Here is a 72,089-nt window from a genome sequence, read left to right on the forward strand (position 1 = left end):
ACCATTCTAATCAAGTTTAGAGCTTTCAGAATCATCCCAAAAAAATAATTAAACCCATAAGAAATCATGACATTTACTCCATCATAACATACAATTCTACAGATTTTAGCCTTGATAACTTATCATCATCATCACCAACATCAAAAATACAAAATCCAAACTTTATCCAATAAATAGAGAAAAAAAAAAAAAAAAAAAAAGAGGGTACAAAAACAAACCTGGTAAATCAGATTATACAGTAGAAAAGAGCTAAAAAAAAACTTTAAAAAACAAAAAAAAATGCAATTTTTTTGGTATTTGTTGTGTGTTTCTCTCTCCTAAGCGTCTTTCAAGTTTCTGCAGCGGATTCCCTTCACAGGAGGAACGCTTATCTGGCGTAAGCGTGGCAAAGAGAAGGAAGATGAAGGGAAGAAGGAAATAAAAACCCCTGAATCTATTTCTGATCAAATGTGCACCGTTGATCTAAAATCAAGCGGTGGGTATGCTTGTAATCATGTGAGTCTGTCACACTGTATAATTTTCTCCCAGTGTTTTTTTTTTCATTTTATCATTTTAAGTGGTACTATGATTTATTTTCCCTTTGCTCCCACTTTGGCCCGCTTGAATTGGCGCCGTTCCAAAGACTAGAGAAGGTAGAAGGTTATATTTGAAGAACAATCCAATAATTTGGAACTTAGGCTATGTTCAGTTTATCTTATTTTTGCTTATTTCAGATCTAATCAGATCAGATCAGATCAGATCAGATCAGATCTATCAGTTTTAAAAACTCATTTTTACTATTAAATTTCTTTCATTACATATTAGTAAAAATTATAATAATTGAATATTAATAAAGTATTCATTGAGACGAATCAAACAAGACCCCACATGACTATATTTTTTCTTATATATTGAGAGAAATCTAAAAGATAAGATCTTGTAATCAGATCAGTTCAGAAAAAATAAGTTCAGATCAGATCAGATCAGAAAAAATAAGTTTAGATCAGATCAGATAAGTTCAGATCAGAAAATTTCAGGTGAACTAAACATAGCCTTAGAAGTATGATTAAAGTTCTTTTGAATTGAAATTAGATTCCAATGTATATAATGCGTGATTTAAATTTTATTAACATGTATGATAGTTATAGTATATTATTGTTAACTTTTCAAACAGTCTAGAGAATGAAGAGTATGTTCAAATCAAGTCCGTGGATTAGTGTATTTGTGATAGACCAGCAGAAGGATCAGGTCAGAGGTCACGCTCTTGTACGTGAATAGTAAAAGTTCAAATGTTGCGACATCTTTGTTGGTACGATACAGTTAATAGAGATTATGTTTCCTAAAATTACATGGTATTATTGCGATAAATATTCTAGAGTTGTTAGGATATTATTTCATGGTATGTATTTTTAGTTTGATTAGAAAAATATTATGATAAGATATATGAGATGTACTTTCCTAATTATCTAGTTGAGGTAGGTTTTTAAGAGCTTTATTAGAGGGGAAGCATTGAAGGAAGAATTGCTTAGAAGAAACCATAAAAAGAAGATGTTGTCTCTTTTGTAGTATTGTGATTAGTGTCATGTATTAAAAGTCTTCCTGATATAATGGTAGTCGTGCAGCATATGATGTTGGTTGTCAAGAGTGTTGCAAGATGCTTTGTTGGGTTATGTATAGGGATTCAGCTCAAGGGGGAGTGTCTACTCCAAAAGTATACGGTTCGTGACTTCTCCATAAAGTGTCAAGTAATTTGTGCAAGTTCATAAAGTAGTCGTGTCATGGTCTATTAAAGCAGTTTGTAGTTATATCCTTTACAGTGTTTACTCATATTAATGTAACTATTTTTTGTTATTGATAGTATGGTAATTGTAGTTTATTACCCTCATTGAGAATGCGATTTTTCATGTAAATCATATTGTGTTCATTTGTCTTTATGTTTGTAATGCTTCTGCTCGTAATGTTAGTAGTTTCGGGCCTATTAATCCCTGCTGACAAGTATTTAAGGTATTTTAGGTGAACATCAAACATCGTAAAATGGCTTATCTTAAAGTATAATATATATTATTTGCATGAATTGAAGGGAACTAAACTTATGAGACTGAATTGACTAAACTTTATTGAACTGAAAAATAAGTTAAAAAAAACAGGGCCTAATTTGTATTTGAGTCATACGACATAGTCAATTACACTCACAAAAAGCCCTTGCGTGTTGTTGCATTTTTTATGTTTAAACTCCAAAACTTGGAGGTGACAAAGTGTATTTTACTACTCCCTCTCTCTCTCTAAAAATCGCCCCCCAACACCAAACCCTAGAAAGATTTAACACTTACCCGTTGCGCCGCAGGCTCCCTGGTGGCTGCAGGGTCGACGACGAGTCTGCGTCGTGTCCTCTCATTCTACCTTAGTGTCGTTTCGTCCCCTGATCTCTGTTCTCCCACCGTTGTGTCACCTCTTCCCCTCCGCAGCCGTTGTGTCAACCCACCCCCCTTCCCCGTAATCGCGTCAACCTCTCTCCTTCCTCACAGTTGGTAGGCACTTTCCCCCTCCCATGTTGCATCGTCCCCCTCCTCCCTTCCCTGCAATCGCGTCCCCTATTCCCCTCCCTCGTCGTTGTGTCAATCCCTCCCCCTTCCCAGCAGTCGTGTCAATCCCTCCCTCTTCCCCATAATCGAGTAACTCTGATTCCTGAATTCACGTCGGCCCCTTCCCTATAGTCGATTCCTCGAGATTGGTGTTTATATTTTCCTTCATGCTTCTTTTCCACTATCTGTTGAGTTTTCTAGGTTTAGGTTTCCCTCTCCGTTTCCCTATTACTGGTTATTGCAGTTAGGTCATAGGTTTCCCTTCCTTGTTTCCTCGATTCTAATTAATGTGGTTAAGTTTTAGTGTTCCCTTCACCGTTCCCTTCACGTGACGACCTTTGGAAGCATCACACCCAAAAAATGCATCTTGTGGGAGGCCCTCCAATTTAATTTGGAGCAAGTTATGATCTTCATTCCTCCATGCATTTTAAGTTTCAGTCTAGCAAGCCTAAACTTTGGTTACCCTTGCAAAAGGGTCAGAAGTCACCATAGGGAGGTGACTTGTTGGTTAATTCCATCAGTATAATCCCAGTAAGGTGTTAAGTTTCAAGGACTTTAGAATTTTGTGGCTAATAGACATTGTGGTCTACTAGTTGAGTTGCAACAATCTAATTCTGAAGATCGCTTGGGCGTCGTCTTTCAACAAGTTCCCTCTCATATGAGGTCTGCTTCAACAGGATTTTATCCCAAACCCACTTCCCATCACACGAGCTAAGTCTAAGTTGGTCTGGTTATGTAATGGTTTAAGAGCAAATGAAGCTCCTCTAGTTTCATTTTGCTTTATTTTATGTTTGGTTGTATATAAGCATTAGGTTGTACTTATTTTAATTAATACAAATTCTTCCCGCTGTAAAAAAAATTTCAAAACTTGTGGTTAAGTTGGAATGGATCCTTTGCTATTTGATTCAATATAATCATGTATTGGCATTTACAGAATGTCTTTGAAAAGGATTTGCAAACTATTGTCAATTATCAGTTTGGAGTTTAGGCTCATCGATGAACAACACCCACTAGTACCTAACAACAAATCACTGTAAGTGTTTCTTACAAAAGTGGATAATTATTGCTCACAGAATTTGTCCTTCTTCGTCTATTACATCGGATCTCTATAAAGACTTGCATTAACCACATAAGTAGTATCTTTGACATTTTTTGTTCATTTAATGAGTTCTTTGAGTATTCTATATGCAATTGAAAGATTGAGGGAACGTCTGGTTCAAATGATTTAAAAGAAATGGTTTTAGAATGAGAATTCCATGAATATGGATTTAAAACCCATTTCTTTAGTTATTTGCTTCATTTAAAGTAGGAATTTAGAAACTATTACTATATGAGGGGGAGTGGGGGCCGGTATAGGGGTTTCAATCCATAAGAGGTGGTGGATATAAGATTGAAGAGGTTTAGGGAGGGGGGATGAAGGATCCAAGTTTTGAGGTCTCGTACCCAAGTGACCTCAATCAAACAATATTTCCATCATCAATGGTTTCACACCATCCATCCCACTCCATATTCCTTATACCAAACATACTCTAGGAGGATTATGGTCGGTCATAGGCTCATAGCCTCTTGATTCCTATATAGGTTTAGATATATGTTGATTGTTAAAATGATGAAAGAGAAACTTATCTAAAAAGCTCAATGAGATATTAGATATTAATCTTCTTTCAAATCATTCTAATCACCTTTAAGAAATCTTGCACATAAATCTTGAAAAACATAATTAAATGAGATAAATTAAATGAAATTATAATATTTTTTTTAAAAAAATAGTGTCATAATTGTTGAGTACAAGTAGGAGTTTCCCATCATTTAAGGATGATTTTGTAGTATAAGCATAATAAATTTCGCATTACTTGATTTAAGGCGAGTTCTCATTTGGATTTTATCTCATTGGCCCTTTCACTTTTCATAGAAAGGGAGAAGCCACCTGAAGGAATAGATCGACATACTTTCCTCCATCATTTATAAATAACACTATAATTGATCAATGAGCTTTTGACTATACAACCCATCAATAAACATTGTTCATGGTTGATTTGTGTTGTCACACCCGCTTGTTGATGATTAGGTTTGATTATTTAAACCATCAATAAAACAAAGTCATGATTCATCTCATATTTTAAACTTTTTCAAGAAGTAGTCTATGTGGTTTTGGTGTTTCTTATAGTTGTATTCACTGAAAACCAATTCAAGGATTCACATTTGAGGAGGACATTAAATGTATATGTGTGAATATTTATTATCCGATATGGAATAATAATATAAAAAAAATAACCCAAATGAACTTGATTATAGAGTAAATAGCTTTTAATGCACGCGATGCCTGCGACGACATTTCTCCCAAATCAAATCACTACTCCCCCAATTACCATACCCATATTTCTGAATTTCACGCAATATTTTTTTCTCTCTCCATTCAATTGAAAATCATCTTCATCAATTTCACCCAATTCAAAGCATAAACTCGATTTTTTTTTTCTCTCTATTCAATTGAGACCGTCGATTATTAGCTGAAGATTATCTAAAGCAAGTTGCAAAATTGGCTTTGGCGTTTATGAAATTGGCTTTCGCTCAACCCGTCATAGATCGCCGAACTTGCTTGCGGTCATGACCCAAGCTCTGCAGTTTATGTTGAAATTCGATCATGGGTACAATTTTTTTATTTTAATATATGGGTTTAAGCTTTTTTTTATTTTCCCCGAATTCGAGTTCTCATATTACTCCCTCCATTTCCTAAAGATCTTCCATCTTTCCGTTTAAGTGCGTTTCCAAAAGATCTTCCCTCGTTTACTTTGTTCCTTATTTGAATTTTTTTCCTCCTTTGTATCCTCTCATGTCCTATCACATGGTCCACCATTACATTATTAATTCAATTTTACTCCCCTTCTATTTCCTACTTTAACCCTTTTTATTTGTTTATTTATCTTAACCCCTTTCTCTCTCCTACTTTACCCACCCCACACCCCACACAAATGGATCCTCCTTGATATCTGTAGGAACAGTAACAAGAAAGATCTTTAGGAAACGGAGGGAGTATGTCTTAATTTTTTTTAATATTTGAGCATGAATATGAAAGTTATGTTAAAGAAATTTGATTTTTTGGATTTTAATATATGGGCTTAAGTATTTTTTTTCTCAAATTCTTTTTAATATATGGGCACAAAAACAATTCGAGTTCTCATATTTTGTCTCAAATTTTTTTAACATCCAGGGCACGAATATTGAAGTCATTTTTGACGAAATTTCATTTTTTCCGATCATTTATGATGTAATTTTAATTTGAATTTCAACTATATTCGAATTAAATTTTAAATAAATTGTAATTTAAGTTAATTTTTTTTTTGGAAAAAAATATAATACAACACATATTTGTAAGAGTTACTGTAATTTGAGTTTAATTTTACTCGAACATAGTACATATTTTTAAGATTTACTGAACATAGAACAACACACATAATTTTATTTTCAATAACAAAATGCGTACCCGAATAACGGTAAAGAAGCGGCAAATTTCAGAGTTCCATATTTGAGAATGTCGTGAAGCTATAATCTATGAATAGAACTGATTTTTTTTATTTTTTGGAGTTTGTGTTTGTAATTGAGTTTGTGTTATGGAAAAATAGATTTGAGAGGATGTTATGCCGTGTAATTTTTTTGTTATTGTATGTAGTATTAACGTTTGGTAAGTTCTTAATTATGAATCTTTTTTATTGACAAGTTTATATGATTGAATCTTATATGAGTTGATTGAGTTTAAATTTGATTTGATTGATATTTTTGTTTTGGCAAGTTTATGCATGGAATTCGGGTTGATTAGGTGGCCAGATGGGCATTTAAATAAATTTCAAGAGGGACATCGTTGCTCATAGGCTCATATTCCTTCTACCAAACATACACTAAGAAGACTGTGGTCAGTCATAGGCTCATATTCCTTCTACCAAACATACTCTAAGAGGATTGTGGTCGGTCATAGGCTCATATTCCTTCTACCAAACATACTCTAAGAGGATTGTGGTCGGTCATAGGTTCATAGTCTCTTGAATCCTATATATAGCCGGCAAAATTGACCCGTACCCGTTGACCCGAAACCCGAAATACCCGACCCGAAACCCGTTTTCACCCGAAAATAACGACCAGAATATGACGCGAAATAACCTGACCCGAATTAAAACAGACCCGAATATGACCAGAACCTACCCAATCCTGAATCTACCCGGCCCGAAATTGACCTGATAATCAACTCGAATCCGACCCGAAAAGTTGTCATATTAGTTACTTTTTAAACAAATTTAAGAAAAATATTGTATTGAAATATTATATATAATTTAGTCACTGTCTATGAATTATTTAATCTACTCCGATTAGTTTTATATGTGTTTTATTTATTTGGGAGATTGAAAATCTTATCTGACTCGACCTATGCAATCCCGAAATCTCACGGCCCCGATAATAACCCGCACCCGATCAAACCCGACCCGACCGCAGCCCGAACAAAAGTTTACCCCACCGTGCCCGACTTCTTTGACCCGTTTGCCACCTCTACTCCTATATATGTTTAAATATATGTTGATTGTTAAAATGATGAAAGAGAAACTTATCTAAAAAGCTCAATGAGATTTTAGATATTCATCTTCTTTCAAATCATAATCACCTTTGAGAAATCTTGCACATAAATCTTGAAAAACTTAATTAAATGAGTTAGATTAAATGAAATTATAATTTTTTTTTAAAAAAATAGTGTCATAATTGTTGAGTACAAGTAGGAGTTACCCATCATTTAAGGATGATGTCAAGATCTTCACCTTTTAATATAAGCACAATAAACTTCGCATTACTTGATTTAAGGCGAATTCTCATTTGGATTTTATTCCATTGACCCTTTCACTTTTGATAGATAGGGCGAAGCCACATGAAGGAAGAGATCGACATACTTTCCTCCATCATTTATAAATAACACTATAATTTATCACTGAGATTTTGACTATACAACCCATCAATAAACATTGTTCATGGTTGACTTGTGTTGTCACACCCGCTTGTTGATGATTAGGTTTGATTATTTAAACTATCAATAAAACAAAGTCATGATTCATATCATATTTTTAACTTTTTCAAGAAGTAGTCTATGTGGTTTTGGTGATTTCTTATAGTTCTATGCACTAAAAACCAATTCAAGGATTCACATTTGAGGAGGACATTAAATGTATATGTATGGATATTTATTATCCAATACGGAATAATAATATAAAAAAAATTAACCCAAATGAGCTTGATTATAGAGTCATAAGTTTTGGAACATAAAACATCTATACTAATATATTAAAAGGCGTGCGTAAACGAGGAACGGTGCCACGTGGCGCTCTCCCTAGGGAATTTTAGTTCATGTAATCCATGTACAATAAAAAAAATTAGAAACTGCATAGTATAGGTTTTGCTCCCATGACCTCATGGTTCATGTACTAAAGTTTTAACCACTAGACCAAGTTGTATTTACTGTTATCATATCAAAGTACAATATTAATAAATGGAAATTTTTCTTACTCGGGGAATAGCCCGGGCCTAATAACTAGTTAGGATTATTAAATGGGATTCAAGTACCTCTTATAAGAATAGTTCTAAAAGGATCCTTTTAATTCAAAAAGAAAACATAAATATGCTCACCAAAATCTTTATTTTTGTTTGTAAAAGCAAAGGATTCTATACCTAAAGAAGAATGAGGAACATGAAATTAATTTTAAGGATAGGAAGTACATGTATTGGCTATATACTAGGTTAATATGGGCTCAATTACCAAGTAGTACTGTTAAGAATCTATAATGATTTAGATTGTTCACTTCTACCTTTTTTTATATGACGGGAAGATTTGTTAACTAGCTTATACTAATTCTATTTTTTTATTTGATTCGTTTCCCTTATATACACATGTCAAATGTCAATGCAAAAAAAAAAAAAAAACTAGTTAGGATTATTAAATGAGATTTAAGTGCCTCTTATAAGAATAGTTCTAAGAGAATCCTTTTAATTCAAAAAGAAAACACAGATATACTCACCAAAATCTTTATTTTTGTTTCTAAAAGCAAAGGATGCTATACCTTAAGAAGAACGAGGAACATGAAATTATTTTTAAGGATAGGAAGTACATGTATTGGCTATATACTAGGTTGATATGGGCTCAATTACCAAGTAGTACTGTTTGTCCAAAAAGAATCTATAATGATTTAGATTGTTCACTTCTACATTTTTTTTTTGTGACGGGAAGATTAGTTAACTAACTTATATTATCTCTGTTTTTTTAGTTGATTCGTTTCCCTTATACACACATGTCAAATGTCAATGCACTATTTTAAACCTTTATATCTCTAATTATCAATAATCAAAAATTATAAAAGGTTGATATTATGAAAATATACATTGACGAATCTAACAATTAAGTACAAATTACAAAAGATAGTGAAAGTTTTATACGTGAATAGTGTCAAAAGTCAAAATGGATCATATAAAAAAACGAAGGAGGTAAGTTATAATCTCATTACATATGATATATCAGCCATTAATTCTAGCATGTACCTTCCCTTTTTTTTAGGTTGATCCATAAATTAAGGTCCACCATAACCTTAGGGGTAATTGGGCCACAATACCAGTAATTCAACATCAACATGTGAGCCCACATGCAAAAACTTAGAGCGACGACTCAAAAGCTGCAATCAATAGTCAAAACATGGTGGGCCCTACATGAAAAGCACCTGCTTACCAATTGTTCCCTTCTTAACCTCTTTTCATTTAAAGCCCAACTACGGCCCCTCTTCCCCTCTCAATTTCCAAATCTAAACTCTTAAAATATCCGTTTCTTTTTTGAGTAGTAGTTAGTAGCATTATTGACCCTACCTTTCATTTTTCTCAGGCCCAATATGTTTAATAAAGCACAAACACATCTTATTTATACTTTTTATGTCTCTTCATCAACTTTATAATATACATTTCATATCAAATAGTCCCATACTCGATCTTATAATATCCCATATGTCCAATGAGTTGGATTTTTTTTGTCTTCTATTTCTCTACTCTTATGGCTAGTATCTTATTATAAGTAATGAGTATATATATTTTTTATAGTGAATAGTAAATTCGCGCTCTACTTTCAACCATCATTTTGTATTTGAGTTAAGTGATATTATACGATCAAGTAAGGTTTGACCTAGTGATAAAAGTTTGGCCGTATGATTTTTTTTAAGGTCATGAGATCAAATCCCACTACAGGCTCTTTGAGGGTGAGATTTCACTTACCATCCCCCTAGTCCGTCCAAGGAGTCTAACCTGCAAACCTGGCTGGTTGTACGTACATGTGCAAGGTGTCAATTAAGTAGTGTCCCTTATCTTACCAACATTAAAAAAGTGATATTATACGAGGCACAAAGATTTAAAAGGACAAAAAAGCAAAAAAAGTGAGTGCGTGTGTAATACCACTTATCATTGCTTTAAAGAAAATTAACATGCTACTCATTCTGACAAAATTCATCTTTTTTTACCGAGTTTATTTCCTTAATTACCCCACTGTTACGCATATTGGCTGTTTGGGATAGGTGACCTTATGGGAAGTTTTTCAGGGGCACATGAGTGAGAACAAATTGCGCGGAAGAACTTGTGTTAGTTATCGAGGACAATTGTTGATCATGAATGCGTATTGGAAACGATAGACTCGACTTTGTATGGGTCGGCTGTCACAATGTGGATAAGTGTGTACACTCATCACTTTAGTAAGAAGAAGGAATAATTTCTTTTACTAAAAATATATCTCGATCGGGCATAAAAAAACCATGTTAACTTTTTTCGTTAAAATAAAAAGCATGTGCCCTAACTTCGCAAGCCTTAAATTGCAGTATATCATTTCATAAGTAGCGTGGTGATAAGATGTAGATCTATATGATCATGGCTGTATATTGTACACCTACGTGAACTATGGTGCAAATTTATTGGTATTGGTAGATTACCTATTCACAATTCGCATAGAGTGAAGAGTAATTGAAGTTGGTTCATTGGTAGGTAGCGCACTGCTAAATTACAGAGTAATATGAGGAGGTGTGGTGTTCCAAACACATCAAGCGCCTAGTGCTTTGTTTTACTAAGTTACTTAAGGTTGTGGAATCAAATTCCGTTAAAGGTTTTTTAAAGATGGGATTTCCTTACCTCTCCTCACTTTTTAAAGGCCTTGCTTATTTGTATATTTGGATCGAGCAGATTAATATGCCCGAAATTCTGATATAGTTGGCACTTCTCCTTTTCAATTATAAAAAAGATTTACATAGAGTGAAGAAGTGTCTAAATATATACAAGTTCGGTTGAATTTACATCCTAAACACAATTATCAAAGATGATTTACTAGCTAAGTAGCTAGACTTATATGTTAATAATCTAGCTTTTTAAATTTCATATAAGACAACTCATATATATGATCATATCGAGTAAGAACCAATATGCATACTTCATACGCGTATGTAACAAAATAGATGTTATACTTTGAAAATTGTACTATTCACCTACTATATTTATTGACTTGACTATGCATTTGTTACTTTTAGATAAAATCAACCGTTACTATATGATATGTTGTTGGATTCGTCTCAATGTAGACTTTTATAATATTAACTTCTAATAATTTTCACCAACACACAAATAAAGATATTAATGGTAAAGTATTGCATAGACAAGTGTGAAAGTCAAAATATAACATCTATTTTGCTACGGAGGAAATACCTATTTTTTTTAGATGATAGAGAGAGTTATACACATACAATTCCAACAATGTATATTTAATACTCCATAGATGAGAATGTAGCGTGATCTCACCAGGAAAACATTATTCTTGGGTGTAACTATTACATCATATTTTATGGTGTAACAATTCACAGACCACCACTTTTTTTTATAAAAGAAACTCAAATGACATGAAAAACATAACAGAATGACATAAATTGATATCATTATCTCTATATAATCCATGTCATTATACAGTACAATAAATTATGGTGTTACACCCAAAATTCACTCTTACTTTATAACACAAATGCGTTCATATTCTTTATTATTTACGCTTAGTTAGGGTATCTGATTAAATTTAAGATAAACAAGGGACCTAGAGGAATGATCGATTGGGCGATTAAACTAGGTTAACTTTTTGACCATATGATTAGTAACCTGATTTACATCTTTGATTTGACATGATAATCAGGTTATTCCTATACCTACTGTTAATTGAAACTAACATGCATGTTAATTGTTATCAATTGACGTACGTAGGCTGTGTGCGCGCGGATGATATGATAATGATATACTTAGTTAATTAATCTTTTCCATTTCCTCATGAAGCGACAGTAGTTTTGCTTTGAAATGACAATAGTTTAATCTAATGCCAAAATAAGTTAATATATTAAAATATAAAACAAGCTTTTTTTAGAGCTTACTTTTTCATGCATATGTACATACTTTACATCATAATTTATAGTTTATGAACAAGCTCAGTCTTTGGCCTGGGATTACTTAATTATGATTCAATCATACTCAAACCTAAAAAAAAAAGCAAAAAAATTCTACTTTATGCATAAATTATACTACTATACTAATAAGCTTATAATTATATACAATATCATCCCTAAACTTAAACCCTAAAAGACTGCAGCATTTCTGTAATGCTGTTCTCATCACTCCCACTTAACTTGCTGTTTTTATGCTCTACATACATACCCACTAATCACTATACTAATGCTAGCTAACTAGCTCTTTACTTTCTTTCTCCCATGCATATATTTCATATATATTTTCTCCATGAGATTTTGGAGAAAATAATAACATATACATATATATATATATGAAATATGGTGCTTAATTCATTAATCTAATCAATTATGGATGGGAGGTTTTCTCTTTGCTGGGGAGTAATCCATTACAGTCATGTCCATTGCATTCTCATATTCTGGTGGTGTAATCTCCTTGTGCTTATCAACACGAAAGCCGGTTGATGGATCATTATGATGATGAGATGATGATGATGATGATGATAGTTTTGGATGAGCTTTCATCTTTTTCTCTCCATTCTCCAAATTCTGTAGATTAATGGACCATAATTTAATTTACATCATATTTATAATAATGATATAGTTATTTTGTTACATTAAATCATAGCACTATATATGTTTGAACATGGTAATACTCTTATAATTTTTAGTGCATGCAAATTAAAATTTGATTTAGAATAATACAACCTCATACAAAAGTAGAGGATGTAAAAGACTAATTTGAAAGAAGATATATATTGATTTTATATATTGGTTAAATTTTAGTGGGGTGCAAATAATGTACCAACCTCTTGTATGGGTTTAGCAATGGAAGTTGGCATGGTGGTTGAAGTAATTAATTTTCTATTCTTTCCTGCAAAAAATAGATAAAATGAACCTATTTAAACATAAGAATTAATTAAGTAAAATTTAATTATGAGTAATCAATTATAAAAAATGCTATTAGCTACTAATGTCTCAAAAAGAATGCTACTACTTCAAGCCTTCCTTGAAGAGTTGGAGTTACATGTAATGTCATGAGCTAATTAACTCTAATATAATCTGATCTTAATCTAAAATTAGGCCTAAATTAATGATCTATCATAGGCTATAACTAACAAAAAGAAAACATTTTTTTAGAGGAATAATATTTGAGTGAATTTAAGCTAATAAATTATCTAATGATGTCTAGGGCGATGTCTGTAAGGTCCACGGTAATCTTCGAAAATCCATGGAACCCATTGATCATGATGATGATGATGATGATGATGATGCTGTTGATGATGATGATGATGATGGGGATGATGATGATAGTCACTAGAGGCAACTCTAGTACTCATGACTCTTCTCTTCAAAGTACCTTTCGTTGAACAATGACCTTCATTATCATCTTCACATTTCACTTCAATTATCTCTCTTTTATGAAGATTATCATTATTCTGATAATCTAATTTCTCCACAGTATATTCAATCTCCTGCAATCATTACCACAAACACATGTTTAGATTGTTTATATTAACACAATTTACAAGCAAAAACCTTATATAATCAACGACTCATCACTTTATTTATCTTCATAACTATTGTAATTTATAAAATATCATGTTATAAAATCTATAATCTTAGCACAAGAGGATCCTTAGATATAAATACGCACCACGTTGGTAAGTTGATCAGAAGCATCAGTCGATTTCGTGTCGAATTTACCAAGACGAGCACCTACAATAATGCAAGTTGCAATATAATCACTCAACCAAATAAAAGGAGAGAAAAACAAATTAAAGACAAGATAAGATCTAAATCATGATATAATGAATCATATAGTAACTTATATAAAAAAAATGAATCATATAGTATATTTGTATTAAAAATGATGCAATAGATACATACCATAAGCTCCACATAGCATAAGATGTAAGACAAGAAGAAAGACCAATAAGGAAGAAGGTCTCATGATTTTTAGGAGGTAGATGATGATGAGTTTTTTTTTTTTTTTTTTTTTTTTTGTATGTATGGGATTTGAGGATTTTGTTAGCGTAATAAACCAAGAAGAAAGTATTGCTATTGTATGTAGAAGAATTTGTTTTCTTCTCTTTGATCTTTCTCAATTTTTATGGGTTGAGAGTTGAGAGAAGTGGGGATTTGTAGACTGATGAGTGAAGAAGCTAAGGCTTTGAAGTGGCTTAATGGTATGATGAAAGAAAAAGCCTACTTACTTAAATACATGTCCTGGAAAGGTCAAGGGGTCCACCATTGTTTTGTCAACATAGACATGGCAAATGGGGGTGTTTCTTTGTTCACTTCGAGTTCCCTTTCATGTATTCTCTTAATTTTTGTTTTTTTCCCTTGTATTTATTTTCAACTGTTTTTTCACTAAATAAGTCTGACAAATTTTTGTATTCACCAGATATTCTAATTTTTTTCCTAATTCATCATAGACTTCTTGACTTTTTAAGAAAATACATCCAAATTCCCTTAATAACTAACGGCGCGGCGGTTAACGCCGTTAGTTATTAGCATTAGTTAACCCTAAAAAACCTTAATTAACTCTAAAAACTCTAATTGGTAAAAATTGGTAAAAGGAACTTTCACTTATTTACAAAAGTACCATCCAATTTTATTTTACTCACTTAATATTTTTTTAAGGTGAGATGAAATCCCTTTTAAGGAGGGGGAATATTGGGATCCCTCTTTACAAGGGGTGAAACTCGATCCCAAAATCTCTGGAATCGGAGGTGTTGCCAACACCACTAGGTTATCACCTGCTGCTGGTTTTTTTACTCACTAATATATCCTTAACTATATGGTCCCAACTATCTCCCTTTAGACTCCTTAGTACTCCATTACCTTACACTTTCTCTCTCAGTCACTTGATAAGAAAAGGAGGAAGTATATATAAAAAAAAAAAAATTATTGATTATATAAAGAGAAAGACATTGGACCCGCATGATATACAACTTTATAAACATTTGTTTTTCATGTGTGTTTAACATAAGTTATATTTGTAAGTTTTGTAATTTAAAATTTAAGTAGTATATGTTTTCATGAGTGATAATAGGCATCAGTGGTTGATTAAAATTGGTCAAAATAGTTATAAATGTACAAGTATTGAGAATGAATTGTATTAATCTAGATTGGTTAACCCTGACATTATATATACAGAAGAGTATATTACAGACCTAACATTAATAAAAGTTCATTCTATCTTATGTACATACAATACACTAATACACACCCTCAATCTTTACGTGGTGAAACGACGATTAGATTAGAACGATTTTTAGTAAACAAATAAGTAGATAGGTCTTTAATACAAATATCAGCAACCTGTGACTAAGTAGGAACATGATGAACCATAAAACCTACCTTGGCAACCATTTCACAAACAAAATGGTAATCAACATTAACGTGTTTACTTCGATTATGATGAACCGAATTAGCAGTGAGATAAGTAGCAGAAACATTATCACAATAATACAATATCACTAGTCATCGAAGAAAATAACCAAGATCAATATGAAGTTGTCGGAGCCAAATAGTATCTGCAGCACTATATGTAGCACCCTATATTTAGCTTCAGTGATGATTTGGAAACAGTGGGTTGCTTTTTCGAGCGTCATAAAATCAAATTTTTCCCAAGGAAGACAACATAAACCAGTATTAGAACAACGAGTAGTATCAAGACAAACCCCCAATCTGCATCAAAGTAGGCAATAATAATAGTAGGAAAACCTGTTGTTGTGTAAGAATTGACAAAAAGTCAAAGTTCCCTAAAATTCTTTTCACATCATGAAAGTGAGTAATACGAGGAGCATGCATAAACTAAGACACCATATTAATACCATAAGCAATATCTGTACCATTCGTAGTTAAGTATTGCAAAACACAAACATACTACGATAATATGTAAGATCAACAAGAAGTTCTCCGTCAAGAAGAGACAATATAACTTTAGAGACAACAGGTATGCAAACCGGTTTAACAGTATGAAGATGAAAATTTCGAAGTAAATCAGACACATATTTATTTTGAGATAAGAATAAACCAGGTGGAATACGCACAATCTAAACACCTACGAAATAATGAAGATCTCCTAAATCCTTCATAGCAAATTGAGAAGAAAGAACATAGACGAACTTTTTGGACAAGATTCAGAGCTACTACCAGTGAGAACAATTTCATCAATAATGTGACTGGTGATGAAATATGTGTGATGTCTTAAATCTAGCATTTTTATTCTATTTAAATATATGTTTTATAAACCTAATCTAATTTATCTGTCTCAAATTATTTCTCACAAAATATTTTGGCACAAATTTATAGAAAAGTAAAAAAGTAGAGAGAAGTTAGTGAGTGATTAGGTGTGTAGGGATCTAAATTAAAAAAAAAGTAAAAAAAAAGGGTAGATTGAAAAAAAAGTTATGTGATAAAGAAATTACTACTGCACAACACAAAAAATTGTGTTAATTAATATATGACAGAGAAAGTAATAAGATGCGATCTCTCTCTTTACCCGTTGTTGGTGGACCATGTAAATCTATATGTTGATTTATGGTTCTTCCATTGTGGTAGATGAAAGATTTAGGACTTAGGAGTACAATTTATATGAAACGAATTAAACTAGTACTTCAAAGCGGAAGGAGCATAATGGGACACTTATTAAAGAACTTTAAAAGAGATATATGAAAGACAGAAATGAACAAGAGCAGCAATAAATTTGTCATATTGAATTATCAAACATTTGGATACGCGGTACTCATAAATACACGTTGCTTAATACTCATCATGACAATAATAATGGCCACATTTTTGAGACTATGCTAAAACTAGAGCATGATTTATGAAGGCAACTTTAGGATTGGTACATTGAAGTCTGAAGACACAACAATAAAATTGATATCTAAATTTGAGTCATGACATTCGATATTGTTACCCTTTCATATATCTTTCAGGTTCATAACAAAACTAGTGTACCATATGCATTGGAAGAAGCAGCTGGGGAAGAAAGGAAGGGATTATAGGAGACACTTCAATTGACTCAGTTGCCTAATTTGTGTGCATGAACCAAATTGTCCAAAATGTAGACCATTTTGTGTCCCAACATATTTTCTTTTCTTCATTTATTTATATAAAAGAGACCACTTACTTTGTATTGGTCTTTGTAATTATGAGGACTTAGGTATTAGGAGATATATATATGTACATATATGTTGTAGCTCAACTTCAATGGTTCCATACGTGGTGGATCGGGCAGCGGGTGGTATCATCAATAGAGACCATCAAGGAAATCTTCTCACAGCTACAACAACAAATCTCGGTTTGTGTCAAGTTTTTATGGTTGAAACCATGGCTTTTCATATGGGAATCCGTACGGCTTTGACTCACAACATAAAAGAAATCAAAATAGAGGACGACAACCTACTAGTTATCAACTCCACTAAGGGCACGTGGACTGCACCATGGCCAATCCAACATATTGTGGCAAATATCAATACTCTTCTACAGAACTTCAGTTGTTGGTCTATCCGACATATCTACCGTGAAACAAATAAAGCAACGTATTGGGTTGCAAACGTCGGACATCTAGTTCAAGACCACTTTAAATTGTACTCTTTTAGCCCTTGAGACCATTATTGTAAACGATCGAGTTGGAGCTCCCCTCGTGTGCAAAGTCTCTTAACCTTTTTTCTTCTTACCTTTATTAAAAGAAATGTACACTAATTGACCTAATTAGTAATTAGGTCACTGATTTATTTACGATTTTGCTTAGCTTATTGTAATTCATTGATCTATACATGTAGTTGTTTGCTTGAATGACGTGGAAAGTTAAACTTCCTAATAAAAGTTGCAATATTAACGAGATCCTCTAGAGTTGAAAGATAACTCTACAAGGTAGAGTTTGAGCTGAGCTCTCGATTTTAGCAAGTATGGCTTAAATACAACTCTATATTGTAGAGTTTCACTAAAACTGCAGAGGATCTCTTTAGGCTCCAACAGAGCTACATTCCTGACAAGGACCATGATGAATTGATGATGAGCATCAATCAAATAGCCTATGTACCAAACATGCATCTCTACAAAGAAGTGATGTTAATTAACTCTACCTACTAGACTAATAGTCAGTCATATAGTCAAGTGGACCAACTAACTGATATGACAAGCAACCAACTAATACCTTCATGATTATAGTTTTGAACATGTGTGTCGAGACAATGGATATTGCTTCATGTAAATACACAGTAATGAATGATTGGAGTTACATAGAAGCATGAAAATTGCCAAACATGAAATACACAATAATGAATTGTTATAGAGTTACACATATGTTCAATACAGCAAAGTTTTCCCCTTATGTGATCGATGCATTTGTTGTTTACAGCTGATGAAGTAAAACTGGCAAATGGCCTATACGAAGCTTATATGATACACCCAAAATCCCAAGATGATAATAGTATTGTAGCACACATCATGAATTTGTATGATTTGTCTCTACTCCTTTCTTTAATCTAAAGTTGAGGTCATCGTCAGTTCAATGTCTAATCAATTGGTTGATGCCCCCACAATATATAGTACCGTTGAGTCACCGATTTTGTGGGTAAAATTTTTATGTACAATGCGTGATTATTGACATGTAGTATATAAGGATGAGGAGCTAGCTCATGTGGTAGAGCATTCCCCTTTGATCTCTGAGGTCAGGGGTTCGATCCTTACCCCTAGCATTATATTATGCTGGAGTATTTCCTTAGCATGCTTTGCATGCATTACTAGCCAATGTGCTGGTAGTTCCTACAAGGCTAGTAGCCTGGTAGGGGTTAGCCCTTGGGCTGACTTAATCTCTCAATAAAAAAAAATAAAAAATTGACATGTAGTATATGTATATCCCTTTGGAGTTTTGGGACTATTATGAATTTATGATGGATCATCGCAAAATATCATACTCTATATGACCATATGGCTATAAAAGTAATACATGCTTATCATATTCTAAGACGAGCCCTACCGAATGTTCATTATTGATTGGGAAAATTGATTAGAATACCAACCGTCAACCATTCTTTCACCACTGCAATTTATATTATACACCTAGGTGTACAATGCACGTAAAAATATGTTTCTGCTCATAAAATAGTCTTGAGTGTATGATACATACATCAGGCTATGTATATTAGCGTATAGTAAAAGCTTTTTCTTCATCCCTCTTTTTCACTCTAATTTTGGGATTAAATTATCAATAGAAGTTTGTGCATGAAATATAGGAATATAGGATGCATGATATACTGATTACAGGCTGTAATAGTAGTTTAAAGTAGCAGTCCACCAGACCACCTTTTTTGTAATCCTAGACCATGAGGATTTCCCATTATTTTCTTGTAGTATTTCAAAGATTTTCTCCTAATACTTCTCTGGATGTCCACTATTACATACTACAGTATGTAACATTGAGGGAATCAAATTCTAGTACAGATATGCTAATGCATGGAAAATGTACATGAATTTATGTGAATGTGTCTAGTGGTGACAAAACATATCCACTTGAAGAGAAGGGTGTGTGTTCCTACGATTGAGTTTGAACTTCATCACGGCCAGAAATAAAGGTAGGGCAATGAGAACATACAAAAGGCAGATTCCACATTGTCTACCACTTACATTTGCTACTTAAACTCTCATGACAAACAAATTATTGGAGCTGTCCAGTTATAGGTGTAAAAGATAATTTTGTTATCGTACCACCTTTAATAGATTAAGCAAAAAGGTAGTTGGCCAGTTCAAAATTTTATATTACTACTTTCTAATGAGAGTTAATTACATTATAATATATTCTACTCCAGGCAAAAAGTTTTGACGCTTCGATATTTTTATGCTATTAATTTGCACGTGTGTTGATGGGTCTAGGTGTCTAGGTGATATATAGTCATGCGAGTTTGTCTAGGCAACCAGCCGTTTGAGTCTCTTAGGGGACTCAAATGGGGGCAATTTGGTCATTTTAAGCCTTGAAAATTTTACGCGCGTGTTGTTTGGTACCAATGCTAGATTAGATTGGTACCATTGTCCGAAAATTTTGATACCAAAGTAAGGTTGCTTGGTACCAATCCTGAACAATGTGATACCAATACCAGGTTATAATGGTACCGTTGTGTAAGTTTTTGAGTGTTTGAGTCTTTTTTAGACTCAAACAGTTGGTTACCAAGGCTTTCTCATAGTCATGCCTATATTAACGTTGAACTCAGTTTTATTGTGTACTGGTGACATAGTGAGTTGTTCTATATTGAAGAAAAAAAATATATTATTTCTCTATTCTGATTTAGTTCCAGCATTAGTAGAAAAGTTGATTTGTGTTTTCTAAATTGAATCGCACAAGTGGCAAACCGACGCTAGAAGTCTAGGGGAGCATCATTTGCGTCGGATACTATGGGGGTCCGACGCAAATCATGCTTTATGTGCATGAGATTTACATTAATCTTGGACGCAAAAAATTAAAGCAAATGGGTGTGTGATTCATGTGCGTTGGATCCAATTAATGTTCGACGCAAATAATTAAACAAAGGATTTGCGTCAAAAGTACATTATATGCAATGCAAATCGCTATATCCTACGATTTGTGTTGAATCTAGTAAGCCCATCCGATGCAGTTTGGTTTCAGGCCACTTCTCCCATTTTATTTTGGGACGATTTACGTCGGATCTTATAACCCATCCGGTCGAAAATCGTCCGCTTCCCCCTTTTTTGTTTATTTTGGAGTCACTCTCTCAAACCCATACCAACATTTCAAATGGTTTATTGTCGCGTAACTTCTCTCTCTATCTCTCTCTCCCTCTCTAATTTCTCAGACCTCACTTCTTCTCCTTTAAAATTGAGAAGTTGATTATGGACACTGCGGTCTGCGGGTACAGTTGAATCAAAACTTCACTTCTTTGCTCCCTACATTGTTGTTAAAATCCTGATTTGAATCTTATGAGTATACAATTCAAAGTAGGACCCCAATCCTAATAACATTAATTATGTGAGATCTTGTTTGATTTTTCTCATTGAATACTCGATTAAAGTTCAATTGTTATAATTTTTAACTAATAGGTAATGAAAGATATTTAAGGTAAAAGAAGTGTAGTGGAATAAGCGCACAATCAGAACAGGATAAAAAAAGACATATTTTTTAAAAAATTACCTTAAAATCACTCAAGATCATGATATATTTAATGCTTGTAATAATTATTTATTAAAAACTTTATTTAAAATATGATGTCATAGTGACCTATATATTATTCTATCTTCAACGAATTGAAATTTAACAGTCTTAAAAACCCTAATATTTACAAATCCCTCTTTTTTGATCCTTCTAATACTCGTGCGATGTTTAATTTACAAATCTTAATATTACTTTTGAAGAAAATTACTCCCTCCGTTTCATTTTAATCTTACACTGTTATACTTTTCACGCATGCGAATCTAAAATTTTGAGGACATATATCTTCAGTTTTGTATCTGTAAAAATTATAAAAAGTACATATTAATAGAATACATGTTATGATGAATCTAACAAGATCCCACATGACTATATTTTCATCCATGTATAAATCACAAATGATGGTCAAAGTGAAATTTGTGAATAGTGTAGAATATCAAAGTTCGTGTAACAATTAAAATGAAACGGAGGAAGTATAAGATAATTAGTTGACTCCTTTTGAAATAACAGAATAATTTTTACAATATATATAATTTAATTTAAATATATACTACCCGACATATAAATTAAGAAATTTGAATAATATTTTACAGTATATTACTCAAATTTCTAATATCTCTAATGCATCTAGATTTAGAAGAGTAAACTCTTTATCCTTTCGAACTCCATAAATAATATAATGTCATGCTTGCAAATGTCTTACGTACTTGTGGCTCTCTTCTCTGGCAAGGACCGTTCAAACTATTTTATATATAGTTATTATAAATAATTTATGTAATTATGTTTGATCAATGATAGATAGTAATGTATAGTACTATCACATGCCTCTCGTTTTAGCAAAGATAAATCATCACATATATGTGTTACGTCCCGCCAAATATAGTTGAGTTATTGAGTAGAGACTTAGCAACAATGACCTTGTAATTAATATGAAGGAATAGAAAGTGGATGGGGGATATAGGAGATAAATCATGTCAATTCAACCATAATGTGATAAGGATAACATACTTATAAGCCTCACATATCTATCTCTGTTGATTGTATGCAAATAAAAAAGTAAAGAGAACGTATTGTGTCAGACGCGTCTGACCATAATATATGGTCAGTCCGCTTCATGCAATTTTCAATTGACACATTAATTCTTTCATTTAGCTCTATTTTTGTTTCATTTAGCTCTATTCTGGTTTCATTTAGCTCTATTCTGGTTTCAGTTGAATCAAAAGAATTTGAAGTAGAAACATCTCATTCCATCTTCTTCTTCTCTTTCCTCTCAAGAACTGACTTATTGATCATGTTGATTACTTCTTCTATCTTTTGCTTTTCACACAATTCTGAATGTTCATCATCAGAAGCAAGATGAACATACTAACACTAACTAATTTTCAAAGCTGAAATAGTAATTCTATAAGTTGAAAAACTAATTTTCAAAACTGAAACAGTATTAACATTAACTGAAACACGAATCGTAATAACTGAAACTCTAATCCTAATAATAAAAAACCTGATGCTATCAACTGAAACTCTAATCCTAATAACTGAAAACCTGATGCTATCAACTGAAACTCCAACCCTATTGGATGTATTTCAATCCTATTAGCATCAGGTGATAAAAATCTGATGCATCCACTTTGTTTTTTTTTCATTTTGTCTGATATTTAACTGATTTCTTCCCTGAATCAGACCCACTATTAAAAATACAAAAGATAAACTATAACCAGCAATAACAAAACTAACTGAAAAGAAAAATTCGACTAAATGAAAGAAAAATAAAACCAACTGAAAACATTCAACTCAAACAATAAACAAAAGAAATGAAAGAAACACCACCACCACCACAACCTATGTCGCCATCGTCCTCTAATATTTAGAAAATTGTCAGTGTCTTGGTCTTGTTTGAGTCTCTAGTTGTGTGGATTCTTCTTCTGACTTTGATCTCTTCCGGTGTAGAAGCCGAATGGACCGAAACAACAACAACAACAACATCTCAGATGTCGGTCATCATCAAATACAAGTTACCATAGCATCATTGATGATCATCATCGATCATTATCAAATTGTTATTGTCGCTAAAAAAATCGAGGAGAAATGGAGATATAAATCAGATGGTTATCATCAGATCATCCATCATCATCCTCTTGTTCTCCAATACTATGATTAGCATCATCTTACAGTACCCAAACATCAAAGCCCAACCCCACAATTCGAACGAAGATTTGCGGTGGAAGACGTCGGAGTCGGTAGGGAGCAGGCTAAGAAGAGGATGTTGGAGTGGCAAGCGGTTTGTAGGAGTGAGAGGAGTGGTCGTGAGTTGCTGCCATTGTTGATTAGTTTCTTTCTTTTAAGCTCTGGTCTGACCAAATGTATTGTGTCAGACTGTCTGACACAATACTTTCACAAAAGTAAAATATGATCAAAATAAATTCAAATTTGGAATACAAAATAAAAAGAAAATTTTTATCAGAAACAACCATTTAAATACAAGTCTTTGCAAGATATTAAATAACCTTTTTTAAGATCTGACAAAACAAGACCTTTCTAAAAAAAATTATTTTCGAGGAACAAACTTGACCCATTTTCTGGCATTGACCAAGTATTTTTCGGCGTTGACTCATTAAAACAAACATGAGCACGACATATGACTCGCATCTCTTATGTTTCAACCCCGTTTTTCGACATTGACTTCATAAGTATATGTTGGGATAATGGAAGGAAAATGAGGTTAAAACATAAGAGTTACGATTCAAGTTTCTTGTACCTTTTGGATTCAATGAGTCAACGCTAGAAAATACTTGGTCAACCCTCTAAAAAGGGTCAAATTTGTTTCTAGTGAAAAAAATATTTTAGGTCTTTTTTTTACCAAATTTTATTTAAAAGGTTGTTTTTGACAAAATTTTCAAATAAAAATGATCTCATGTTTGGTAAACTTTTAATATAATCTTAAGTTGTAAAAAAGCAAGACTTTTTCTATAGGTATGAGAGTGTGAAACTTGCAATTGATCTTAAGATTTTTGTTATTAAATATGATACTACAAAAAATCCCGTAAGACAAGTCAAATTTTTGCCGTTGATACCATGGGGGCGAACGTCCTGTCCGGACGTTCGCGAAGTAAAAAAAAAATCTTCGCTAGCTTCGCGAAGGTGGTGGTGGTTGTGTGCGACGACGCAAAGGTGGTGGTGGCTGTGTGTGACGACGTGAAGTGGAGGTGAGGGTGGTGGAGTGAGGTAGGTGGGTGGGTGGTGGTGGTATGCATATAGTGTTGAAGAAGGAGAAAGAGAGGTAATTTCAATGGAGGTGAGGGTGGTGGAGTGAGGTAGGTGGGTGGTGGCAGCAGCCAGGAGGTGAGTGGTGGTGGTGGTAGTTTGGCATGAGGGGGATGGTGGTGGTGATTTAAGAATAAAAAAGAGAAAGGTTATAAATGTAATTTCAATTTTTTGGGGCGATTTTAAGTAATTGTGGGGAAATATATAGAGGTTCAGCACAAGTCCTCTCACTTTTTGATTAGCTTATTATTTGACGTTTCTTTTCTGTTTTTTAAAAATAGGGTCAGGGTCAGGGTCGAACCGGGGCAGTCTAGCCCTTGACCCGACCCCGACAATTGAACAGGTCTACAACATTTCTTCAATTCTTCGATATTAATCCAACCTTTTGATTATTATTTGACAATTCAACATTAGGTACATCAAAACTCATTATAACATTTTAGAGACTTAGAACTTACCATTTTTGAAGTTAAAGTATTAAAACTTTTAGGGTTGTCTTGTATAATTTAGGGCCCTGTGCTAAATAAAATTATAAGGATTAAAAATTTTAGTGAATAGGAAGAGACGAAAGAGCAATTGATGAGTTTTTCTTTTGGAAAATAGGAAGAGACTATGCAAAACACTAGGTAAAAATTAACCTATTTGAACCTGCATCAGAAAGTACACTTGATAAATTGGAAAGTAATAAACTGTAATTACAATTAGTTTTTTTATTTACTTTGAGTGAACAACTAATAAAATTGTGCCCCCATATTTTGAAGATCTTGTGCAATTAGCCATCCTGTATATTGCCTTAGCCACCCCTGAATACTTTTATATACTCTAAAGTGGAAAATCTCAAAGAGAGATTGGTTAAGTCACAATAATAATTGAATATATGTGTACATATATATGGAGTTTTTCATCTCAAAGACAAAATTTAACTATATTTAAGGAATATATGAGTTGAATTGACGAACTTAGATGCACTTTAATCAGGGAAAGGAAGGGGATGTTGGTCGATCAAGTCGAACAACTCATCCCCGATTCCAAACCCAAGCATTCGAGCCATGTCACCGGTCTTCAATCTAGCCTTTGGAGTAGGGATTCCTTGTTGCTTTAACCAAGAGTATATTATGAAGACTTTCTTCATGATGAACAACTCAAGTTTTTCTCCCTTCTCATCTATTGCCAAAATTGGGGATGAAGTCACGAGTTAGCTGCAAGAAGGGTCGAATAGCATAGGCACCTCAACTATCGGTTATGCTTCAAAGAAATTGAAGCCCTTTTAGTTAAATGATACAAGTATATACTTCAATTTGCAATGTGAGAGCGTCGCATGATGTCCCTCTTGGGATTTAGAAATAAGTGCTAACTAGATTGTGCAATAAATAACAATAATTAAGAAGCAACATGAGAAACAACAATCAAGTAATGCAAAGAGGAAAGAAAATAAGAAAGAACACACCAAAATTAACGTGAAAATCCGAGCTCCGGGAGAAAAACCCACAAACTTGCACTATGGAATCAATGGAGAATCAATGGTGAACATACAGTCTCTCACAAACTCACTCTGTCTCCTTAAACCCTAGAAAAGATTAGGTTTCAAGTTTGAACTTTATACCTTCTAGGACTAAAAGCAATCCAAGGGTCACAATTAAAACTTAATTGCAAAAAATCACGTGCAGACTAGGTTGCTCGGGCGGGCCCGAAGAATGGCCCGCTCGGGCCCAAGCACTCGCCCGGACCCAAAAGTCGCCTGCCCGGGCGAAAGTGCCCTACCACAATCTACCCAAAGAGGCAGTCCAAGACCTCCCCCCCGAGCCAGGCCTAGCCCGCCTGGGTTGAGCAGCAGCTCGCTAGGTGCAGGGTCCAGCCCAATATTCTGCCTTGGAGGCAGAAACTCAGCTCGAGCTAGTGCCACCCGAGCTTCAAGTCCCCCGCCCGGGCTACTGGGGGATGGGCTCTTCCTCGCTTGGGCTTGCTTCACCATTTCCAACTACCCAACAGTTCCTAATGCTCCAATTTGCATATTCTTTATTTATTGCACCTACATGTTCTTTTTATGACATTTGCGTGTAAATAATTATCACGATATTATATTTGTCCCTCATAAGTCACAAGACAAAAAACATATATCACTTGCAGAGGTTTGGGGAATCGCTCGACCCACATAATAGGTAAAAGAGGTCACAAACTCAACCTATATTATTCCCTTAATTATATTGCTTCATTTATATATCGGCCTTGTGTGGTAATTGGCGGTTGGCTGTTTTGTGTGGCTGATTTGACTGGCTGTTTGTATTGGCTATTTGTGTTGGCCGTTTGACTATTTTTATTTTATAAACATGTTTGGTAAAATTGTATTTGACTGTTGACTGCTAAACTATAAAATAACCATTATGGGCATTGATTTTTTTCGTCCAACTTATGCCATAAGGGTATGTTTGTAATTTTATTATTAAAAAGCCAACAGCCAAGGAAGAAAAGCTACTTGAAGTAACTTTTGGCTTTTGGTTGAAAAGCCGGCTTAAAAGCCAACAAAAAAGTCACAATCCAAACATGATTTTTGGCTGTTTGACCAAACTAAAAAGCTAAAAGCCAAAAGCCAAGCAAAAAGCCATTTACCAAACACCCCATCATCTTAATAGATCCTTTATTTGTTAGACATGTACAACATGCCAAACATATAATATGAGCTGTAGATTATTACATGTAGGACCAAGGTAGGTTCACAAGTTACCTGGTGAGGAACAAGCATGGCAGCATAACGAGCAAGTTCTCCAGCACGCCAGTCCAGCAAAACGGGAAGCCAGGGATACATAGCATCAAGCCTCACAAACCATAGTCTTACATCAGGTAATTCAGAAAGTTCACGATGGTCATACGGGTCCTCTCTTTTGTAATTGATTGTGAATCCAATGCTACGTTCCATATACTCCTCCAGATCAACTAAAATTATACAAGCATGCTAGTTACTACTAATAGTTAGTGTTGGTAACTAATTACAAATTTATACTTCTTTCGTTTCAATTTAGTTATGACACTTTTAAAATCATGGACTCCTAAACAATTTTTGGAGAGGAGAGAGATAGAGAAAGAAAATAAAAAGGTTCCATGTGATAGGAGAAAGATAGAGAGAAGTTATTACCCAAAATGAAAGTGTCACAACTAAATTGAAACTTCCTAGACTAGAAAGTGTCACAACTAAATTGAAAGAGAGGAAGTCGTACTGTTTGAGCAGTGTGACTTCAATTTAAGATTTAACTCTTCCTATTACCAGACATAAGACATCTCCGAAAACACCTACTATTACAATCATGTACATTGGAAATTATGTAATGCTTTTTGGTACTTCGTTAAATTATGAGATCTACACTGATACTAAAATACCTTAACAAATTATTAGAAATAAGCGGTCTAATCTTAACATAAAATTAAACAAACGCAAGACTGAATTTTTCTAACAAACTCATTTCATATCACTCTATCTCAACACTATCCTAGTCATCCCTTCTCTTCTCCTTCCTTTTTCTCTTGATTATCGAACTACAATAGATAATTTCAAAACTCAACTCGGTGGTTTTACTAAACGGATTAAACTAGTCACTGAATTGATTAAAGAATGTCATCAATAAATAGATTAAACTGGTCACGAAATAGATTAACCTGGTCCGTAGATAGATTAAACTAGTCATTATATTAAAAAAAAGTGGCATGTTGTCCTCTTAATATTGGACTTGAGCCATGCCTAATTTTAAATTAAAATTAGACGATCTCTTACAAAACCAAGTGAAATACCTTTTACTAGTACTTTTTCCATTATTAGTAGTTGGTGTATTAGCGGATAATGGAAAATAGTCACTTGCACGCACAAGTCACAACCCGCAAGTCACAACCCGCCCGAACTTATTTACACTTGAAAGGTCCTTTATCTAAACTTATTATTTGAACAAAACTAATTGTTTATTCTTATTGGTAACTCTAATCTAAACTTATCCTAGCTCATATTAGAAAGAATAGATTATCTTAAACCATTCATACAATAATTTTGCTGGGAATTAGAATTTAGTAATTACCCAAGGAAAATGAAGAAATGGCAGTGGCAGATTGGAAAGGGGATAAATCAAGACATCGAATGGCATCATTGTTTATGACAACCTCAAATCGCCCTTCTTTTGGGGGTAATGGCTCCGGAGCTTTAGTTGAACCTGAGAACGTACCATATTTTGTTTTAGAGAAACACAAAAAAACCAACTTAACAAGTAACTATATTAACTAATAGTATATCTAAATAGTCTAATTAAGTGGATGTCATCCAGCTTAGTTGATAAAATCTTGTACAGATCGAATCCCTTCTACATTACTGTGCTTAGTCGCTCATTATACAAAAATAAAGTAGTCTAAAATTAATGATTGATATGAACAAATTAAGAACTAATAAAAAGCTTACCTTGGAGGTCATTATCATCATCAAGGAGGGAGAGGTCATAGTTGCCTTGTGGATTAAATGCAACTTTGGGTGTAAATTGGTGTTGTGTGCTTTTTCTATCGTTGGGAAAGTTGGAGATAAATTTAGAAGGGGAACAAAACGGGGAAGTGGTGGATATGCATAGTAATTTGCAGCAAGAATTAAGGTTTGATGAAGGAGTTTGTTTAATAATAATGGAAGATGAAGATGGAGGCAGGGGACTTGTGGGGGTTGTGGTGGCAACCATGAGTTCCCTCCTTCCTTTGGCGCCTACAAAATGGTTGGTCCATTGCTTTTACTTTATCCTCTTTCCTTGCGCTTCTTTTTTTGTCCATTTTTTAGATAGGACGGGTAAACAAGTCGGGTTTAATTTGGTTGGGTTTGTGTTCAGGACGATAATAAATTAAATGGGTCAAATGACCCTCAACCCAAAACCTAATCCATTTAATAAATAAGTTGAAAAACTCAATTGTGACCCCACCTATTTAATAAATGGGTTGCCTGTATAACCCGGTTAACCATTTACAATAATTATATTCTTAAAAAGCTAAAAGTGAAAGTTCATTATTGAAATTATGCATGTTTAATGTTTCTTAGAATTGTTATGACTTATGACCCATTTTAGTGATATGTTACGATTTTTTTTTACCAAATTTTAGATTCATCAATATTTTTTTTTCGAGAATTTTCTGTATGTATAAGTTAGGGGTAGGTACGTTCTCTTCACCCGAATAATCCTAAATTGAATTTATTGGACCTAATTCAACTTATTGGACCTGATTGAACCTAATTGGAACTCATTGGACCTAATTGAAACTTATTGACCAGATTGGAACTTATTAGACCTGATTGAAACTTATTAGCCCTTATTGGACCTGATTGGAACTTATTTGACCTTATTTAACAAAAAAATTATGATTAATAACATAAATATTACCCCTATCATAAATATTATACCTCAAAATTTATTATAACATAATAATCATTAAAATTTATCCTTCAAAAAAATAGTAATTATTAATTATCTCTTATTATTAACATTTTAACAAAAACTATATATATGCTTGCCTATACACAACTTTCACCACTAATATATCTAATAGTGATGCTTTTATTTCATAAAGCACTAGTAGGAAATCAATTGCAAAATATTATAATTATGATGATTATTATTGTAAACCTTATTTGATAATGATTATAATATTTTTTAATAATAACATAATCAGCTAATAGTAATATGACTAATAAAATAATAGATAATAATGCAAATATAATACTATATAATCATAGTGGTACTTTAATTAAATTTTTTAACAATAACATAATCAACTAGTAATAATATGAATAATAAAATAATAAACAATATTACAAATATAATACTATATAATAATCATAGTGGTACTTTAATTTAAATTTATTGATCATTTACTATTTGGATTTTATTGGAACTTATTGGACTTAATTAGACCTGATTGAACTTGATTGGAACTTATTTCGCCTAATTGAAACTTATTGGACCTGATTGGAGCTTATTGCCCTTAGTGGACCTGATTGAAACTTATATGAACTGAACTGATTGGATCTAAAACTTAATTTATTAAGGTAAAGGAGAACACACCCTTAATAAGGTCAAAACAAGTCAATTTTCGGATCCGACATGTCAACCTGAACCTAACCCGTGTAACTGAATGGGTTAATCGTGTCAACCCATTTACTTAAATGCGTCAATTATCCTAATCTTAACCCACTTATTTCGGGCTAGTTTCAGGTCTTGTTTTCATGTTGGGTCAACTTTTGCTTGCATTAGCACCAGACAAAGCATAACATAAACCTGATATTATGTGTGTCTAGCCATAGGTCATGCCCGAGCTCCAATAATTGAACACAAGTCACAATACCACACGAGAGGCAAAAACATCAACCCTCTAAAATGTACCATAAAATCACCACTAATCTAAGTTGAGAAATGGCACGATAGGTCCGTGGATCATGTGGAGTCATGCATGGGCCTTACTTCAGTGCCTCTTAGAGGTATAAGGTAAGTGAAAGTCCAATAGAAACTCTCAAACTAGGAGTATATTTATCATACATCTAGGTAACACCTAAGACTATTCTTTTGCTCATTTGAGATTCTCTATTTTGAGTATATTTTGCTTATTTAGAAGATTTCAAATGAACAACGAGCAAGATATAACATTGATTGTACCATACTTAGGGAGTTAGGGGTTGGGGGGAGGGGTGGTTGAGGCTTGTTGGACCTCTGGTTGAGTGACCCTGTGCGAGGCAGCACAAACTAAATTCATCTGACCACATAGTTCCCGAAAAGGCCCCAAGAAAGAAAAAAAACTTAGGGAGATCTGTCATAATCAGGTTTTCCAACCAATCTACGCCTATTCGAAATCAACCAACCCATTTCTACCCGAGCATATCATAATTCATTTCAATCTGTTACCGACCCAAACTTAATCCGAAGTCAGTTAGCTTAGAATACCAAAATCCGAACCCAAGCTACATCTGAACTAAAGTCAATGCGAACCTAAGTCGAAAAACCCATTTAGACCCAACACGTAACCCGACCCATGTCAACCCAGCCCATAATGAACATGATACTCATAACTTTAGTTCATGTTCTTAAAAATACTTTTATATAAGATATTAAAAAATTGTTATTAATAAAATCTATGGACATATTTGATAATATGATTCATTTATGTATTTCTCGCGTTGTCGCATACACAGATATACATGTGCCTTCCCGAACTTCTATCAATATCGGTAATGATTAGAAACGAACAGACTCAAACATATAATGGACCATTCCAACTCTCAAACATATAATGGACCATTTCAACTCTACCCGAATCTTACTTCAAATGACTCAAGCCTATCCGAACACGACTTGAGCCAACTCAAGTCCATACAAATCCAACTTGATCTGGACAAACCCATTTAGAACCCGATTTATGTCCAGCAAAACGATTTGAGCTGAGCCGAAAATGGTCCGACACATACCCAATCTGCATGCGAGTATACGTTGGCCGGGCTAGATCCGACCTAAGTGGCTTCGACCCAACCCACATTCGATCCGAGAAAAGGTTTGATTTAGTACGATCTGACCTGACTCGAATAAACTCAGAGCCATCCAATAACACATTTGACACACGACACAATATAACCGAGTTCATGATAAAAGTTATAGTAACGGGACGTGTGGAAGATCAGCTCAAAAAATCAATTATCCCCCTACCCCAAATTTTAATACCTAACCCCCTTGGATAAACTTAAATGTTGATGCATCCTTTATTAGTCTTGCATATTCTTCTTGTATTGCCGGCAAGGTCTTGGGTCTCGAGTTTCCAGAGCGCCGAGTATATGCAAATAGTAGCCTTCATGTAGAGCTACTAGGGATCCTAGTGTTTGGATCCTCTACAGTTGTAAAATAACTCTACAAGGTAGAGTTTGAGCTAGCAATATCAACCATTAAATAAAAATCAATGGCTCATATATTCTCTTTCCAAAATCCCCCCTATTTTATCTCATCAAAATACAGCCCTGAATCTTTCCCTTCCACTAATATGAGCCATTGATTTTAAAATGTATGGCTCAAACACAACTCTACCTTGTAGAGTTTCACTAAAACTATAGAGGATCCGAACTCGGGATTCTGTGGGGTCTCCTTATAGCTAAGGAACATGGCGTTACTCACGCAAATGTTTTCATGGATTGCGAAAAGGCAACAAATTAAATCTTCTTCAACAACAAACCAACGAAAATCATACTATTGACAATCAACTATGTTATGCAGGGCTCAAAATCAATGCTTCCAAGGGATAAATGACCAATTGTGGCATTGTGCCCAAGGAAGATCAACCAAGTCGCGATAAAATGGCAAAAGAAAGAAGGAAAGAAAGAAAATTTAAATGTTTTTTTTGACGAAAATTTAGATGTTTTTCTTTGATCCATATGAGCCACGAAAACAATACAAAGAAGGGGAGGGGGATTCGAACCTGTGACCTATTATTCACAGCACCTCAATCTTAACCACTAGGCCAAGACATCCTTGGTTTAGATGTTAATGTAACTAGGTACATGAGTATTTCCCCACTACCTAGTTATATTTTGAATTCATGGGATGAATTTGTACTAAGAGCATGAACAATGGGGCTGGTTTTGGTTGGTCTAGCAAAAAATAAAGCTAGCTTTACTTAGTTTTACTATTGAAGCAATTGGTCCTTGGAGTTGGTTGGTCTAGAATGCTAGACCAACTATGCATTGGATGATGTGCATAGCAACAAATAGGGTGATGCCATATGCATCAATATTGCTTTATTGTTGCTGTTTCTTTTACAAGATTGTTTTTTTTTTGTTTAAAGTGACTAAAATCAGCTTATAATTCTTTTAAAAAAAAATTACATTACAACTATAAAAAAGAATTTCTATAAATTGAGCCCAAATTACATTACAACCATATTTTTTCACAACCTACTTTTGTTTCTAATAACTTTCTCCTACCTAAAATTATTCAAAATGTATATAAATTAATTAATATATCACTAATTAAAACATGGATAAAAATTATCTACTCTATATAAAAATAATAACCTTTTGTATAGGAAAGAAAGAGAGTATATGATGGAATATACCAAAAGTGAGAGAGAATTAAAAAAGCCAAGTAAGACTAGTCTACCCATTGTGAGAAAAAAAAGATAAGTTGGTGGGAAGTTAGTGGGATGTGAGATATAAGAAGGAGGAAAGGAGAAAGAAAAAAAAAAAACTCCAAGACCAACCAACCCATTGTTCATGCTCTAAGATTTGTCGACACGAACGTTTAATTTAAAGTTTCCATATTTCAAGCAAAAAAACAAAAAAAACAAAAAAAAAAACACTAGCAAAGCAGAGGACTGAAACGTTGCGGTGGTTACTTCCACAGAAGCATATTCAATATTGATTCATATACAAAATCGCTAAAAACTGAAAAGGTAGCAAGACAATAGCAATATCAGCAATCAGCATGGCTTGTTCATCTTCATCATCATTTTCATTTCTACTTCCAAAGAATTTTCATCTTCGTCCTCAACTTTCCCTATTTCCTCCACCTTTTTCTTCTTCCCTCCGTTCTCGTTCCCGCCTTTCAATACAAGCAAGCGCAGCACTCACCCTTGACTTATCGGTATTAATTACTTTACACACACCTTCTTTTCCATTACTTTCTTGCTATTATTGTTACTTCTGATTCTTGTTTACTATTATGATTTTGGGTATAATTAGAATTTGAAATTTCTGATTATTTGTTTAGAATAAGAGAAGAAATGCCACTAATTTTGTGGGTTTTCTTTTATAATCATGTTCATTTTGGAATTTTGGGAATTGAATGAACGAGCATGTTTGTTTTTGACGCCTGTTTTTTTGTTAAAAGTTGGAGTGTTGGTAACTGAGACTGTTGTGTTGGGTGGGAGAGTGCATGGTCGAGTTGATTGTTTCGAAAGGAAATTATTGAGCTTTCCCCCCTCCCCTAATTTAAGGTAAGAATAAGCCCTAGCAAGTTCGGGGAAATAAAGGGGAAATCGAACATTGCTGTCGTTAGGCTTGTACCTAGAATCAAAGGTGATGCCTACCAAGTTCTATAAATAGAAGCTTATTTCAGTCTATATTTTCACACACAACACAAAGCAAAGAGAGAGGTAGAAGAAAAACTGTAAGTAAAAAAAATGGATATCCCTACAAGAGGAAGGCCAGGAACAATTCAGCAAGAAATTCGTTGGGTAGAATCCCGAAAGTATCACTAGGCCAACTGGCCAACACCTTATGTATAGATTTTCATATTGGAGTTACCGGTATTGTGTGATAATATCCTATGCTTTTGGTAATCTTGTTTGGCATAATGATTGGAGTGGGGCTGAATAGCTACTAGTAACTATTAGCTACCTAAAACTAAATTAAACAAGTTAAACTTCAACTTCAACATTACATACATAAATTTTGCTTGTCTAATGAGCAATTCACTAAGCATGTTCGCAATGTTTGTGATATCAAAAGTCAAAACCCAAATTGATGGTTTATAATGCAACTAGGAACGTCAACAACTACCGTATCAATTGAGCATGTTGGATCTAAATGTATATGGTCTTACCCTTAAGCACTCATAGTCTACGTGAGAGACTGTATTTGAACTAGCATTCTAGGGATTAGCTTCTCGAGCCATTATGTTAGTTGAATATGCAATTCGTCAAACTACCAAATAAGCATACTGACTTCATGCTAACTAAATTGCTTGTCCCTCTTCTACTATAGTTGTCTTATTATTTTAGTTCCTCATAATTAAGGATATGACATGATATCATCAAAGGAAAACCTTGTAATAGTCGAACCAATCTCAGACCCATTCCATCAGTATTTTCTGTGGTTAGAGTGAGAATATGACGGAAAAGGGAAGTAATGGTTTTTGCAGGATTACAGGCATACTGCTTATGGCTCATTACTATGGTAGTGGCTAACACTGTTTATGGAAAAGGGGAGGTTCCGAGGTTGTGTCAGGATCTTTTTATGGATGTTTGAGCATGTCCTACTTGTGAAACACTGTAGTCAAGAATGATGTGGTTGCATGGTTGTGTAGCCTGAGAATCAAAATTTTCATTTATAAATTTAATGCTTGACATTGTGGTAAATGTAGTGTTCGTTACTTCTGGGAAGCAGGTCGTCGATGGTTTACCTTATGATGGTGTCGGAAACTAAAGGTTGATAATGTTTCTGTTTGGCAATGCAGGAAAAAACTCCAAATAGTTCTGCTGTACAAAATGATCTACTGGCCTGTCCAATATGCTTTGAAACCTTAATGAGGAGAGGTCCCCCAGGCTTGAACTTGTAAGTTTAGGTTCAGAGCAGGATTTCATTTAAGCCATGCATGTTAATTGTGTGAGACCCTTATTTCATCATGTACTCTGATTTTCAGGGAAGCAATTTATAGGTCTGGATTTAAATGCCAAACGTGCAACAAGTCATACTCAAGTAAAAACGTTTACTTGGATCTTACAGTAACTGCAGGCTCAGAGGAGTATTCAGAAAATAAACCAACTAGCACAGAACTATTTCGGTATATGTTCAGAACTATTTGGCTTTTGTTCTTATATTTGAATTAAGGTTTTGCATCATAGCTTGTCGCCAGTTTTTTCCTAATTGATAGATAGGCACTTTTGATAGTATTTATGAAACATATCTATTTTAAACTTAAGTTGTGATGTTATACAGCTCTCTTCTGCATCTTTTTCTTTGACTTGACCTTTCATGAGAACAAGTAAATTTAGCCTTTTGTCATCTTTGTTTAGATTATTCATCCTCCTTTGTCCTTGTAATTTTCCGCCTTTTTTATTCTCAAGCCAACGACTTGGTTAGCTCTCTGAGTTAATTGTCATTCCACTTCTTCAACAATACAGGAGTCCAGTTGTGTCTTTTCTGTATGAACGGGGTTGGCGTCAAAATTTCAACCGAAGTGGTTTTCCAGGTCTAGAGGAAGAGGTTAGTCCTCGTTCTTGTACCTCTTTGCAAAAAGACAACATTCAACTTATTTCCAAAAGTGGACAGAGAGATCAGAGGAAATGTTACAATACTACATTATTCATTAGCTATTACAGGACTGTTAGAGACCTTTTACTCAGGTGTTTCTATGCAGTCATTACCTAGTCTATTACATGGAATACTCTTCTTCTGCATCAATTGCAGTTTAAAATGGCTCAAGAATACTTCAAACCAGCTGAAGGTGGCCTACTAGTTGATGTTAGCTGTGGAAGTGGGCTGTTCTCTCGAAAATTCGCTGAGTGTGGAACCTATTCTGGGGTGATTGCTCTCGACTTCTCTGAAAATATGCTTCGCCAATGTTATGATTTTACTAAGAAGGAGGGTCCCGCTCTATCCAAGTAACATTTATCTTTCTTTGTTTGCATGTCTATATCGATTTAGCTTTGATTATTGATCACCATGGCTGCTTCGCTTACTGTTAGTCATGAGTAACTTTGCAGTAATCTTGCTCTTGTGAGGGCAGATGTTGCTAGGCTACCCTTCCCATCAGCTTCAATCGATGCTGTTCATGCTGGTGCTGCCTTACATTGCTGGCCATCTCCTTCAAATGCTGTAAGTTCTCCATCTTGCAAGTTGCCATACTGATTTTTTCAGGTCCATTTAGGACTATCCTCATAAAGATGACTTAAAAATGACTTCACAAGATGTACCCATGCAAGTATTCTTGCTTCTCTTTTTCTAAAACATGTATGTTTGATGAAGAAAATGAAAGTATTCCCTTCTGTGCCACATACTGTGCAAGATGAGATCAAGTATTTCCTATGGTATGTTGTATGGAACACAAGTCTCTCCTTTCAACTTGCATACGAGCAGAATTCTCAAAGGATTTCAGTTCGGTCAAGGGGACTGGATCTTCAATAATTACTACATATATTAGAATTTTACTTGATGTTGTTGATGAATGGAAGTAGTCTCCATGTTAACTTTTGAGAGGTGGGAGTAGATCTCCTTGTATTAAGTTGCGCAGTTGCGCTTACACCTGGTAGCTATACACTTGGTAAAAAAAGAGATCTTTGCTCTTTACAAGTGGAGTCTCGTCACTCACTGTGATATGTTATTACCTGTTATCTTCAATTGTTTTTTCCTTGGATATGATGTCTCAACTATATGCATATTTTGCTCTTACTGTAGTTAGATTTTCATAAATTCTTTTGGACATCAATTATATGCTCTAAGTGATGGTATATATGTTAGATTGCTGACATCACTCGTGTACTGCGAAGTGGAGGCGTTTTCGTGGGAACCACTTTTCTCAGATACACAGCTTCAACACCTCCTCTACTAAGGCCTTTAAGAGAGGTAATAATTTTGTTGCTTGTATTGTAACTCTTGCTTGTACTTATGTGATGTTTGAGTTGCCTCCTTTCTTATTGTGAGTACTTGACTCCTAAGATTTTCTCGCTATGGTTCTTTCTTTTGGTTTGCTAGCCTTGTACTGATTGTTAAATCCTCTATCTAGTAATGGGGAACTCACTTGATCATCTTTGCTGAAGCTACTCTTATATTTTGAGGACAACTACAAGAAATTGGGATTTCTGTGCATTAATAGTTTGTTTGGAAGAGGGGAGTTGGACAGAAGGGGAAGGGATGGTAGGGTATTGAATTTTCTCGTTTGGATGTTAGATTCTGGAACTGGAAGGTATAAAATAAAAGGGATAATATCCCTCATTCTAATTTTTGCACTCCTTCCAAAGTTGAATATATTTTCAAGTGAAATCTTCCGTCCCTTTCCTTGCTCCTCCATGGAAAACTGTTGTCAAAACATATGGTAAATTTACTCAGGTTATGCTGAACTCTATTCATCTGTTAGTTTTACTGAGGCTACTCTTCATATTAACATAACTACATTAAGTCGGCATGTCTTTGGATGAGGTCAGTGTCAACTGTCAAGACAAATGTATGTGTACCCTTAGACTATGAGGGGTACGTTGGTTGAAGGAAACGTGTTAATATGGACAAGACTGATAACATTGTACTCTAGTCTCTAGATGCATGTTTTGAAGCCAGCTAATATCATATTATTTGAAATTAGCTGCTTTCTTCCTATTAGAATTGCTATAATGCAAGAAGTCTGAATTGGGAAACCTGAACTGCTAAATCCATGTAAATCTTCTTTCTTTTCCCTTTTTAAAAGAAAAATTGGCCATGAAGTGGAGCAGATTCTTTATTCTCACAACTCACAAGTCAAATATGATAAGTTTGGCATAGATGTCTGATTGAATAATTGAATTATTGTAATTCTTCCTTCAATATGATTTCTTGTTAGGTTTTTATTCCATTTTTGATGTGATTCCTGGGGTGCGGATCATCAATCTTTGATGCACTGCCTTATCGTTATTTAAATTTCATCAGCGGATTCTCCAGACCTACAGTTACCTAATAGAGGAGGAGATTGAGGCCTTGTGTAAATCTTGCGGTCTTGTCGACTACTCAAGCAAGGTTCAACAATCATTCATCATGTTCTCTGCACGAAAGCCCTGATATCAGCCTTGGACTGAAAGGTCTGTAAACTTTCTTTTGCACCCCTTTTTTTATATAAAAAAATTAGTTATTTTGATGTCAAAAGACTAAAGGATGACACAGGTTTTGAAATAAGACAGTATAGCCTTTAACCCATTACCCATCATTGTGATTTATAGTAGTTATTATTAAAATAGTATTATAACCTTAATTTGTGGCTAATAATGTCAGGGTTATGGTCAGAGGAACGGTACAGTTAGCTGATTAAGAGTTATAAACTAATGATTCCCGTGAGTTCAGGAGAGGTGATTAAATTAATGCAATAAAGCAGCACTGAAGCTACTAGAGCTTTGTGTGCGCCATTCCTGAGTGCTTGTAGGCAGACCAAGAGATCTCCCTAATATGCATGAGAATTTATAGGGTCTCTATCAGTTCTAAGATTCTAGCTTACAAGTCTAGACCCCACATTAAAAGGTTAATATGTCAGAGATTACCCACTTTCCAAGGCTTCGAATGCTGACGTGGATGCCTACATTAGATTATGCCTAGTCTCTTGAAATATAAGTTGCTGGTTCTCGGTTTCCATTCCCAGCTTTCACTCTACTCCCTTGAGCGCCTAAGCTTGTATGGAGTCTATAGATATCGGTCACTTAGTGTTACATCTTTCACATTTGGCCTAGTTTGGGAATCTATGACAATGCCGGTGAATCGTTTATTTATATTAATTTAATAACTTAACAATAGCTAGTTGAAGTGCTTGTTTAAGGATATTGAGGATTTTAATGACCAATGTCTACTGGTTGTTATTGTTATCTTTTGTGTTTTCTAAGAGGATCTATATTTTTCCTTCTCAATTACATCACCTAACGTTGAAGTGCCATTATATGCCAATGGAAAATAGAATTTCCAACTTGCTTATGCATTCTGTTCTTCGGATTCCTTTCATAATACTGGTTTTTGTATTCCTTTTCTTGTCATTACTTCGAATTACAGTTATGTTAGGAAACAAATGGCTAACAAAATTTACACCTTGGTTCGAAGTGGCTCTCCATTTTCATGTATATTACCCTTCGTGCTTTTTCCTTCAACAAGACAAGGTTACTCATTAATCGGATGACTTGTGTCAATTTAAGTAGCATGCAGTAGTGAAGATAGGTTTTATTTCTTTTCTTTTCGTGGAGTATGAATGGAGGCTGGTATAGTTTAGAATCAAAAGGATCACGTAAGAGCTCAACGGTAAAGCTCCCACCTTCCAACCTTAGAAATCTTAAATATATATAAGGTGCTATATAGTCCGGACTTGGAAACTCATTTAAGACATGAGCATATGTCCAAGGGTTAGATTTGGCACTTTGTTGCAGAAATTTCCTTGTTTTCGGTCCAAATATAAAGGGGTGTTCGCAACGGTAGTTGTAGTTGTAACTTTTAGTTGTGAGAATAGTTGTTACCTGTGTTGGTGTGTAGTTGTTAGCTGTAAAGATAATGGTATAAAATATTGATGTTCGGTGAAAGAAGCTGTCAAAATAGTTGCTTACAAATAATTAATCAATAACTTGAATAAAACTTTGATGTAAAATTTATACACCACTAACCACTACCCCAAAAGCTACAAATTTTAGGTATTGATAACCACTACTAAAACGCTACTTCTATGCTACCTACACCACTACCTAACTAAACCCTCCTATTTTTGCTAATTAGTGTTTTGACTCAGTTAAAATACTAAAAACTACCTCAAAAGCTTGCGTTGGACATATCCTAAATATGAAAGTATGTTGGAGTACTGTTGAAGTTCCGCCATAGGTATGTGAGGTAAGATGAAGAATTCGAGTAACTTAGGCTGGGTGTAATACCAATTTCCAGCCTTTGGGCTTGGATATCCCCGTGGGCTGAAGTTCTCCATAGGCTCACAGGAACTTGTCTTCATGAGCCAAGTAGAGGCTTTGAGTATGTGTGTTTTACAAAATGTGGTGTAACCTCAAAGTCTCTAGAGTGAGAATTGTGAATGTGAACTAGAAAGATGATTACAACAAGCAGCATTAAGCCTTGTCAAGTGGGATTAAGCATTTTCTAATAATTAATTAAAAGATATGATTAGTGAACATAATCAGCACAGTAAACTAACTCAGCTCGTCTTGATCTCTTTTTGAAAAGATAAAAACACATTGACTAAGTTTAAGGACAGCTGATTACTGACCCAGTGAAAGGCTCTGTCATGTGAGATCCTTTTGAAGGACAAAAGAGGGGCATGTAAACTGGTAAAATTTAGGAGAGCACATGTGTAGGACTATAATCATACATTAAAAAAAATGGCCATTTTTATAACAGAACAAAGTTTATGAGTCTGAAAAAACTGAGAGGAAGAGTGAGTTGCATAGAGATCCCCTCTGCATCTCATATCAGGATACCTTATGTTTTCCTCATGTAGTAGTACTACTTTAATTTTGTATAAACCCATCTTTCTTACTCTTCAGTACCATAATTACCCTCCTAAACATAATTTAAAATTCTTTTTTTTTTTTTTTACTCCAAATTCATCTTTTTTTTAGACTGAATTTACATCTTCTTTGGCTCAAAGTTTAAGATTCCGAAATTGAGTACTTAATTCGTTACTTATTTCAGGTAATTAACTTAATTCCATGAAAGTATATATTCATTTGAGACCCATGTTTATGGTACCTTGTGGTTATGGATAATTTATCTTTTAAGGAGGGTTTATCAACAAAAGCTCTTATGTGGAGTTGTTGAAGATTAATCTAGAAAATTCTAGGTGAGTGATATAAATTCTAAGAAAATATTTAATGTATTCTAGAAAAATCTTGTATTAAATGGAAAAATTAAGTGATGTATCTAGATATATTTTGTTAAAATTCTAAGTTAGAAGAATGATGTGGAAAAGTCTAGAGATATCAAATTGTAGAAATATCTAGAGATATTTGTAGGTAGAAGTATCTCGCATTAGATTATTATAGAAAATTCTAGAGTTAAGTATGTAACTAGTATAAATATGTAATAGTTGTATGAGATGAAAGATGAGCTCAAATGAAAGAGAGCCAAACAAAGTGAGCTCCACACAAGATATTAGGAAAGGTAGAAACAAAGGGTTTGTTCTACCAAGGTAAATGAGAGACATGAGCTCTCACAAACATACTTGTACAATTAATTATCAATGAAAATGCAATTTTATGATACTATTCGAGTCCATCAAAACTTCCGTGTGCGCCACAAATTCTATCAAGAGTAAGAAATCTGTGTTGGTTACTAAATAATACTTCATCGAGGGAAAAACACGTACCCAATTATTCCCTTTTGATGTTCCTAGTTGGAATCTTATAAAGAGGAAAAAAAAACTAGGAACATAAAAAAGAACCACGGGGTATAATTTTAAGAATTTGTGGCTTTGTTTAACATGGTGTCAAGTTTTAGAATTTTGAATTTTTCTGCTCGCCTTAAACCCGATATAACGCGGAGGATGAAGAAATTATGTTCTCTACTAGGACACTGTTATACTTATTTGCATTCGACAAAATTAAGGAACATTTTAACATATTCAAGTGAAATTTGTAAGATATCTGTAAGAAATTAGGTTCTCTTAAAAATATTCTACTGATGCAAAAATTGATGTTCACATTTTGTACGTGTTTTTCTTTGGGTGGTAATGGGGCTGAAAGAATGGTTTAGATTGCTTTATCTTTACTACTCAAAAGTCAAAAGCAATAGAGAAAATGTATGCCAAATACAGTTTTAATTGTGAAATTAGCATCATAGAATCTGTGCTAGAAAGCTCTTAATATGTCAGCCGCCTAATAGCACTTGTGTCTTAACTGCTAGGAAAACTTTAGTTAAGGTACAACCAGTTTGAATACCTTAGCTTCTCCATGAATCCTACGGTTTTTGGTAGTTAGTTATAAATGGTGGTAATGGGAATGAATTTGTGTGTAAATTTGTGAAGAATATCATTGTTTATTCCATGGTAATGCTAATATGTCGTAAAGTGTTCACTTTCCTTCTTGAATTTTCATTCTCATCCAATACCACCTTGTAGGCGGTAATGAAAATTGCTTCCCCTTGGAGACAAAAACACAAGTTTAGGGGTGAGATTGTCTGTCCATGGAGATTTTAAGGGTGCTTCCTTAATTAAATTACACTTTTAATTCATTCCCATTACCGCAATTTATTAACGATTACTAAACGAGGCGCTAGCGATTTACGAGCATACAATCCAGGACTGAAAGACTTGACCTACTTTTAATTTCATTCTAAAACCAATGAATAGTAGATGGAGTAGCTGACCAGACGTATATATTAGTCATTCTTCCTAGTTCTTTTTCAAAGTTGAACAACTGATCCCAACTTACATGTAACGGAAAATTTGATGGGTTGTTTCATCGGGCCAAAACCAACTGTGTCTCAAAATCTCAGTTCATTACTACTAGCTAGTTCTCCCAATTCCATACTCTTCAGCATCTCTATTAACCATCATGAAGAAGATAATGATGATGATCATCTATCTATCTCCCCTCTATAATCTATATAGTCTATACTTTGTGTTAGATGGATCTTTGACCATTGACCAAATTAAAATAATGACATAGTAGAAACAAAACCATGTTATAAGGTAGTATAATAATTATGAATGAAGTAAAAAATGAGGAATATTTGAAGAGTTCAAGGACCACTCATATAAGCTAAGCTCATGAATACATTAATATTAAGTAAAAACATACTACTACTAAATGTATATATTCATGTCTTTTGGGAAAGAAGTAACTAGTAGTAAGTTAAGAGGGCATTGGATCCCTTGCACGTGAGGATCATCCATGCAATAATACCTCCTCTCTTCCTTTCGGCTTTTCATGGCACGTGGGGTTGGCAACTCTTCTGCTACTCTCTGTCTTAATAGTAGGTTTTCTTTCAGAACTGAAAAATGGCCTTTTCCTAACTTACCAGTTTTTCTTTGATTTCTTTCTTAAACAAACCCTTTTATTTGCAATTTGCAGCTACTTTGCTTTACCTATTTTTTTGCTTTTGCATTATGTGGACTGTGGAGTAGAAGCAGAGATATTTTTATACCTTCCTTGGCCTTTTAATGACTAAAAAGTGGTAAAAGAAGAAAGCTAGATTTCATTACATATGGTAGACACACGTGTACTTCTCTGTGTTTTGCTATTAAAATCAAGTTGTATGCTGCAATTGTTATGGTAGAACTTTAGTACACCCTCTTTTGGAACATTTTTTGTTACTTTACTTGGTGTGTGTGGTACTTATAATCCTTTTGTCTCTTGTTTGTTTAGCTGAACTTAACTAAAATTTTGTCAAATAGTCTCTTTTTCCCACCTCGAACCATAGTTTGAAAATACGGTTTCGGTTTCGGTCACGGATACGGTAACGGTCACAGTGGTGCGGGAATAGGGATGATGTGGTTGTTGTACCGCTGAATATCGGCTTAAACCATGAAGTATCTGTAAAACCCAGCTAAAATGCGGTTTTTATTACACCTTCACGATGTGGGTAATATTAGTTCGGTAGATTGAAAACCTTTACGACACGGGCGATATGATATGTTGCGGTTTTGTTTTGACATCATGCCTCAAACCTTCGCTCTATGGCAGTAGATAACTTCACAGTTAAGACTTTACCGGTTATCTTTTTTTACCTCAAATACCAGTATCAATATATGACATGCCTATAGATGATAGTGATGCCAATGGTGGAAAAATGATTTTCTATTGTTAGTTACACCTTTAAAGATGTGATCAGGTTTCATTAACTGGTTGGTACATAGAGTACTTTCTTTATGGTAATACATAGGTTTGCCATCTACAGGGGATTGGGTTTCTTGTGATGTGGAGGGGATGGTAACTCCAATGCATAGTGTAGAAACCTTACATATTTAATTATGTGCATATTATTGTCTTTTAGTTAGATTGGATACCATGCCCACAAAATATATTACCAACTAAATTAACTATTTTTTTTTGGGCCCTCTCTTGGGAACTCATAGTAAGAAGAATTTCCTCTAAATTGTTCTCGCACAGGTTCATTCACGCAAAGACCCAATACGCCTCAACTATAATGATGTAAATTCTTAAAGATAAATGGATATACCTTTTCTGAATTATTGATATACAACTTCCTGCAAGTTTTTATTGGTCAAGGATAAGGTAGATTCATCTTGACCACCCTATACTCATTAAAGGCCTGATTCATGCTAGGTTACTAATGTAGTTGAGTATTAACTATTTGTCAAATGTCTCATCTAGTTTTCCTTAAAAAATTGTAGTGGTAAAAGCAGTTGCAATATCAATGGCAATTGAAATGCTATGAAATATCACTGTCGATGTTGATGCCTCATCAGAGAATTTTTTTCCTTTTATATTTTGTTGTTGAATGTCGATGAAACGACCTCTTTATTAAGCTCAATAGTAAGATCATAAGAATTTTCTCTTGTAACAGGAAAAGTATATGGCATGTCAGATCTGATGGAGTAATTAATACAAGATGAAGGCCTTTTCTTCTCGCTGAGTATACTGTATAGTGTATACAAGTTAGTTTATTTAGACACTACATCAAAATGGTGACATGGTGATGCAAGTATATATATGTAATATATGTATTAATATCAATTTGTAATTTTCAATATCAAGAATTAATTTCAAAGATATTTTCGATATCAATTAGCAGATTGGTTGTTTTCTGATTTGTAAACTATGTAGTATTCTTTTCACCTTAATTACATATAGAAGTTCCGTATAAATGCACTTCTAATAAGTAAAATTAGTCCTATATGCATGGGATGCATGCGAAAACAAACAAAATGTCAATTGCGTAATAATATATGCGAAAAATTGTTCATAAAGTTTTTTTTTTTTTTTTTTGAGGGGAAATTGTTCATAAAGTTAATTGTATATAGAAGTTCCGTATAATTGCACTTCTAATAAGTAAAATTTAGAGAAATGTTTATTAGTTCAGGGGTGTGAGTGTGAACATGTCTTTACTATTTTTCTTTTTTATAAGGTAAGTTCGAGTGCATTACAAAGTAGGAAGGAATATGGAGATCCTTCTTATAAGGGATGAGACTCAATTCTAAGACTTTTGAAATCGAAGATAATGTCGATATCATTAGGCTATTAGCTGTTGCTTGACAATATTTTTACTAAAAAATAATAGTAAATTAGTGCTTAACGCATATAATGTATTGTTTCAAGTTTATACGACTAACCTCTTGGATTTTCTATACATCAGTTTTCTTGACAGCTTGAAACATTGTTCATTGACCAACCAATCAAACAATAAGTGATACTATATTCTAATATAGCAAATTAAATTAGCATATCAATTCCATTCTTTAGCTTCATCATCTCTCTTATTCAGTTATTCTAATCCAACTAGATCTTATTGCGGCGACAGGGTTGACATGTCTCACTTCATTTCTTTTCTTTCTTTTTCCATTTTTCGTTTTTCGACAATTGTCAAGCACTAAGGCTCCGTTTGGTAGGGCGTAAAACGTTTTCCCGGAAAACTGTTTTCCTCTATTTTCAGTTTTACATTGTTTGGTTGGCAAAAGAGTGTAAAACCATTTTCCCTTGGGGTAAAATTACTCTCCCAAGGATGGAAAACCATTTTCCTTTCAAAATGAAGGGAAAACTATTTTCCTTCTTTCTCTTGTACACTCCTCTCACTACCTCCTTACTTTCCCTTTCATTTTCCTTTCATTTCATCATTTTTTTTTACATTGAACCAAACAACGGAAAACTAAATTTGGAATTGTGATTTCCATTGTAAATTATTTTCCATGAAAATCATTTTACACTGAAAATATTTTACGCCCTACCAAACGGAGCCTAAAAGAAGGTAAAAGCAACTACAACTATATTATTTTAGGAAAATTTTATCTATTAATTGGTTATTCTACCAACATGAAATAGACTTCAATAATTACTAGATTACAACCAAACAAAAATATAATTTTTTTTTTATATATATATATCTAGACGAGTTATGATGAGAGATGAAAAGCCAATAAGTACTAAAACTTAGATGTGAAAAGTTCGATAAGTAATCATGCATGGGAGACATTTCAAAGCCTTCTTTGAAATGAAAAACTTATACTAAAGTCAAATAGTTTTTTTTTTCTTTTTTTACAATGAAAAAATGTGCATTAATTAAAAATAAAGTACAACCTAGCGTTAATACAACCCAACAAACGCAAAGAAACTAAATTGAGCGATACTCGCTCTTACATAACAATTACAATAACATAAATAGATTAAACAAGGATAAAACTGCTCGATCTGCAAGGTTGAGTTGATAGTTAACTGTAGTGAAACTATTCTGCTGGTAGATGACGATCGCCAGAACCCTGACGAAAGGACTGGGAGGAGAGGGTTGATTTCACAAACGGGCCGACAAATAAAGTAACCGCGAGAATAGGAATTCGCTACAAGACCAATCCCATTGACCTTCTGTCACATGGGATTCTACGTCCATGTTTCCTGGAAGAGGCACATTCTTTTGTGCCTCAATACCCTTTTGGAAGCTCAAATGAGTTGAAACGCCATTAACCCAATTGACAAATTGGAGAGTCGCCTTCAAATATCTTTTTTGTATACTAATGTAAAGGCAAAAACAAGGGAGAAGAAAAAAAATTCTATAGTCAAGATGATTTCCTGAAATTAGTTGAAGAAGCCAATAACCACAATATGACAAAGTTAAAAATTATAGTCATATAATGTACTAGTATTTTAACAAAAAAAAAAATAGAAAAAGAACTATACAATAATATGGAATTGCTCAGTAATTAGTGCTTAAATGAGTTGGGTTTGTCTATAACATTTCACAAGAAGAGGCGCATTATTACGAGCAAAAAGAGATTAGTGGAGTAGTTAGTTAAAATGTTGTCATGTTTGATTCCCTAGGAACCATAGCAGGATTTCCTCGTATATGTCATTCTTATGGTACTCGGTTATGTTAAGATTATTGGCTGATCATGCAATGTAGTTGTACAAGTACCACATGCCAAGAAATACTGCCCTTATGTTTGGCAAAGCGCCGAAATTATTTCTGAAAGTAAGCCAAAATAACTTTACGACTATTGGCGGAAATTGATCAAATTTTATCTAAAAGTTACTAGTTGACATTAAATGTAATGATTTGACTCGGTTAAGGGCAAAAAAATAATAATAAAGGAATCTTAAATAGAATGTTATTTGAATCATAATGTCCAAAATTCCCAAGTGCGTAGCTCTTATTCAGTTATCATAAATCAACCTCCTATTGTCACTCGGTTAAATAAAGGAATCTTAAATAGAATGTGATTATTATACATATAGTAGACTACTACGGGTACAATGGTGAATTTGTATTGGACAGGTGATTTCATACTTCATGAATCTTTTTAGCTTTGTTTAGCAATCAGTTCTTGACTTTCTTATATTTGTTTGATCAACTAGAACATCATTAATTTGTCTGTATTGACATTTTAGTTCGTGTTTAACGATACTGCTAATAAAAACAATCATTGAGCTTTACTGAGCCAATTTTGATTTTGTTAGGTTTGCCAAATTGACAAGAACTCCAATATATACATTTTCTTTTTTGGCGAGTTAAAAGGTCATTTATATCTTATTTTTTTAGATTGAACTTGATTAAATAAACTAAATCAAACTAAACATACTAATAGTATTAAAAAAACAATAATACTAATAATGTGCTTTCAGTTAATTAACCACCCTAATAATCAAATAACCTGCCCAAACCTATATAAGCATTAGAAATAAATAATTGAATGAGTCATGTAAGCCAAATATGTAATCAGGCACTACATAAGGAACTTCTCCCAACCATGGCAACAATCAGTTGGCCACAATTCCTGTTTATCTAGGAAGTGTTTTTGACAAATTGGCAAAATTTAACTGGCAGAAACGTTTGACAAATGACAACCTCATGCTAAGAAGGGGATAACATAATTAATCTACACTAGAATTAAATGTTGTTTTCTTTTGGTGCTAACACTACTAGAATTAAATGTGTTATCATTAGTTACACAAGTAGGAGTAAATTTTGGTTGCATACAAGTGGTAGTAATTGCTTGGCAGAAAAAAATGTTTATTGTGTGGCCAACATTACACATTGACCAATAGATCTTACTGCGTTAAACAGCATATCATTGGCGGTGGATAATATCTTATATATTGCAAAATATTGAAGGTTGTAAGACGAGCCAATTTCAGTTCATTCGAAACTTTTATTTTGATGGCCAGTTCATTTCAAACTCGGATTTATTTGAATGAATCTGATAAAAGAATAATAGGATTATATTAAGCTATATATGCAGCAGAACTTTGGTTCTTTTCAACCTAGTTTTTCAGATTTCTAGATTTGAGTCATACATATTTGTTCCTCTACGTACTTTTTTTATTAAAAATAAAATAAAATTTGTTCCTCTACGTATTTTGTCTTGAAATAAAATGGTCAGACAGAAGATGCCTACTACTAGGATAAATCATATAATGGAGTAAATTTACCTTCCATTGAAATTTTTGAGTCAACTACATTTATGTAAAATATAAATGAAATCGAATTTTTGATTGGATTTAAGAAAATGGAGTAAAAATAATAGAAGGGGTTCAAGGACAAATGTCTTTAACATGATTATGTCATTTATGTAAATATAAATGAAATCTAAATTTTTGATTGGATTTAAGAATATGGAGTAAGACTTAGAAAGGGTTCAAGGACAATGTCTTAAACATGATTATGTACTAGGTCATTACGCCAAATCAGCTAATTTAAACTTTAGCAATTGTACCTTCCATCGAGTACTAGCTCAGTTACGACATGAGCTCAGAAATGTGTGGTGGGTTTCAAATTTTGATCATGAGAAAACTTGTAGGTAAAACAAGAAAAAAATTGGAAAATTTATTCATTCGTTCCTATCTCACTCGCTTCCTCTACCGCGGTTTTGCTAGTTTGTGGTATATTGCTTGTTTTCCACAAACATATCATATTTCAATTAGACGGTTTAGTATTCTAGTTAATTACTACTTATTTAATGTTGTTAGTATAGTAATAAATATTAATTTATCATTTCTAGCTAGATTTTACTAAGATCAAGAGTCATCTGCTAGTTCTTATATTTCCATCCTCTATATAAAGGGAGTTTGGGATCATAGTTGAAAATATTTGTAATCGATTTTGCGTTTTACTAATTCGCAGTAAACCCAAATATTATTAATTGAACCAGAATAATTCAAGTTGAGTAAACAGTCATTTAGTCATAAGATGACTTCGAATGAATTAATCAAACTATAATCAAATCAAATTATTAATTTTATTTTTGACAAATCAAATTATTAACTTGATTATCAAGTTTAGACATGATATGATTTTAGATCTGAATACTAGTTCAAAGTGCTCATTGTCTAAACTAGTTAATATCCGAGAATACAAATGAAGGTGCAAAATTAGAACTTCGAGTCCGAATTCACTTAGACTTCTTCAATCAGGTTCTCAAACCAATCAAAAGACCAAACGATTCAATCCCAAACTACATACATACACATATATGATTTCGGTCATTATCGGTTGATGAGATATTTAACTAGTTTCAATTTGCACCATTTCAACTTTATTGTATATCAAAAGATTATGATAACCATAATCTACGTTAATCATATTAGTATTATGAATTAGGTCATTTGAAGACGATTCAAAAATAAAATCATGTAATTTCGGATACAATTCTTGTATAAATAAGATAATTCAAATTGAATAATAGTAAGCACTAATTTTTCCCAATTTCAAAGTTGAGTAGTAGAAAGTAATAAAGTAAAAAAAAATAATCAAGGGTAAGAACTAAGAAGCATATAATATCATTTACCACTTGATATGTACTTTTGTGTCTTATTCATATGGTAAATCACGTTCACCACTTGAAATGAATTGGTGTCTTTTTTTGCATTCATTCATCGATCTCAAAGACCAAGACAACAAAATAAAAAGAAAGTGGCTACCAAAATTACAAACTCTAACCCTACAACTACTTACTATAGTAGTAAAATATGTACTATTTGATTACTTAGGAGATGGAATCAAAAAAGACAGATAGAAAACGGGGACAATTTTATTTTTACTAGTAGGGCAGCTCCTTCAAGAAGAAGAGAGAGACATAAAAAAAAGATGAAATTAAAACTTTGGTTTATTTAGTTTTTAGGGCTTAAAAAGAGCTCTTTTGCCAAGGTGATGAGCAAGCAAAAATTAGGCCCCCTTAATATTAAAGGAAGTTAGTGAATGGGAGACACGGAAACACCTCGCACGTTCTCCTCATATCTTTCTCTCTCTCTTAAAAAAATAAAGCTAAGTCTCTTCCTCCCCTTCTCCTTGACAATATGTTGTCTCACTTCCCAAGGAATATAAAATTAACACCCATTTCCTCTCTTGTGATCTTCCCATAAATACTCCCCTATCTTCTTGCCCTAAAAACCCCTCTTCCACTTTGTCACTTCCTCCATTTTCACTCATATTACTACTATATCTATCACTACTAATTAAGCTTTTGGTTCAGCCGATTCTTAAGAGAATTATCTATTTCATATTGGTTTATTGCTTGTGATCATGGTGCGTGCGTTCAATTTTCTACCTTTGTTTATATTTATGTTCTGCGAATTTCGAAGTTTTACTAGTTTCAAGCTCATTTATATTATAACGATAAGAAATAGCAACAAATTATCTTTAATTTAGTGTTTTAAAGGATGTTCTATGTGTAATTTTCATAATTGGTTTTCTTTTGGGGAATTCTTTACATTTTGCGGAATTTTGATTAGCTAGAGCAAAGTTCATATATATATATATCATTGATATATTCATTTGGAGAGTTATAATTTCTTTGAAGGGAAAACTTCAAAACTATTGGAATTTTGATTAGCTCAACTTCATATGATGCATAATCATGCATATATATCATCTATATTTTATTTTATCTACATAATAACATTAAATTTCTTTGGATTTTGTTTTTGGAACATAGGGTTATAATGGAAAGCCAGCATGGTTAGATGCACTTTACACCCAAAAATTCTTTGTGAATTGCCCAGCTCATGAGACAGCAAAGAAGAATGAGAAGAACGTACTTTGCTTAGATTGTTGCACTAGTCTTTGCCCTCATTGTTTGTCCATGCATCGCTTTCACCGTCTTATTCAAATTCGTCGATATGTCTACCATGATGTTATTAGGTTGGAAGACCTTGAGAAGCTTATTGATTGTTCTAATGTTCAGGTTGGTGTATTATCAAAATAATTCTCTTGATGTTTTAAATAATCCATAATTCAGTTTAATTTTGTTGCTAATTCTTCTTAATTTTGCCTCCTAATTACTTAGGCTTATACAATTAATAGCGCCAAAGTGATTTTCATCAAGAAAAGGCCTCAAAATAGGCAGTTTAAAGGAGCTGGAAATTATTGCACTTCTTGTGATAGAAGTCTCCAAGAACCATATATTCATTGCTCTTTAGGGTGCAAGGTAAAACAATTATGCACTTACTTGGTTTATACTACCTCCGTTTTCTATTATTTACAATAATTAGACATTTTTTCTGATCTCTACTTTATATCAAATCGTTGCACATAATAAAAAACGGAGGTAGGATAATAATTTCATGTCATGTTAGTATGATTTTCTCTCTTTTTTTTGTATATATTCTGTGTCTATTATGTTAGCCTAAACAAATATATACATGTATGTACTAAACTACTAATAATATTATGCAAGAATATGATGTTTCTTTAATCATATAGTTAATCTCTTGCTTAGAATCACTAAAGTTGTTGGAACTTGGACTTTGGCGCTTAATTGACAACACAGTGAAATTGCGACCGAAATATAGTCAGTTTCTTGCTTAGAATTACCAAAGTATAATACTATTCTGAGATTATTCAATCTAAATTATGAAAACTTATATATATATTGGATTTTAATGCTGAATTATGCGTAGAACATAGAAAGATTAACTGGAAACAACTAGATTAAACTTCCAATCTAAGAGAATAATTCTGTACCTTGAATGTTTAATTGATCAAATAATGGAATATATAGTGGGTTACTTGGTTGTTTGAGCTTTGATTCAAGGTCTTTTATATTTTATGCTAGAAAGATGTTACAAAAATATAAGGAATGTTATTATATAGTAGGTCAATCATGTGAATTAGAAAGAAAGGATCAGATGGAAGCTTAGGGAAGAACTCCCACTATCAGTGGGTTTCTCTAGTTTAGTTGAGAATTGTTGTGGTTTCTACACCTAGATAAAACTCTAAATTATAGTTTAAATAGTTTGATTGTTATTTAAATTGAGATACTCTTATCTCTTCTATTCTTTGCAAGAGATGTGCCTTATTTGGGCGTCTATATTCCCTATAAAGAAACACAAATTCGTAGTGTAACTGTTACACCATAATTTAGGATGCGTGTAACGCACAAACTACCATTTCTTTTGTAAAAAGATCTCAAATTACATGCAATAATGACAAAATGACATGAGATTCATGTCATTTGTAGAGCCCATATATCATTCTTGTTGGAGTGCATGTCATTATGCATGTTACACGATACGTTATATATAGTGTAACATGTTACACTTGATAATAAGTACTCATAAAGAAATTATGCGTTAGAAAGAATGACTCCGATTGCTATAATGGAGAATTGTACGTTCTAAGAAATATATACTTCTAGAAATTATTATAGACTATATATGCTAAATAATATATATTCATGAATGATGTTTTAATGAATTAATGATTTTATTCTTATTAGGTGGATTTCGTATTGACACACAATAGAGACCTTTCACCCTACTTAAGGATATGCAAAGTGTTGCAATTAAGTCCGGACTTCTTATACCCTCAAGACATGGGAGATGATGAAATGACCAATGAAACTCCTAACTCCACCATCGTGGACTGCGACGAGCCAATGAGCTCATACTGCGGCTCATCGGACTCCGAGAACATGAGCGTGGCATGCACGACGTCCGAGATCGTTCGGAAGAAGAGAAGTGGATTATATGTGTGTGGAAGATCAGTAAATAAGGTGTCCGATGAAGATATGGCTACAAGCATGAGTAGAAGAAAAGGAATTCCTCATAGGTCTCCTTTATGTTAAAAAACAAATTAAAAGAAATGAAAAAAAAATAAATCATCAAATAATCTCTTCAAATTTATAGGAGTATTTAGTTTAATCTTCTTTCCCTATCCCTTTCTTTTTAAGATTTATTGAGCTTATTATTGAGATTAATTATAATATATTGGACCAACAAGTTCAAATTTCATCTAATTAGGGCATGTTCTCCTCAACTTATTTTCAGTTCAGTTCAGTTCAACTCTGGATAATACTTTTACTCTCACATATCACTATTCATTTCATTTCAGTTCAGTCAAATTCAATTCAATTTAATTCAGTTCAGACCAGTTATTTTATGCCGAATATAACATGCCTTATTAGTCACCAAATTGACCCCTTCCCCTGTTAATAATTCAAAATATTTAGCTTCTACCTCGTTTTAAGTTAATTAATCACTTGGTCGGGCTTTTTGTCTTAATGGCATCACGTGGTTCCCAATTCCAAGTAAATGGTTTTTGTACATATTTCTATGGCATGGACTGGCTTTTTTTTGCATTTTATATTACACAATAATGAATAATGAGTATATTAATTCAGTTCATGCATTGGAAGGCTTTCATGCTGTTCTTCATGATTCTATGTCAATGAAAGTGACATTTCTATCATCTGGTTTCATTATTGTTGTGTTAAGAGCATTCAATAAATTCACATACATTTATATGTGCATTTAATGGTTTACTACTACTTTTTACTAGTAATTCATGCAATTCACATGCATATATACGTGCATGCATCATAGACGCTTATAACGTATATAAACTAATTAATTACCGTTATTCTATCGCTAGATTTCCTTTACTTATTTGGGTAATAGCTGATCTATTATTTGTTCTCTAATGATGATATGATTGGCTTTTCCCCTGAAAAATTTCGACATAGTTTAGGTGGGGGTTGTTACAACTTACAATAATAGCTCTTAAGCTTATTCTTTTTTAAGGTTATTCATAAATTATAAATTTATTATTAAACTTAACGCTTTTGAAAATGACTTTATTTAAACACATGTATAAAATTGAGTATCCGCATACGAGATATTATGTTTCTTCGAAATTATCCAACTTCGTTCTCTTGATCCATTATTAGATAATTATCTCTTTTCCATCGGTAGTTTCTTCTTCTTCTCACGCACAATTCATCGTCTTTTCTCTTCTCTTTCTTTACCTTCTCCTACTTGTAAAGACTAAAGATCCATCATCACACTTGGTGGAGATCGATCTCAGGTCGTTGATCCTGAACATAATTAACCCTTATTTTGGGCATTGTCGTAGCATGTTTCGTTAAACGACTACACACAAAGGATTAGTAATTATAAAAGAAATGGTTGAGTGTATATATATGTCAATATGTGTCGAATCCAAATATTTGTTCCACAAATTTCTTATCAATTATGAGCCGCTTTTTCTTAAATTGATTACAATGTTTAATCTTCAATGCTAAATTAATAGTCGTCTTAGCTTAGTGATATATAAAAAACAACTAATAAAATAAAGTGACATAATATAAATTATGCGATATAAGATTATCATTCACTAAATGTATAATTGTTATACATATATATATATATGGAGTATTTATTTTTTTCTTTATAGTGAGTGGAGAGAAAATAAAGAAAACTGTCAAGGTAGTCATTTATCAAAACATAATATAGCAGTAAACTGTATAGCACATGATAAAGCAGCATTATATAGACAGCAAGATACATAGTACGACTGGCAAATGAATAATATAATTCTTGGGTTGATAGAATTATAAGAAAAGATGCTGTTGTTAAGACTAAGAGAAGATTTATAGATGATAAATTTAGATTAATAAGATCCATAATCTTTGTCAGACTCCTGATACTATGGTCCCTACATATAGTACTTGCTATCTCGAAAGGAAGAGCCTTCCTTTGACTTTGACCGTTACGGACAAACACTTTGCTCCGTTTCAACTTTCAAGAGGAAGGCCCAAGGCCAAAGCCCGAAGGAGGTTATGATAAATTTAGAAAACACTAGGTGCCCTACGTTGGCTATCGAATCAGCAGCACGATTAGCTTCTCTGAAAACACGTCGAATTTGGTAAGAGGCAAATTGAGTGAGCATGCTGATCTTACAATTAGTAAGAATATTAGCAACCTTCCATGGAGTAGACCAAAGATTCTTAAGAGCATTGATAACTAGCAGGTTGTCACCTTCAATAATGATGTTCTGAATACCGAGGAGTAAGGCTAACTTGATACCTTGATGAAGAGATGTGGCTTCCACACTGAGAATAAAAGTGTGGCCTAGATTGAAAGCTGTGTCATGTAGTAGTTGGCCTTCATGATTACGGATGATAATACCGGCAGCTGCATTCAAACCGCGAACTGAACCATCAAAGTTTAATTTGAAGAAAGTTTGAGGAGGGGGTTCCCAGGCTATAAGGGTAGAAGGGAAATTTGATTGGGTATATATAGGTCGCATTGTAACGAAATAACAGGTAGGCCGGGTTAGCTAATTAAAACATGAAATTGTTACTTGATTTTAATGATTTCATCTGATATGATTAATCACTTTCTATATCAGATTTTACAAGCATATTTAGCAAAAATAGTATATTAAATTTCTTTTTCAGTTTATAAAAAAACTAATATGAACCCCGTGCATACTAACTTAGTGTGCACCTGATCCATGTCATGTGAGTTGTAATAATTACAACTTTCATATTTTGCCGCGTTCAGTCTTCTACTCTTTCTCTCTCCTGATAACTTCTCTCTCCTCTAATAACTTCTCAGTCCTGATAGTATAATTTGAAATGATATAGTGTAATTTGAAATAAATATAGTTTATTTTGACATGATAGTGTTTAATTTGCTGAGTTTTTTGACACAAGAGTCTTGCATGATATAGTGTATATTGACATGAGATAGTGTATTTTGAAATGACAGAGTGTGTTTTGACATGATAGTGTTTTGCTGTGTTTTTGGGCATGATAGTGTTGCATGATATAGTGTGTCTTGACATGATATAGTGTATTATGAAATGATATAGTGTAGTTTATTTGTATATTATACAAAATTATCGTAATCGATCGTTATAGTGTTGACATGATAGTGTATTTTGACATGATATATATAGCATGTTTGATATAGTGTATGTTTGTTTTGAACAATTGTTTTTGTTAAAATTTTTAGAACGAGAGAATCTTATTGAAGAGAGAGAAAATCGCAAATTTTGAAAAGTGGGAGTGATTAGTTTGTAGCAGGGCACGTGCCTGTGTCTGATTCTGGTCCACAATATTTTTAATGTGAACCGAGCACACGCAAGACAGATGGTTGGGTTTAATACAAATTAAAACCAAATTAGAATTGTTACTACACCTAAAATTAATGGAATATCTTATATCTTTTGGCTTAGCAAAAGCTAGACTTTCATCAAGATTGTATTATATACGTTGGAGGGTTGTGCTCAACGGCTAATCACTAGAAGTAGTCCCATAATTTAAAATATATAAGTTATCATGTTATTACTAAAATTTTGCTGACAAAGTACATAAAGTATGAGAATTAGGACAATAGGACTAAAACACAAAATAAATATTGAATTTTGGCTCCTCTTAGATGAGGGGTTTTGTGTTAGGGGTCGCTTTTCACCCCCTCATCGACGATCTTAATTCTCATAAATCAACTAATATAACGAAATGGGAATTCAATCTACATATACATACAATCTTAGTTTCAATAATATAAATTAAGGGCGTGGTTTAGTGAACTGATTTTAATATTTTTTTAAATAAGTTGAAAAAAAAACTCTAATTCAAATTGAGCCAACCATATAGAAGAATTTGCATAGAGAAGTAGTAATGGAATATATATATATATATATATATTATATATATATATATATATATATATATATATATAAGTTAAAAGTTTAATCCACACATGACTTGTTGGATATTATTTTATTGCATTGATTTATCATTGATATTCTAAGAGAACACAAAATATTAGGGTAGTTTAATAAAAGGATGGCGAAGTGACTTACAACATAAGGTCCGTCATCTTAAAGGGTCTAATAAAAAGTATAAAGTTGATCATTTTGCGTTTTCCTTGTTGTCCAACCCTCAAATGTTTGGTTCTTTATTATGTTGTATAATTAATTTGACACTCCTATGATTTTACAATTTTAGTTATGCATATGAATCTTATCTTTAGAGCCCAATTTTGATTATTAGGAGGCTCAATATGTTTGAAAAGGCCCTTCCAGAAGATAAAGTAATGCACTTAATTAATTCCTTCGTCTCAGAAACACTTTAAAAGTTTTGACTTTTACACTATTCACATACTTATTTACTATTTTTTTTTTGAAGTTTACATAAGAAAAATTATAATGATATGGGATCTTGTTAGATTGACCTCAACGTTTAGTTTCAAAATATTAAATTTTTATAATTATTACTTATAGAAAAGAGATATTAACGATTAAAGTTACATATTTAGAAAAATATTTTAAGTAATATGAAACACAAAATGTATTTTAGTTGATAAGATAAAACTAAAATAAGGTTTGTACTTGCCTTTGATTGGATTGACCACTTGTAAAGTATCACCTTCAATTAAAATTCTTTAGATGCATTAATTAATTGCCACTCAGAGACCTTTGTGAAGTCCTATTACTTTTGCTAAATACTCCTAAAACTAAGAGCTGAAGTTAATACTCTTAAGATTTTTCTTATATATATAGTCTGTTTAGGAAAATGTTTGAGTAATAACCCTTAGGGTTGCCAACCCTCTTAGATACATTAGAATAAAATATTAATATGTATGTAATAAATAAGGAGAGAAGAGATATAAAAATAATATTTTAATATATTTCTAACCAATGAAAATTCAATAATAAGAGGGGTGGCAACCCTTAGGGTCACTCAATCAGTTTCCGTTTATTTATTAGGAGCGCATCTACCACTAGGTAGATGTAGTTATGTGATTGTCCCTATTCAATTGGATAAAATTTAGTTTTCCCACTACTAATATAATTTAATATATTGTGAAATCCAACTTAATCAACCATTATTATTTTGATAGTCTATTAGGAGCGGATAATCTACCCATTGGATAGATGAAGTTATGTCCCTATTCAATTGGATAAGACTTAGTTTACTCATTAGGTTATTTACCAACTACTAATAGAATTTAATGTATGTTGCAATCTAACTGACCATCAATAATTATTTTTATAATTGTCTTTTAGGAGCGGCTAATCTACCCATTGAATATATTTATTTATATCCCAATTCAATTTATACTTATTCAACTATTTCATAACAGAAACTAAGAGCTGGGTTGTTCGAGTAACAACTCCTCCTAGCTTAAGTTGTTTATTTGTTGGATTTGATTGTTGGGCTTACCCATTGTAAAATATTGTGGATAAGCCCAACAATTGTTGTAGAAACTCCTATGCTTGGACTTCATTGCTGCCGAAACAAACCTATTTGGAGAAAACTTGAGGAGTATTCACTATTCACTGAAGGATGAAAAATTAGTGTTCAGAGAAGAATCGTAGTGTCAATAATCGATTGATTTGACCAAAGAGAAGTAGAGAACTGATCACAAAAATAAAGATTGAACTTCAAATCCTTAATTTGAAAAAAAAAAGTTACTATAAGTTTAACAAGTTTTAAATCAACATTTTTCCTTCTTTTTCACGAAAAATTAGCATTGTTAACATCATCACGACTAGACTTTATCGTAGTTATTTGCAATTTTTCACAATTTAAAATTTTGTATATCGGTGACTTGGTTTAGTCATAAAATTTCTCAAAAGTCTAATCCTAAATACCTAAAATTGTACTAAATAACACATATGTTAACACGAGCACAACCTACTATGAAAAATTGAAAATTTTGGAAAAATTAAAGAATTAAGTAATGAAATATGTAATATTAAAAACTTTTAAGCCCTTAAAAATATCGGAGTTGGAGACAAATTTAAAATCCGATTTCTTGCAGGATCGGAGTCGAATTATGCATGATTCAGTTTGTCATCCCTAGTTTGCACAAGTCAATAATTCAGGCCTAATAAGATAAATGTGATCTTCTTTTCTAAGATTCAAAATCTATGAAATGTATGAATGATAAAATTGAACCATGATCAAATGTCATTTTGACATAACAAATTAAGTTACATCAAAAGCAAATGAAGGGGGGGTGGGGTGTTGTGACAGATGATAATACACATGAAATCACAAAACTAAAGCAATAAGTACAACTAAAAATATAGAGTGAGCAAACAATTAAGCTCGTTTAACAGGGTCAAAGTTGGACACAGCAATAACAACACCAACAATAGCACCCAACACAGTTCCACCAGCCACAATACTGAGCAAGAAGTTCTTCAATGAAGGTGCCAACTCAGCAGCTTCTGCAACATCAGGAACCACCATTGAAGCTGTTAGGGCTGCTGCAGTAAGCCCAGTAATAGCTTTCTCCTTCAATGAAGCCTGGACTTTAAGGCCCATACCTCTGGGCTTCTGGCCCATCAATGTAGCCCTTTGTGTCTTCATGGGTAATGGGCTAAAGAAGGTAGTTTTGGTAGTTGTGATTGGAGTAGCCATTGAAACTGCTGTTAGAGAAGCCATTATTTATTATTAGTATTCTTTCTTTTTGGTGTGAAAAAGAGAGAATTAGCTTAGCTTCTCTTTGTTTTGATAACAAGTTTAGTTATGGTGGAGTGGAGTGGAGTGGTGTGGTTTGTAAGTGTGTGATGTTTTGTTTGTGAAGTTGTGGGGGAGAATGAGAGGAGATTGGGTGAATCTAATGGTGTTGAATGAGTGGTTGCCATGTCATTTGTCTTAGCTCTATGTGGCACCATTTTCTACCAATTGTTGCTTTGATAAGGTTAGATGATAGATAAGGTTTTCCACCCTTTTCTCAATTTTTCCTATTCTACCGAGTTTAGTCTACGAGGGTCGAGGGATTATGATACAAGGGTATTTTGGTAATCATATTTACTTAAGGTTTTCCTTATAAGTAACCTACAAGATCGAGAATATAATAAGGATTCGTTCTCTTTACCTTAAATATTAAATTTTAGGTTTGATAAGTTTAGATAAGTTCCAATCAAGATTGTTAATTATTAGGACGATGTTGTGTTTGATTTAATACGGAACGATAGTCAACCAATAAAATAAAATATAATGAATAAAGCAATAAAGAAGATGAACAAAAGACACAAGGATTTACGTGGTTCGATCAATGTGACCTAGTTCACATCTGGATGATTCTGGAGCTTTTCTATAATCTTCAATGGAAAAATTTAGAGGATTACAAGGAGTCTTACAAAAGGCCGCTTAGAGGTTTTGACTACCCAATGGGATCCTTTTATAGAACATATAAAAACCTAATAAACTCAAGAAAACCCTAAATTAATTAATATGGTTGTCAATTAATTTAGGAAATATCTCATAAAAAACGGAAAAATTACCAAAAATCACGAAAAATAAAATTACTATTCATGCCTGCTCGGGCATTATTCAAGCCCGCCCCGGCAACAAAGCAAAAAGAAGGCAGTGAGTGTGGAATATGAGCTACCCACATGGGAGATTCCAAATCTTCTTTTTCATCGGTTTCAAAGGCAACACTTACAAAGGTCTTGTCAAAAAAGAAGAAGTTCCAATCAAGTTAAATGAAGTCTGATCCAATCAGTGTTATCAAGATTAGGATCGCACTTTGGACTGTAGTGGTTGTAAGATTGAATCGACAAGATCAGTTCGTAAGATCCTATAAAATTGGGGTGAATAGTGATAATCAGCATGCTAAAATATGATAAAAACTCATGTTAAAAATTATACACACATCAATATTGACTTCTTTCTTTCGCAAATGGTGATAATAGTAGTTCAATACTCTAATGTTGAAGTAACATGCAACAAAGCCTGATAGGATAAAGATAATTTGTGAAATTACTTTATAATTTTTTTACGAAAGGATCAAATTATAGAATCATAAATTCGTATTAAAATCATACCATGTGAATAATTTTTGTAGCCGGGTAAAATTGAAAGATTCAACAAAATTAAAATCCTATGGAAGATCGGGATCGATAAGGTCCTGAAGGATCGTAAAATCATAGTATCGCAAAATCCGAATCGAGATTTTAATAATAATAATTCAAATGAGTTTCATTCAGGTTCAATAAGTTCTAACAATCAAGTTTTAACCAGGTCTGACAAGCTCCAAAAAAGTTAACAACAAATAAGTTGATGTTAAGTGTGTTAATAAGTAGCAGCGACGACGTGAGCTTTAGAGGAGCCACGCCCACGTGAAGTAGCCGGTTTCGACCCGCGAGTAGAAGGTGGGCCAGAAGACTCGTCAGGATACCCAACCACTTCATAACATGTACTAGAGTCATGGCCATGCTTTTTACAGTGCACACAAGCGTGAAGAGTCCAGCAGCGAGATACATCATGCCCGGTTTTATGACAGTGAGAGCAAGTGGGTGGCGGAGAGGAGTGTGGACGGCCACGACCAGCAGCGGTTTGCACCGCAAACCCCAAAACTTCAGTGGGTTTATCAACAGGAGGCTTAGGAGACATCCGAACCCGTTCATCCTGAACCGCTAAATGATAAGCACGGTCAAGTGATGGAAGAGGGTCGGAGGACAAAATCTGTGTACGCAGGGGAACAAAATCATCGTGCAAGCCCATCAAAAATTCATGCAGACGTTGTGTATCACGTCGAGTAGCATGACGAGACCCAGCATCGCAATGAGAACAACAAGAGCAGGAAATAAGGGTTTCATGTTTATTTAAATCCTCCCATAAACTGTTAAGTTTGCCATAATAAGTGGAGACAGACATAGACTTGGATTGTTCGCACTTAGATAAAGCAGATTTTAGGTGATGAATTTTAGGGCCATTAACCATAGCAAAACGAGTGCGAAGATGATCCCACAATTGATGGGCATCCCGGAACTTAGAGAGGGTGGATTTTACCTCAGGGTCAATAGTATTGGTAAGCCAGGAGACGAGCATGGCGTTGACCGTTACCCAATCCGTCACTGTGTAGGGTGGTTCGGCGGCTGTAATCGTGCCGTCGACGAAGCCGAATTTCCGGCGAGCCTCCAAGGCCATTTGAACATCAATGGCCCAATCATCATAATTATCAAAGCGAAGTCGAGTGGGGGTAATATAATCACCGGGTCGGTCACCGAGACCAAGATAAAAGGGAGAGGTAATATTGATGGAGTGAGAGGGCGGTGATGGAGAAGAGGGAGAAGACGGAGATTTGGCGGCGGCATCATCACCGGCAGCCATGAAAACACAGGTGAGAAAAAAAATCAAGAGAGGCGACGAAGAGATAAACGTGGCTGTGATACCATGTTAAATTGATAATTAGGGCTAAAAGCTTGCTCTTCTCATTAAGATATTCACAATATATATGATACACAAGTTGCCTAAAATAGCAAAGGAAATATACACATAATAGAAACTATACATATTATCATAACAGTTAATAACTAGCAGTATTATAGGTAGTAATTAGTGGTCGAATACTATGAAAAGTATATGTTGCTAATACAATATAATATGATTTTGGTCAAATAAGGGTTATATTGGTTTTTATTTTGTACTTTAAGATGTAGTGATTTTTATTTGGTATCCCTATATCACGAACTATAGCTTTAGTGATTCTTATCAGTTTCGCATAAAGTTCGTTTTTGAGATACGGTCTCGCTGATGTCATGTTGACATCTCGCGCGTGCATCAAACCAGCAGTAGAATTATTTAAGCGCTTGCATCTATTAGTTATGCTAGCCTTAAATTGTTTCTGGATGAATTAGTTAAGCGCTGAAGTATATATATATATTAGTCAAGCGCTCGAGTATATTAGTCAAGCGCTCGAGTATATTAGTAATATCAATATATATTCCAGATTATAATGCATTTTATTGACCCTAACTTCAGTATCGCATATAAACATTATTCTCGCTTTCTTCTCTAATCCATCGAGACGCCCTAAAACATGTATTATTTTCCTCCTCCATTCTCTGCATATAAGTTGCATTGGATGTTTAATTTGGATGTAAGTAAGATATTTGAGCACGAGTTTGCAATGACAATGTCCACATACACTTTGTTTTTTCACCTAATAAGATGTTTATTGACATAGGAAAAACTAGGTCGTTACTAATCTCCTAAGGTCAAACAAAACCTAACTAAATCACTAAACTAGGTAAAGTGATAAGTAAGGGTCGAAATCCACAGGGACTAAGGAACACCAAAATGTATTGATAAAACAATAAGCTAGGCCGGAATCAAGTCGGAAATTGTCAATAACCAACTAAGAACTACGAAAAAGCTAAATATCAAAGATAACTAAAGTTAGGAGATGGGATTAAACACCAACTAATCATGAAATAGGCATAAGAATATCAAACATAGAGATAATACATGAACACTACTTGAATTAGCTATTGACCCAACACACAACTCCCATCCTACTCTCATAGGCGGAGAAATCCTCAAAGACATCAAATAAGGACTCTCATCCATTACTAACATATCCCGAGGTTAAAGTAACCCAAGTCAATAATAGAAATCAATAGGTCACACTCTCATGCCAACCTAAATCAATCAACTCCATCTAATACGACATTCAAGTGATAAAGAGAATAACATAGATTAGAAGAGCTAAACAAGCAATAATTTAATCACCAAATCTCTAAATCCAATCTCAAATGCCCAATTCAATCATGGTTGGGTTTTCACCCAAACCCTAACCAACAAACTACTCCATAAATACAAAAATGAGGACTTTAGAGAAATTAAACTTTAATAACATGATAATAATCATTAATCTAACATTAAACTAAATAAAATAAATCATAAATAATTAAACTAATCATGAACAACTAATCTAAGAAAAACAATTAAAATAAAACAATAAAAGAGGAGATAGAGTAAGAAATGCTCATTGATTAATGGTTGAAAGTTCCAATACAAGTGTCAATCCTTGAATCTACAATCTTCAACCTTTCTTTGAGTTTTCTCCCTTTTCTCTCTCTAGGTTTTGAGATTTTTCTCACTTAAAATCCTAATCTAAGACTAATGGAGGCTAATCCTCCTTCAAAATTAGGTTCCCCTTCATGAATAGGGATGAGTCCTATTTATAAGTCCAACTATTACATCATTAAAGAGTCGCGAAAAAATTAAAACAGAGCTGACCGGAAAATTTGAAAGGAGCGGGCGCTCCTTTATAAATAGAGCGGGCGCTCCTATGGTAACTGGCAAACAGAAAGTTGGAGCGACAGAGAGCGACCGGGAGCGGGAGCTCCAAAAACAAAGAGCGGCGCTCCTTAAAAAGGGAGCGGCGCTCCTAAGAAAACTGAACAGCTCAACTTCAAATGACCATAACTTTCTCGTTTTTAATGCAAATCAAGCATGTGACCTATCGTTGGAAAGATAACGAGCCAAATTTTACTCTCCAATTTGAATCGCTGCAAAATAATCTATAATCTAGAAGATATGGTCATTCAAAGTGGACCATATCGTGAACTTTGCTTCTTCAACTCTTATTTGCCTCCGTCCATTTATCATTCATGATTACTCCACATTTGTGTATTCCTTTGGCTCTTATAGGCGAAATTAAATGTATATTTTATTGGACCTACAAAGAACCAAGAAAACAATGTAAAAAGTAACTTGAAAAATAAAACAAAGACATATCTAAAAACAACTAGTAAAACAAAAAGGTGCAATTTATGCAAAACAAACATATAAAAGGGGTAAAATACAAAATAACGGTTAAATATAGGGATAAATAAGAGGTTTAGAGTGATTTAAATATCACTCATCAATCATCATGCTTGAAGTGAAAGAAGAGTTTGACACATATTCATCACATGGGTAATATATATATATATATATATATATATATATATATATATATATATATATATATATATATATATATATATATATATATATATATATATACTGCCCATCGTTAGATGATAAATTGCACTTGCAAAAACTTTGAAGAAACAGATCAGATCACTTTTGGTACCGAAAACTTAACTTTTTGCATTTGAAAGTTTAACTTTTTATTTGAAAAAAACAACCAATACCTAAATGTTATTAGTTATTAATTTATTCGTAATATTAAATAATATGAAGTAATAGTTATGCTGCTAGGATTGTTGTATTTTCATGCCTTGAGAATCATGCACATGCGTTCAATCACAAAAATACTACATAAGTATATGTGCAAAAGGTGGATTAGATATGTAAATAGGAAAGTGTGGAAAAGAAAAATGAATAGATAAACCAATGTAACCACATAACGATAAATCGCGAGAAAATTAGTTCTATAATCTCATGCTCAAAAGTCAAGATAATGAAGATGCAAGAAAAAAACATTCCAACAAGTCTACGAAAATACTACTGCAATGATAAACAAAGTCTTAACTACAAAACCAATTGTAGAAGAACGATGCTCATCAAGTACAACTACATCGTTATTATACTGTATGGTTCAAAAAAAAGAGAGGAAGTGCAAGAAAGAAAAGTCATTTTGAGAAGATAAAAAATAAATTCCAAGAACCAAACTGAAATTGGTACAATAATTACTCAAATGCTAGGTTTTTTAAGTTATTTTTTCAGGTTGTCTTTTGTATTTGACATTTTAGATTTGTAAAAAAGTTGTTTCTTCTTTATATTAGAAACCAAAATAATGCTCAATTGATCTTAACTAATTATAGATTAACACTAACTAATGTATTGAATATGTTAACTAAAAAGCAATGGAGTCTACATAAAGATTACCAGCTCTAAACTATTATTATGCTAAAATACTTAAGTAATTCGCCAAAATATTATCGTTAGAATTTGTGAGCCGCGGTCCGTTTTCTAAAAATATATATCTCTTGGACTGGTCAGGTCTCACGTTAAGACTAACATGAGACCGTCTTTTTAAGACTTTGTATTTCGCATATATGCATTATGATTTATTACTATGTTTATAGTAATCAATAACCACCCCCATTTATCTTAATGTTTACACTTTGACATTTTGACTATTCATACATAAATTTCACTTTAACCATCATTTATGATTTAAACGCGAGGAAAAATACAATCATGTGAAATTTTGTTAGATTCATCTTAAATTGTATTTTATACATATCTACTTCTGTAATATTTTATATAAATGGTGATAGTTTTTCAACACTATAAGATTGAAGTAACATGCAATTAATCAAAATCTAATAGGAGAAATATAATATGTGAAATTACTTTATGATTTTTATACGGTATGATCGGATCGTAGAGTCGTAGGATCGTAGAATTGTGTTAAGATCCTACTATGTAATTTTTTGTGGTTTGGTAGGATCGGATCGTAGAGTCGTAGGATCGTAGAATTGTATTAAGATCCCACTATGTAATTTTTTGTGGTTTGGTAGGATCGAAGATCCTACAAAATTAAGATCCTACGTAGGATCGGGATCGGTGAGGTCCTCTAAGATCGTAAATAGGATCAGGATCGGTGATGTCCTCCCAGATCGTAAAATCGTAAGATCGTAAGATCCGTATCGGAATTTTAACAACAATGTTTGGCACCCTTAAAGTCATCCAAATATATATACTTATAAATAAGTAAACATGCTGCAATTTTCCAAAAAAACATATAAATTTCTTATAGAACTGAAGAACCACATATGTAGAAAGTGAGTATATGGTGCTCAAAGCATAACATTTCAGTATTAATAAAAATTAACTTGTTCAATGATTAATACCTACTAGATTAATTTTATTAACTAAGCGATTGAGGACAGAAGTTGAGCCTTACCATTGAGGTACGAAGTGTCCTTTTAAAATACTCGTGGTTGTTGATCTTAACTCTTATGATATACATATACCAACAGATTTACTTCAATCAATACATGCTTCATTTGTAAATTTGTTTTCCTGATTATCTACAGATTATGGCCTATAAAATTGGTTGATGACTATAAACATCACAAAACGATTGGATACATATGAGCACCATGAGCACAAGCGCAAGCAAGAGCATGACAACTTTCCAACCGTAAAATAAACAATCTTTTGTAAATTTGTAGAACTTCACCCTCCTTTTATTGTCATAAAACTCGTTAACTTCTTTGATCACCTTATCCATTGGAGGAACATGTGTAAGTGTTAGAGATAAAGTTTTCCCTAAGATAATTAATATCCTAAATATACTTATCATATCTTTAGTATCCTACTTTATCTCTAACATCTAGACACTTGTTACTTTGTGCTCATATGCTTGCGCTAAAATTACCAATGTGAGACTCTAGGTTATAAAATGACGGTAGCATATATCACAAGCTACAACTTCGTACACAAGGATGCCTAAGGGGCAAGCCGAGAGACATAGGGCAGACAACTTGTTCTCCAAGCATGTTAACCATGATAGGTGAGACAGGAAAAAAAAATCAAGACTTTGTAAATCTAAAAGCGGCTTGAAGTTTTAGTCCTCTAAAGTTAGTAATGTCAGGTAGAATTCTGTGCATGTTATAGTCAATAGTCATAGTTCAGCTTCATCTGTGATGCTAATTATAAGTTATGTACATGTATATTCAGTTAGTTAGAATAACTAACTATAAATACCTCCAACTACCTGAGAGTTAGTGGTACTTTTCATTCTGATATTTTCCTAATATCTTGTAAGCTGAGATTTCTGTTTTCTCTCTCTATGATGAATGAGAATTCTCTCTAAAGTTTTCATTCTATATTTCTTTATGGTATCAGAGCCTAATCTCAAGAAGAGAGTAAGGTTTTTTTTTTCTTTTTCCCGAAAATTTGCTGAATTACAATAGATGAAATTTTAATTGCATCTCTATTAAGATTTTGATAGAAATTAATAGTTTCAAACTCTAATTTCTTGATCATATTAGAGTAATTGTGGTTGATTCTTGAAGAATTTGAAGTTTCTGGAAAAAGTATTGCAAGAATGACAGAATTTGATGTGAATTCAGTGCGAAATGAAGTTTTGAACAATGTTGTTAATGGAGGTAACCTTGATCCTCTTTTTATTTCAAACTCAGATAATCCTACATCATCTTTAGTTTCTTGTGTATTTTCTGGCACAAATTTTATTCGCTGGAGTAAGAATGTTAGGAGAGCGTTAATTGCGAAGAACAAGGAGGGATTTATTACTGGAATGACAGCTAAACCTGAAGAAACTAGTAAGGATTATCTGACATGGACTAGAGCAGACTACATGATGATGAGCAGGATTCTTAGCTTTATGAATCCACAGCTTGCAGATGACTTTGCATATGTGAATAACTCTGTTGAGTTATGGCAAGAACTGAATGAAAGATTCGGACAATCTAATGGTCCATTGATCTATCAATTAAAGAAAGAATTTGATAGCTTAAGACAAGAGAATCTTACTATAATATCATATTATGGCAAGATTAAAAAGCTTTGGGATGAGCTTTGTACAAGTGTGGGAAATAATTGTGTTAACCTGATGTAGGTTAACCCTGACATTCAATATATATAGTGTTTACAATACAGACCTATGACTTAGTAAATTACCATTCTACCTTTTACATATAATATTATCCCTTTACATATGACCTATGACGTAGGGCGTCGAAGTCTGGCTGGGCGACGCAAGAGGGTCGCTGGCAGTCGTGAAGAACGACTAAAACTGCAGCGGGGCAGTGGTGGTGCTCGCCGGCGGAGGAACCGAGTGGCCGGAGGTCGACACCGGCGAGAGGGTCACGGATACAGGCGGCGCGGAAGTATTAAACGCAGGATCCATGATGAACAAAATTAATTTATTTTGTGAGAGAGGGAAAAAAATTAATGTGGAGGAAAAAGAAACCTTTGGCTGTGATACCATGTACAAGTATGGGATATAATTGTGTTAACATGATGTAGGTTAACCCTTGCATTCAATATATATAGTGTTTATAATACAGACCTATGACTTAGTAAATTACCATTCTACCCTTTACATATAATATTATCCCTTTACATATAATATTATCCAATAAGCTTAAATCATTGAGGATGATTCCAAGCTGTAGTTGTGGTGCATTGAGTAAATGTTCTTGTGAATTCTTGAAGAGATTGTCTGATTGAGATGCTGAAGATAAACTCATGCAATTTTTGTTAGGACTCAATAATGGTTTTGATAGTACAATCACCAATATACTATCTATGGAGCCATTACCTACAATAAATAGGCTTTTTCAATTGTTCAACAAATTGAAAAGCAGAAAGAAATCTCTGGAAATATGGAAAGTGCTGAGATTAGTGCTATGGCAGCACAAAGATTCAATCAGGCTGGAATGTCAACTGGAATGCAAAAATTTCAAGGCAAAAGAGACTGAAAAAGAGAGAAGTATGAGAAAGTTTGTGAACATTGCAAAGGCATTCTGATATTTCCCTAATATCTTGTAAGCTGAGATTTCTGTTTTCTCTCTCTATGATGAATGAGAATTCTCTCTAAAGTTTTCATTTTACATTTCTTTACAAATTCACATTAAAGTCCACCGCATTAACGTCAACATAGCGCCAATTTTTAAACTCTCTCACGAAGGGAAAAAAAGTAAAAAAAATGCACTTAACGCTATTAAAATAAACACCCAGACAAAAAGTACTTCTTCTTTCTTGTGTGAAAAGCAGGATAGGATTACTGCGGCAACTGTAAAAGTTAACATTATGGTGTTAACAACTGTGCTTAACTTCTCAATGTAAGAAGGTTGTAGAGGTGGAGGTGGTGATGGAGGTGGAGATGGTGGTGGTGATGGAGGTGATGGAGGTGGAGGTGAGGTGGTGGTGGAGGTGAGGTGGTGGTAGTGGTGGTAGTAGTGGTAGTAGTGGTGGTAGTGGTGGTGGTAGTGGTTGACGGTGGAGGTGAGGTGGTGGTAGTGGTGGTAGTAGTGGTGGTAGTGGTGGTAGTAGTGGTTGACGGTGATGATGGAAGTGGTGGTAGTAGTGCTGGTGGTGGTGATGGAGGTGGTGGAGGTAGTGGTGGTAGTGCTGGTGGTGGTGGTGATAGTGCTGCTGGTGGTGGTGGTGGTGCTGGTGATGGTGATGGAGGTGGTGGAGGTGGTGGTGGTAGTGTTGCTGATGGTGGTGGTAGTGCTTGTGGTGGTGATGGAGGTGGTGGAGGTGGTGGAGGGGGTGGTGGTAGTGTTGTGTTAGGAATTATCTTTATAGGTTTAAATATACTTGAGGGATAACATGTTATCCCTAATAGGACTCTAGATGCAGGATGTGTATATATATACTTGATTGATGAATGAGATTGACACACATAACATTAACCTAAATTTAACATGGTATCAAGAGCCAAAGGTTGAGAAAAACACTCTTAGGAGGCGTTTGGTATGATTAATGGAAACGAAATGGAAAGGATTTGGATAAGGAGGGAAATGAAAATAATAATTGTAACTTTTAATAGTTGTTTGGTATCCTAATGGAACGTAAACAATTGTGAGGTTTATGATTGATGAAGGAAACATGATTTGTTTCCACTAGTTTGATAAGGGTAACAAATGGAGAGATTGTGAATCCCTCCGGAAACGGTATTTGTTACTAAATACTCCAACCAAACAATTAGAAATGAAAACGCTTGTTTGAAACCGTTTCCTACATTAATTTTTTCTATACCAAACACCCTCTTGTGTATGCGTATTCTGCATGCAAAAAAAGACATTTATTAATGTTGTTACAAGGAAATTTATAAAGATTTAAGAGGATAAATTGACTCTAACTCGCAAGAATCAAACATCAAAACTCAAGTATAGGATATTAATTTCGATAATTTAGAAAAACATAAATCATGATCGATTCAATTTTTTTTATACATAGACTTTACAAAACTAAACTTCACCGATTTACCCAATCTAAT

General features: G+C 33.6%; 6 protein-coding genes across 9 annotated transcripts in view; 2 read left to right on the forward strand and 4 right to left on the reverse strand.

Annotated features, from left to right (window-relative positions):
- The window catches only part of LOC104901844 (hypothetical protein), a 12,327-nt gene extending 11,749 nt beyond the window's left edge, over nt 1-578 (reverse strand). The window contains exon 1 of the mRNA XM_010689471.4: nt 219-578. The gene's annotated coding sequence lies outside the window, so the exon portion shown is untranslated. The remainder of the gene's footprint in view (nt 1-218) is intronic.
- Nucleotides 579-12,149: 11,571 nt separating this feature from the next.
- LOC104901845 (uncharacterized) lies at nt 12,150-14,531 on the reverse strand. Its single transcript, XM_048635248.2, has 5 exons — nt 14,000-14,531; nt 13,767-13,828; nt 13,470-13,584; nt 12,919-12,983; nt 12,150-12,658 (listed from the first exon to the last, which is right to left on the reverse strand). Exons 1-5 carry the CDS (start codon nt 14,061-14,063, stop codon nt 12,455-12,457), a joined length of 510 nt encoding a protein of 169 aa, XP_048491205.1. The 5' UTR covers nt 14,064-14,531; the 3' UTR covers nt 12,150-12,454.
- An 11,188-nt stretch (nt 14,532-25,719) lies between these two features.
- On the reverse strand, nt 25,720-29,292 carry LOC104901846 (hypothetical protein). Of its 4 annotated transcripts, none has more exons than XM_057391271.1 (4): nt 28,984-29,292; nt 28,610-28,741; nt 27,274-27,482; nt 25,720-25,784 (listed from the first exon to the last, which is right to left on the reverse strand). In XM_057391271.1, exons 1-4 carry the CDS (start codon nt 29,246-29,248, stop codon nt 25,740-25,742), a joined length of 651 nt encoding a protein of 216 aa, XP_057247254.1. In that variant the 5' UTR covers nt 29,249-29,292; the 3' UTR covers nt 25,720-25,739. The 4 variants fall into 4 exon arrangements, with proteins under 4 accessions (XP_057247254.1, XP_057247255.1, XP_057247257.1 ...); XM_057391272.1 differs by having other exon boundaries at nt 25,770-25,796; nt 28,984-29,291; XM_057391274.1 differs by lacking the exon at nt 25,720-25,784 and adding an exon at nt 26,557-26,580 and having other exon boundaries at nt 28,984-29,291.
- Nucleotides 29,293-33,800: 4,508 nt separating this feature from the next.
- Nucleotides 33,801-45,741, forward strand: LOC104901847 (hypothetical protein). Its single transcript, XM_010689475.4, has 9 exons — nt 33,801-34,171; nt 35,765-35,862; nt 35,951-36,091; nt 36,432-36,513; nt 36,718-36,911; nt 37,014-37,125; nt 37,768-37,872; nt 38,926-39,074; nt 45,490-45,741. The coding sequence occupies exons 1-8, from the start codon at nt 34,013-34,015 to the stop codon at nt 39,052-39,054; spliced, it is 1,020 nt and encodes a 339-aa protein (XP_010687777.2). The 5' UTR covers nt 33,801-34,012; the 3' UTR covers nt 39,055-39,074; nt 45,490-45,741.
- Nucleotides 45,742-51,341: 5,600 nt separating this feature from the next.
- Nucleotides 51,342-54,204, forward strand: LOC104901849 (hypothetical protein). Its single transcript, XM_010689476.4, has 4 exons — nt 51,342-51,651; nt 52,061-52,309; nt 52,412-52,552; nt 53,843-54,204. The coding sequence occupies exons 1-4, from the start codon at nt 51,649-51,651 to the stop codon at nt 54,188-54,190; spliced, it is 741 nt and encodes a 246-aa protein (XP_010687778.1). The 5' UTR covers nt 51,342-51,648; the 3' UTR covers nt 54,191-54,204.
- Nucleotides 54,205-60,285: 6,081 nt separating this feature from the next.
- On the reverse strand, nt 60,286-60,817 carry LOC104901850 (uncharacterized). The gene has a single exon (XM_010689477.4). The coding sequence runs from the start codon at nt 60,806-60,808 to the stop codon at nt 60,464-60,466; it is 345 nt and encodes a 114-aa protein (XP_010687779.1). The 5' UTR covers nt 60,809-60,817; the 3' UTR covers nt 60,286-60,463.
- Between the last annotated feature and the right edge of the window lie 11,272 nt (nt 60,818-72,089).

Source organism: Beta vulgaris, chromosome 8 (assembly GCF_026745355.1).
Source record: "Beta vulgaris subsp. vulgaris cultivar EL10 chromosome 8, EL10.2, whole genome shotgun sequence".
Lineage (NCBI taxonomy): Eukaryota > Viridiplantae > Streptophyta > Magnoliopsida > Caryophyllales > Amaranthaceae > Beta > Beta vulgaris.

Excerpts from the sequence above, each read along its gene's own strand:
- LOC104901849 (XM_010689476.4), top strand. Across the intron at positions 52,310-52,411 it reads TTGATTGTTCTAATGTTCAG|GCTTATACAATTAATAGCGC; the intron begins GTTGGTGTATTA and ends CTAATTACTTAG. Across the intron at positions 52,553-53,842 it reads ATTGCTCTTTAGGGTGCAAG|GTGGATTTCGTATTGACACA; the intron begins GTAAAACAATTA and ends TATTCTTATTAG.
- LOC104901850 (XM_010689477.4), bottom strand. The coding sequence starts at position 60,808 with ATGGCTTCTCTAACAGCAGTTTCAATGGCTACTCCAATCACAACTACC.
- LOC104901845 (XM_048635248.2), bottom strand. The coding sequence starts at position 14,063 with ATGAGACCTTCTTCCTTATTGGTCTTTCTTCTTGTCTTACATCTTATG. Across the intron at positions 13,585-13,766 it reads CTGATCAACTTACCAACGTG|GAGATTGAATATACTGTGGA; the intron begins GTGCGTATTTAT and ends TAATGATTGCAG. Across the intron at positions 12,659-12,918 it reads TTGCTAAACCCATACAAGAG|AATTTGGAGAATGGAGAGAA; the intron begins GTTGGTACATTA and ends ATTAATCTACAG.
- LOC104901846 (XM_057391271.1), bottom strand. The coding sequence starts at position 29,248 with ATGGTTGCCACCACAACCCCCACAAGTCCCCTGCCTCCATCTTCATCT. Across the intron at positions 28,742-28,983 it reads TGATGATAATGACCTCCAAG|GTTCAACTAAAGCTCCGGAG; the intron begins GTAAGCTTTTTA and ends GTACGTTCTCAG. Across the intron at positions 27,483-28,609 it reads CATTTCTTCATTTTCCTTGG|TTGATCTGGAGGAGTATATG; the intron begins GTAATTACTAAA and ends GTATAATTTTAG.
- LOC104901847 (XM_010689475.4), top strand. The coding sequence starts at position 34,013 with ATGGCTTGTTCATCTTCATCATCATTTTCATTTCTACTTCCAAAGAAT. Across the intron at positions 36,092-36,431 it reads ACTAGCACAGAACTATTTCG|GAGTCCAGTTGTGTCTTTTC; the intron begins GTATATGTTCAG and ends TCAACAATACAG. Across the intron at positions 36,912-37,013 it reads GAGGGTCCCGCTCTATCCAA|TAATCTTGCTCTTGTGAGGG; the intron begins GTAACATTTATC and ends GTAACTTTGCAG.